Source organism: Capsicum annuum, chromosome 3 (assembly GCF_002878395.1).
Source record: "Capsicum annuum cultivar UCD-10X-F1 chromosome 3, UCD10Xv1.1, whole genome shotgun sequence".
Classification (NCBI taxonomy): Eukaryota; Viridiplantae; Streptophyta; class Magnoliopsida; order Solanales; family Solanaceae; genus Capsicum; species Capsicum annuum.
Genome location: NC_061113.1, coordinates 228793187 through 228865275, shown reverse-complemented (window position 1 = coordinate 228865275; position 72089 = coordinate 228793187). Strand labels below are relative to the sequence as shown.

The window sequence follows — 72089 nt, the reverse complement described above, 5'->3', positions numbered from 1 at the left end:
AATTATATTATGATTTATGCGACTTTCTATGTAATTTTAGAGTAATATCCCTCTACCTCAATTTATATGAAATGAATTATTAATTATTGTAATTTATAATATTTTTTACACAATTTTCAAATATATAACAAGTTTAATGAAATAATTAAATTAAAATTTAGAGAATCAATTATATTTTAAATATATTTTTAGATTTTTTTAAGTGGTTAGCTATTGTAATTCATAATACTTTTTGGCATTTTAATTTATTATTTTAAGTTGTTAGTTATTGTAATTTAGTATACTCTCCTTGTTCAAACTTTTGTGTCATTGATAGTCATTTATATTTTAAAAATAATTTAAGTTTTAAATTATTGTGATTTATAATATTTTTTCTTATAGTCCAATTTAAGCGACACTGATATAATTTTAAAAGTCAACCAAATATCATGATTAAAGTAGTGGAGCAAACATGCTTAAATGATTCATAATGACTAATTAGAAGTGATATAGCAAAATTGTTATAAAAAAATACTTGTGAAAAAAATTTAACTGGGCTTCATATAAGATGTCAAATTAATTTAAACCGTTAAGAGTTAATTTATCATCTTATGTCTATTTTACCTTTTTATTGAATATTATTAATATTTTTAACACATAGATGACCTAATTTAAGGATGTATGGTAAAATTACGATTGGAGCAGCTAAAACAGACATGTTTTAAATGTCTATTTTACTTTTTTATTAAATATTATTAATTTTTTAATATATAAATGACATATAATAATTAATTAGGGGTGATATAGTAAAATTATGGAACAAGCATGCAGCTGAAAGCAGACATGACAACCACCAGTTGCCTGCTACTCATGCTAATATAGAGTAGTAATAAAATGATAAATTTAATTTAGAAATGTATTTATTTTAATTTAGAAAATAATGTAATGTTATATGAGGTGGCGTGTTGATCAGTCAAAAATTCTTACATTTAGGGGATGAATGTGATGGAGATAAAAATGTTGGATGTGTGTGGGTTTACTCCGAGAGATAGGATTAAAAATGAGGATATTCAAGATAAGATGAAAGTGACTTCGATAGAAGACAAGATGCTGAAAGCGAGGTTGAGATGGTTTGCGCATGTGATGAGGAGATAAATGGATGCCCAATACGAATATGTGAGAGGTTGGTTATGGATGAATCAGTAGAGACAGAGGTGGACCAAAAAAATATTGAGGAAAGGTGATTAGATAGAATGTAATGCTTTACCGAGTATATGTCCTTAGATAGAAAGATGTGAGGAACTCGAATTGGGGTAGAATGTCACGACCCAAATGGCTATGAGTAGCACCCACACTAATCTTCCTGTAGGAGAACCATCTAATCCGAACTATTACCCAATCGCTTCGTCAATATAAAGATGATATTATTATAAAATTAACATAATAAAAATAATCAAGGACTAATCATTATTAATGTAAAAATCGAACAAACTACTTACTAAAATTTCCAAGACCCGAAAATCATCGTACAAGAACTACTAACAAAGATCATGTCTAAAAAGATATCTCAAATAAAGTAAATAGAGAATGTTTCATTGTTCGAAGATGGACAAGAATAAGTAAGATGACCCAAGGCTGCCTGGAGATGGAGTGTTCACCTTTGGATCAAGATCTACTATCAAACTTTATAGGTGAGGTCATGCCTTAACCTCTAGAATACTTTTTGCACTCAACAAAAGAATAGTACAGGGTAGTATCACTACAAACTGCTATGTAATGGTAGGTATCATAGGCCAACTCAATTTAATAACATGTACACAACATAAATTAAATAACAAGTAGACATGCATCACCATACAACAATTACTAAATGAATCAACAATACAACAATAACAGATCAAATATTGCTCACAACAAGCCACATAACCATCAAGAGTATCAACCATACTATAAACATCCACAAACTCAACACAAATATGTACACACATGCTATGAGACTTATTTTTGCCCAAATAGTCATGACCTGCAGGGAACAATCTATGTTCATGTATCGTACTGGCGTGGTACCCGATCCAACATATACATATCCGTACCGATGTGGTACCCGATCCAACATAAACATATCTGTACCAGTATGGTACCCTATCCAACATAAATATATCTGTACCGGCGTGGTACCCGATTCAATATATACATATCTATACTGGCGTGGTATCCTATCCAACATAAACATATATGTACCGGCATGGTACCCGATCCAACATAAACATATTCGTACTAGTGTGGTACACAATTCAACATATACATATCCATACCGGCGTGATACCCAATCCAACATAAACATATTCGTATCGGCATGGTATCCGATCCAACATATAAATATCCGTATCGGCGTAGTACCCGATCAACATAAACATATCTGTACCGGCGTGGTACCCGATCCAATATAAATATATACGTACCGGTGTGGTACCTGATCCAACATAAATATATATGTACCGACGTAGTACCTGATCCAACATAAATATATATGTACCGACGTGGTACCCGATCCAACATATAAATATCCGTACCGGCGTGGTACCCGATCTAACATATACAAGTATTATCAATATCAAATTTACATAAACCCCACAGCATACAACACAATGTACCAAGTTTTACAAGTACACTTAAAGTCATAAGACAATTCTATCAAGTAAATTTTCAATAATCATTTACACACGCATCAACAATTCAAAAAACAATAATTTCAAGCATATCCGAATACCAATCAACAAGTATCCAATTTAGGAGCATACATGCAATTAAGGCGAGTCTAAACTCCAATTAAACCATAACCTACCTCAACCGAAGAATCCAAATGCAAGCTAATTTGTAAGGGTCTTACCCTCTTGTAAAGCTTTCGAATATTTCAAATCTGTTCAAATACGATTATTACTAGTAGTAAAGAGTCCAATTTTATAATAAATTCTCAAACTTGACATGTATTAATCAGTTAAACTTCATATTTTCTAAATTCTAAGCCTAGCGCTAAATCTCAAATTTTTCATGTATCATACATCAATAATGGTTCATATAATTTACCTAGTATTAATTTTATATACTCATGGGTTATAATGTGAAGAATGACCAGAAAAAGAAAGGAGAATTAACTATCAAAGCCCCTAATCACGCTGTCATAACTATGTACAGAGCAACAACCGAACCACAACATTGACTATTTTACTAACTATCCTTCCTAATGGTGACTTAATCATTACTACTAATTGTCAACCCTTAAGAATATTTCACATTACGTACGTGCAGCAACAATGTTGCAATTTTTTAATTTTTCTTCCTTTTCAACCCAACCATAAATCACTACCAATAACAACACCACGTCTCCATTAACCAATCACGTAAATTAAAATCATCAGTAGAGTTTTTGCAAAATTATTACCTGGAGCAATTTTTGAAGAAATCCCTTTAAAGTGGGATGGGGAGAATTGAACTACACTAACTGTCGTGGCTTTGTTGGCCCCAATTATCTGATGTTGTTATATAAATAGGATAATTCATTCCCACTTAATTTTTATTGTTATACATAGATCTCCACAAATAATAAATTATTAACTTGGCCCATAACCATCACTAAAATAATATCTAAAATACCCAATAGATCCTCGGATATGATTCGGGACCTCAAGAAAATAAGTCAAATATGTACATTGACTAAAATGTATATTCCAAACCTATTAAAAACACTACGACACTAATTCGGGGTCATCTTGATTAAACTTGGCCATTATCAAGCTTTACTCAATTAAAACTCAATAATCTAGCTAATGACTTAAATTACTCTTGAACACCTCAAAAATTGGTACTACTCATCCCGTGAGTCATAATCCACATACACCAACTGCGGGGAGAGCTAAAATAGAAAAAATGAGAAAATTTTACAAGTGACCAAATGGGTCGTTACATCAGATACCAATTAAACAATTGTTCGTCCCCGAACGAGCAGACAAGCGACAAGAAAGGAAACTAAAGAATTACCTGAATCGTCAAAAAAATATGGATATTATTACGCATGTCTTCTTTGGTCGCCTAAGTGGCCTCCTCTATAGGACGATTCTTTCACCGAAACTTCACAGACACAATCTCCTTAGTCCTCAACTTATGGATAATCAAACACCTAGCCAAGCCTATGCGTACCCCCACCCCCCAGACTTAGAAGGTTCAATCAGTATACAACAACGCAAGACATATCCTTCACCCATATATATGCAACCATCCTATACTGGCTGATAAATATAGGTGCATACAGGTGATAGGAGATGCGCATGCAGGAATGAATGCAAAGTGCACAATCAATATCACAACTCATCATAAGTGTCCTCACCAGGACCATTATCATCGTAATCAATCTCTGGCCTTGCCAGATATCAACACATCATCAATAGCATCCCCAGCCTTGTCGGGTATCAACATATCATAAATATCTTCTCTGGCCTTGTCAGATATCAACATATTATCGTAGTAGTCATTACCAGATAACATACACTAAAATACTCATAAAAATAGTTATATCACCATAGAATATCTATCTAGTCAATACTTACCAACCACTCGTTATTAGCTAACCAACATTTATTATAAAAGAATCACTAGTTCACTAGTCATCACCTCAGTTTTTTATTTATGTCACTTTTTCACCATCTTTTCTTGACATCATATTCCTTATCATCCTCTCAATTCTTATATCATCAATCTCATCAGTATAATAGTACCCAAAATAAGTAAGCACCATAGAATTTCTAGTTTCATAATAGCAAGAAATCAAATAATCCCATCACATTTATCAACAAAAATAACTTAGCCAATTTTCATCACTTAACAAAAATAATTCACAACAATGACAAAAATCTAGCAACATTAGTTTAGCCAAATATCAAACACAAGCAATCAATAAGTTCACAACTTTCACAAGTCTTTACCTATTAACAATAACTTTTAGACCTTATTAACAGATACCAATTGGCATCTCTTAGATTTTTATTTAAAATTATTAAGACACCAATTGAAATTGTCTAGATACTAATTGGATTCAACCTAGTAGTCCAAGATTAGGATGGCACGATGGAGAGAAAGAAAGGAAAATGACTTTTGCATGCCTCATAGCCTTACGAAGATTGGATGTGGGGCCCTATATACCAATCTACGAAACTCTACTTGACATTGTTCTTATTAACAGATACCAATTGAAATCGCCAGATACCAATTGAATTCAAACAATGGCATTAAGAGAGAAGAATTTGAATTTTCCTAATGTCCTATAGCCTCTCGAAGAAAAGTACAGATGTCTCTGTACCGTTCTGCAAGACTCTACTAGACATGTTCTTATACGACGAGATCGATGAACTTAAGGCTCTAAGACTGTCAATGACTTATAATTGATTTATTTTATTTGGCCTTGCTTATGTGTTAGTGGTGTAAGGACCACTCTTGAGGTGATTAATAGTTAAGTAAAGCCCGTGATAAAATTATTGTTAGGTAGAAATAAGAATGACTTTGTATATCTTAAATTGGTGTTAGTGGTATAAAAGAGGTTTGACTTGACTATGAAGTGTTTGTCGTTGAAAAATACTAAGTTAGTGATTGTCAGGACATAAGTTGTAGCTGTGGATCTATGCATAAGGAAAAATTTTGAGAAGAAAAATTATTATTGACTTGACCTTGTGGTTGAATTATATATTTGCATATCCCACAAAGTTGGCTGATATATGACACATTTAGAGGATAGTAATTTCCATGATAGTGGCAATGCAAAATTAAATGGTTTAGTTACATTTATAAAATAATTAAGGATGATCCTGGATAGGAGAATAAATAAATTAATAAATGGCATGTTTATACCCCTTTTGAATCCTATTGCTTTTCCTCTCTAGTTTAGATTAGTTGTAGTGTGGTTATGATGTAAACCTATGTTTGGGATGTGGTTTTAGTAGTTGAAGCATGATTTGTATATTTAGCCTCATTGGGCTAGTGTGGTAGTCTTGAAATCGTAAGTTGGGTAGAGGTTACTTGAGTACCTTGTTTCTAGTCGAAACCACTATCTTAAGCTTTAATATGACTTACTTGACATCTAGAAGATAAACTAGATACCTTAGCCTAGTTTGGGGCATAGTGTGCCTAATTATGAAATTGAGGATTAGAAATGGGATCGTCTGGCCCACTTAGGCCTAAACTTTTGTTAAGTCTTGTGGACTTAGTTGCGGATGTTAGGCATAGATGAGGCTAGTAAACCTTAGAATAAGGTTACTTTATAACTTGGTAACTTGTATTGATGTTCCTGGATTGTGGGTTTTGAGTTATAGTTACGACACTTCTTGTGGAAGTGATATTGGGCATTTAGAGATGATATTCCTCCTAGATACTTTATGTGGCCTATGGAGATGCTATTTCCTCTTAAACTTGATGATTGACTCATAGAGATGCTATTTTCTCTTAGGTATGCAACTTGGCCTAGAGAGGTGATATTCCTCTTAGTCATGATGTATAACCTATCGATATAAGATATTCTACAGACAATTATATGTCCATCTATATTATGTCTCCAATGCGTGAGATACCTCCTATATATGAGATGATTAAAGATATTCTACGACTTATAAATATGATTATCGATATGAGTTTCTCATATATATATATATATATATATATATGGGCGTAAGACCGTGATTCTGATGTTGTGACTATTCTGGATAAATTAATGGGCCAAGGATTGTGTTATGACAATGACTGAATATTCGAGGAGTGTTTATTAGTGTAAAGGATACAATTATAGTTTATGAATACATACATATTTGTATACATCTCTCCGATATGGGACAGAGAAAAATGTGGTATGTTGCTTACAACTTTATTGATTGGATACTGGTGATGGCTAGGAATCTAGTGTATTAGTTAATGAATCTTGCTTAGTTGAAACATGGTAGCTAGCGATGGTTAATGCGTGACTTATGCGGAGGTCTGGTCTATGACAAAGTTTGTGATGCCGATTAGTCGATAAACGAGGAGTTATGTGTTAATGAGGCTAGATAATAAGAGATGTTTCTAGATAATAAGAGATGTTGGTAATAAGAGGTGACTAGTTAATAACTTTGAATAGTTTCTAAATAGTTAAATAATGAATAGTTAAGCAAGGATTAGTTTGTAAACGATGGTTAGATAATGAAAGGTGTCAGTTAATAAAAGATAGTTAGGTGACAAGCAGTAATGTGTTGTCTAGTAGTAATTAACAAATATAAGATGATTAGTTGATAATAATAAATGGTGGATAAATGACGGTTTTGGTCTAGTGATGAACCTTGACTAGATGTTAGATATTGGCTATTAAATAAATAGTAGTTACTTGTTATCCCATGAATAAGGATTATATGAAGGATAATGTTTCGGCTAATAACTAGAGGTTAAGACATGACCTCACCTCTAAAGTTTGATAGTAGATCTTGATCCAAGGGTGAGCACTCCATCTCCAATTTGCCATGGGTCATCTTATTTATTTTTGTCCATCTTCGAACAATGAAACATTCTCTATTTACTTTATTTGAGATATCTTTTTAGACATGATCTTTGTTAGTAGTTCTTGTACGATGTCTTTCGGGTCTTGAGAATTTTAGTCAGTAGTTTGTTCGGCTTTCACATTAATAATGATTGTTTTGCGGAGAAATTTTGACTTTTTGAGAAGAATCGCCACTTAATTTTGAAAAGGAATTAAGAAACCTTTAGATAGTTACTTCAAATGATTCAAAATAGAAAAATCACTTTAAGTTAGAGATTCTGAGTAAGCGGTTCCTATTAATGTTTTAGGAAACGAATATTTAGATAGTATCACTTTCAAAAATGATAAGCTACACATTGTAAGAAAAGGGTTTCCGGAAAAAAGAGTTAATTCATTACATTCTAAGCTATGGAATTTTTTTATTTTTTTTTTAAGGCAAAACGAGGGCTTTGATAGGACACCTTAACGGGTTAGCGAGGGAGATATAAGGTTAACAGATAAGAACTCAAGTAAATTAAAGATCAAGCAAGTTCATGAGTTACTAGAATCTTACATTATAAGAATTACCATTCACGTCTAGTCTTACACAATTACAGTAAGCTTTAAAAGCGGAAGACAGTCAACTCTCAACTTAAATCGAAGCGTGCATCTTCAGCAAATTCTATTCAAACCATCATATTAGGGAGAAGAGAGAGACGAGCAATGAGCTTAAGCAATTGAATTTCCCAAAAACAAACACTTTATCATGCTAAATTAAAAAAAAACCGCATCCAAACTGTATAAACAGTGATTATGCTACCTTAAACTGAAGAAAGTGCATCCTAATACAACAACTATGAACATTCCAACAAACCAAGTAAACAATCTTTAAATAAAAAAAAAAAAAAAAAAACTTACAGTATGGATTTCTCATTATTTTATACACTAAACATGAATTGGCAGCAAAGAAGAAATAACCAACGAAGAACTACTACGAAATTGTCTCACGTTCTTTCTTTGTACGTAAATCCTACGACCTTCTACAGCAACAAATCCCAGCATTTACGACTATCAATGCAACTACAACGAATACCACAATTATACGGCTAAATGCTAAAGACAGAATCGACTAGAAGAAGCAGGAAATTGTTCAAAGCTAACAGAGACGACGTATTAACTGTTGCAGAGCAGAAAAAACAGGGCAACGAGCTAACGTCGAGATTCACTACCACCAACAATCAGCCTAGTCAACTTGGAACTCACTACCACCAACAATCAACCTTTCAGGGAGCAGCAAACGGGACTCGAGCTATCAGCAAAATTGCCCCCTAATGTTGTCGACTCGGGAAACTTCCCATTGATCGACTAGCTTCCCAAAAATAATGGATGAGAAATTTTTGAAACAATAAACTCTTTAATTTCAGAGTACCCAACCCAATTTTCAAAACAACTTTTCTAACCAGCCTAAAATTTCTTCCTCAGTTTCTTTCAAAAAACCTCCTAATTTCGATCTAAGCTTCGAACTAAAATACTCAGAACTTTCCCCTCTTCCCAGACCTCAAAAATTTCAAACACTAAAAATGACACAGAAAAGAACCCTTTCCTCTTTGGACCTCCCAAAAAATTAAAAAAAAAGGCCAAGCCCCCCGCCCTTTCCCAGCTCAATCAACGAGCTTTTATAGCCATCCCTCCCCCCAAAAAAGGGTTCAAAATGAGGAAAACCTTTAATGGATTTCGCATGTGACGCCCTCGTTTTGGAATCTTTCCCTCAACGGATCGAAAATTGTGGACCAATAAAAAGAAAACAAACGAGAAACACCCCTCAACCAATCAAAATCCTTCAAATGTGTACGAAATCGTACCAATTATACCGAGAATCACGGGGTTGAGATGTTAGGGGGGACAACTCATCGGATTTGGAAGTTTCGAGGGTTTTCTCGCGTGAGACGCATGAGGGGGGCTACAAACAAGTTGATTTCGGGTGGATTTCGAGATGGTAGGGTCGGGTTCGATTGGATTCGGGTTGAGGGTTGTTGATTTGAAGCTGCTGTTGCTTGCTGAGGTTAAGGAGAAAAGAAAATGGACTGGGTTGGGGTCATGGTGCTGGGCCGATCGTTTGTTGTTGATATTGGGCTGAGGGATGTTGAGGGGAGTTGGGCCTGTTGTTTATTGTTGATGTTGGGCCAAGATTAAATAATAGAAATGTTGGGCTGGTAGACGAAGAGAGGGACGACTGGTTGGTTTTAAATTGGGCCGTTTTTTTGGGTAGATTTAGGCTATTTATTAAATAGCCGAAGGATGGAAATTTAGACAATCATATTTAAATTTTGGCCTAATTCAAATTAAATTGACCCATTATCTTGCAATTATGGTCAAATTAATTTCAATTAAGGTATAATTTAATAAATTGACTAAATTAAAACAACCTTTGAAATGAATTAACAACCAATTCAAATCCGAAGTTCCTTGATTCAATAAAATCAAACTCATATTTATCCAAATACATTACTTTTGAGAATAAATTATTTTTAATCAAGATCTTAATTATTTGAATTTATTTTCCACACAAGCCTTGATTAAGACCCGATATTTTGTAAAACAAATATTCTAGTATCAAAATTGTATAATTTCGTATAATTGAGTACGACAATATACAATCGCTACTTAAAAAAAATGATAAAATTAGGTATAGAAAATATTTTGAAAATCCTTTATTCGGATAAGATAAATATTGTAATTTTATTTGAAAATCAAAGAAACTCCGAATTAAATTGAGTTATGAAGGGCAAAAATTAGGTGTCAACAATGATTAGTCCTGTATTATTGTTATTTCGTTAATTTTATAATAATATCATCTTTATATTGACTAAGCGATTGGGTAATAGTTCGGATTAGATGGTTCACCCACAGGAAGATTAGTGTGGGTGTCACTCATGGTCATTTGGGTCGTGACATAGAAACATAGCAGGTATGTGTGCATCCATGATATTTCTATACCTGTAGTCATAGTGTTATGCCTGTAATTTCTTGGTCTTGAATTTTGTTATTATGTGTTGTTTCGGGTATATCATTCGTAGTATTATTTTGCTATTGTGTTACTCCCTATTATCTATTGTATCTTTATTAATCCTTTCTAGATTATTTTTTTGTCTTGTCTTAAGCTGAGGTTTATTTGAAACAGTTTCTCTACTTCATTCGATGTGACTGCACACACTCTGTACTCTCGAGACATTAATTTGTGAAAATGTATTGCATATGTTGTTGTTGTTGATGATGTTTATATATATTTTTCAATTACTTTTATTTTTATAGTTGTACTAGTTTAGGGTACATGCGTTGCACGTGTATCTCACGTCAACTTATAAAATTATATATAATAAATAAAATTATTTAAAAATAGTAGCAATTAACATTAAAATAAATTCTATATCTATTGAAATGATATTGTTGGACTCTGTATTTTATTAGTATTTATTAACTTCAAACACTAAATATTTTTTTTTATTTACACTTTTGAATCTTGAAGCCTTTTTTTAAAATACTTTATTTTTTACCAAATCTAATAGTAACGTGAAGTTGGGGGAGCAAAATATGTACAAATACCCAAGCTAATTAGACATTGATATTCACCTACTTATATTCGATCTTTCAATCATTTAATCCATATTTATCTAAATCGAAAAACAAAATCATGCTTGATCAAAATAATTTAGAGATACTAGATGTCAAAACATTACAATGCAAATTAATGAAACAAAATTATTTACCTCTTACAATATATTTCCCAGTTATAATTTGCATAAAATCATATAAATTCGCTTCATCAAACATGTGTCCAGATTTTAATTTGCATAGGAGAACGTTCAAACAATGATTGCATCTCTATTCATTATAGTGTATTTTCAATTCTATTGAATCGCTTCCACAATTTTACCCAAGGACGATTTAACAATTTTTTTAACATAAAAATAAAATAAATTCGTATTAAATTGAGATGCTTTTATCAAAAGTTATTATAAAATTAAGACTTCTTTAGTAAAAGATTTAATTATTACTCGAACCTCTAATCATAATCCATTACAAAAGAAGTTGACAATTTTTACTAACTGAATTTAAGGTCTTAAAATAGTTGGTTTGAATTTCATATAATATTTTGCGAACATTTTTGTAAAGTACAAAATAGATATTGAAGTACACAAAAAGTTGGCCTAGCTATCATATTAATATCCTTACGACCTTTGTTGATCAATCGTGCTAGAAAATACTTATTTTTGTATCTCTATATTAGTGATGATACTACCCATATTATAAAGTTAAACATGATTTTTTTTTTCATAAAAACTGCAATAAATCATAAGTTTAAACCTATAATTTTTAATGTAATAGATTTAATACTCATATTTAACTGATTTCAATTTATTTTCAGGAACGTCTCCTTCGATGAGTAAATATTTTGTTATGTTTCGTCAATCACATGAATCTTTTACTTCAAGTACTTTATTGGACCATCTATGACATTTTGATTAGCATATGGCCAAGTATATTTGCCAGTAGTTTAGTTGTCTCTTACTTTGATACTTACATTGGTGCAAGATTAATTCAAAATTTTCCCTGATAGGGCTATTCAAGGGTAAAGCTCCCTATCAAGAAATTTTTTAGTATCCAAAACTTGAAATTGATACCTCTAGTTAAGGAAAGGAGTGCTGCTGACTTGAATAGCGCAAGTGTGTTTATTTTAACCATTATCTTATTTATATTTTGACAAATCTCACTTGTAACACCAATAATCATTACAAGAACTATATCCATTCCTAAAATGATGAAAATGATTCCTATGCTTCATTATTATTTTTTATCATACGCATTTGATATGAACTTCACTACTACATGACAATTATCACATGTTCTGAAATTTTTCACAATCCGAATTTTCCTTTCAGATGGTATGTTCATAAGTCTAAAAGCACTATCCAACCACACTCCCCTTTTCGTCATCTTCAACGTCATATAGTAGGAAGTTGTATTTGGTCTGTATCCATGAGCTTGTAGTTGTTTCACAATCTTATTGAGGAATACATTAATTTGAGTATGTAAAGTATCTCTGACTATAAATTCGATACTTTTCACGTTGATTGAACCGCATCCATGTGTTTCGCGTACACTATTCTTGATCATTAACTTCCAACATTGATAGACTCGTCCATTGGTGGAAAAAAGTGGAAAGTCAATTTTATCTATTACGGAGATCTTTAATAAAGGCAAAAGTTCAAATCATATTTCTAAGATCTAACATGATCCTTCTTAAAAAAAAGTGTACCACAACAACATATCCAGTATATTCCCATAAAGCGGGATTTGGGAAAGTTAAGTGTACATAGTACATATCACCACCTTAAAGGTGAGATAAAGAGGTTGTTTTAGATAGACTCCAACTCAAAACTTTTTCCAGAAGAGAGTCTCAATCATTATCCTCTAAGAGAAGCCTTGTTTCTTCTTGGCCTAAAGACACTATGTAGTTCAAGTCTCCTAGTCGTATCACACACACAATTTTTTTTAATATTACTACTAATTTGCATAGGAATGTGATCTTAATAAAAGGGCCAAAGTAAAAACAGAAAAATAAAATGACACAATCTGAATTGATTTTTGGATCTAACACAACGTTTAATTTTGTTCCCTTAAAGCATGATGTCGTATTACACAAAATCAGATTCAAAATTTAAATTTGACGACGTTCAAATAATTAAATAATAATTATTTAAAAAAGTAATAAATAACTTTTTATCTATTATACGTTATTAAATTGAATGAAGTTGAATCATATATAAACAAAACTTTTCTCCTAAATTAATGAAACTTTGAAATATTTTATAAGATCAGATAACTACGTTCCTATTTATATTCTAGCGACTGTTAACATCTATAATCTATACTATAATATATTAAAAATGTGAAGAACCTTAAAAAAGTGATTTTGAACTTTTTGCCCTTTATTAAAAGACTCTTTTTTAGACAAAACTGTCTTTTCACTACTTTTTAAAATTTATTATTTAATTATTTTTTATTATATTAACTAGACTTCCTAAAATATATGGGGCTACTAAAATATATGGTAAGATAATTAATTAATATTTTTCTTTCTACTAGACTTCCTAAAATATATGAGACTCCTAAAATATAAGGTAGGATAATTAATTAATATTTTTCTTTCAACTGTACAATTAGAAAAATACTCCTAAAATAAGACTCTATTAAGGAAATACTTCTATAAATATTGAGATGTTCGTTAAACTAAAGAACAAACCGGTTTGCCTATTGGGAGTATATGATTGATGCACATCTAACTTGATTCGATTGCATGTCTAGATTGGTGGATGCTTGATATTCTAACTCTCAACTTCTTCACTATTTTTGTCAGCATAATAGAATTCAACATGTGTGTATATATATATTTTCTTTGCTTTCATTCGAATCATTCTTTAAGGTCAAAATTTTCGCTCAGATAAGAATTAGTTGGATCAAAATCGAAGTTTTGTGATCATTATTATATTATTTTTTATAGTTTACAGGTTGTAGATGAATGTCGGTTGCCTTTAAAGAATTTCTTGTATAAAAGTTAGGTTTAATTGTATTGTTTTGATATCTTTTTTATCTTATTATTTTATTTTAATTTACAGATGCTAGATAAATGTGGGTCGGCTTTGAATTTTTTTTTAGGTAAAGGTTAGGTTTAATTGTATTATCGTAATATCTCTATTAGTTTGTTATTTTTTGGTAGGTTACAGTTCCTAATGAATCTCAATCAGCTTTGAGAATTTTTTGTGTAAAATTTAAGTTTAATTTTATTGTTTTGATATCACTTTTATCATATTATTTTGTTGCAGTATACAGGTGATAGATAAATGTTGGTCAGCTTTGAGGAATTTTCTTATGTAAAGGTTCGGTTTAGCTGTATTATTTTTATATCTCTATTATCGTATTATTTTGTTATTGTTTACAGGTAGTAAATAAGTGTCGGATGACTTTGAGAAAATTTTTATGTGTAAAGATTAGATTTAATTGTATTATTTTGATGTCTCTATCATTGTATTATTTTGTTGTAATTTACAGATGGTAGATGAATGTCAATCGACTTTAAAAATATTTTTGGTAAAGGTTAGGTTTAATAAACAAATTCTCCAACTTTACATACTCAAAAGATATTAAATTTAATTATTATATTCATCTTTATTATTTAAACAAATATCTCTTTAGTGTAATGTTTGAACTTATTAAAGTGAGGTACACGCGCAAGGCGCGTACACCTAAACTAGTACAAAATAAAAGTATAGATAAACAATTTTGGTCTTTATTGTTATAAAACTTATTTATTAAAAAAAATAGATTCCAAGAATTTTAATCAATCATACATGAAAAAAAAGATCAAAACCATAGAAAAATTAATATACATAGAACTCATATATAAGAAGTCCTACATAGTTAAAATTACTATTATTAAATCTATATCTATAATATATTAAAAGTGTGAAATCTTAGAAAAGTGATTTGAACTTTTTGACCTTCATTAAAAGTCTCTACAGTAGACAAAATTATTTTTTTTTACTTATTTTTTCTAATTATTATATTATTATATTTATAATATTTAAAATGAGTCCTACAATGTATGATAAGAAAAAATACATGGAGAATATTATTATATTATTATATTTATAATATTTAAAATGAGTCCTACAATATATGATAAGAAAAAATATATGGAGAATTAATATTGATAGATTTTTTCTCCTTATATAGTTGAAAAAGAAGTCCTAAAATATAGAGGGAGAAAATGTGCAAAATAAAACTCATGGTTGTACACCAAAAACAAAAAAATAACATTCTAGATAAAAGGAAAAAAAGAGACCTAAACCTGATAAAAACTTGAAAGTTGGCCAAAAAAAAAAAAGAAAACGTAACATGTGAGAAAAAATTGTGATTTTTTTAAATTTTAGAAGGATTTTGTTTAGCTTTTAAATCACTTTAACATTAGGATTCTTTAATTAATTAATTAATAATAGTTATCTTTTTTTATTTAAGTTTAGATGTTTTTCTCCAAAACTACCACATGCAGAGAAAAAATAGGTTTAGATATAGATTTTTTATTTTATTAATGTATATAAATTTTGATGTGATTTAAGGTAAGTTTTTAAAATTTTAATATGCTTTTAAAATTTATAATAAATAAATTATCTTGTATTTTTGATAAATAGTTGCTTGTTGAAAGTCTTTTTTTTTTTTTGTGAAATTTCAATATATGATGTGACGTGAGTAGTCTAATGTTTTAGCATGTTCTTGATATTTATAATTTTGTCAGTAAATGCGATTAAAGAGATAAATTTATTTATGATTTGAGATAAGTTTTCTAAAATTTTAATATGTTCTGAAAATTTATAAAATAAATTATCATGTTTTATTGCTAGACAATTGCTCATTGAGAAGCACTTGTTTTTGTGAATTTTTGATGTATCTTATAATTAAAGAGACAAATTAATTGTGATTTGAGGTAAATTTTCTAAAATTTTAATATGTTCTTGAATTTAAAATATTGATAGTATCTACAATTAAATATATAAATTTGATTGTCATTCATTTGAAATAAGTTTTCTAGAATTTTAGTATGTTCTTGAAGCTTACAATACATAAATTATAATATATTCTTGATAGACAATTGCTAACTGAAAAGTTTTTGTTTTGTGTGTGTGAAATATTGACAGTACAGTTCATTGAAGAAATAAATTTGTTTGTGCTTTGAGGTAAGTTTTCTTAGATTTTAGTATGTTTTTTTATATTTACAAGAATAAATTATCTTGTATTTTGATAATCAATTGCTAATTTGAATTTTTTCTTTTATGATTTTAGTATGTTCTAGAAGTTGAAAATAATAAGTTGTCATGTAATTGCTAATTGAGATTTTTTTTTATTATGATTTTTTTATAATGACATAAATAATTAATAATTTAACATTGACTTATTTACAAATTTTATCAGATTCTTTGAATCGTTACATTCCATTATGAGAAATTGATTTGTCATTTTATTTTTATATGAATTCTCTTCTAAAATTTAATTATATATAATTGTTTCAATTGTGAATAAATGATGAGATCTGCTACATCATTCTTATTTTAAATAATAGGCTCTAATGATTATTATTATTTTTTGCTTTGTTACCCGTTATATCATTCAAATGATATAAAATTTAATCTATCGTCGATTGTTGATTTTTAACAATTTTTTTGTTAATTTTATCCTTTAATAAAAATTTCTACAATCACAAAATAGTCATATACTATTTAATTAAATTATTTATCATTTAATTGTTATCTTTAGATTTAAGACTTAAAAATTAATTAAAAATATTATTTGATATAAGTAAAAAATCATAATTTTAATACTCCTAAATTAATAAGAATTTTACCTTATGTAAAAGATTTTTATAATTGCACCATAAAAAAGAAAAAAGAAGAAGAAATGTGTTAATAGGAATCAAACTGTCATGGTAAATCATAAAGCAATAGGACGACAAGTAATCTTGGTATAGCTTAAATTGGCTTGGTTTTAACAAAAAAAATTGAAAAGAATCGTAGCTAAAAGAATAAAATAATAGGACAAGTACTCTTAATTAGTACAGGAATTGTCATAAGGACTTAAAAAAAAAAGCGTTTAATATTGGCATAGGAATAAGTATGATACTAGGGTTCAATTTTTTGGTTGGTTGATTTATCTATATAGCATTTCTTCGAGGATTTAGACCTAAAGATAAAGGGAACAATATTAAAATCAATTATTTTGCATGCATTCCTACTTTATTTGAAAGAATTGAATAATTAATATTTTTTTTTTTTAATTTCATGGTGGGTTATTTTACAATTTTTCATTACATCATATATGGTCTGTTTTTGTACTCCATCTACGTTTAGTTATCTTCTTGCATTCATTCATCATCTTTTCATCCTTTCATTATTTCTTTTAGTTAATCGCTTTAAAGATTATATATGAATTATACAAAATCAATAATTGATTTGTATGAAGCATGATTTTTAATTTTATACAACGGACAATGACATATTTGATATACAATATTTATTTACATCATTTGAATATACATAAATTTATTTTAGTATCATTGTTGTTTTTAATTATTTTATTTTTTTATATATAATTTTATTTATTTATGCAAGTTACACGTGCAAAACACGTAAACTAAACTAGTATTTAAAAATATCTATAAAAAGAACTACATATGCAAATTTTCAAATTAATTCACACGTTTAATACTAATTGGTTTAAAGGAATTCTAAAACTAAAGTGAATGAAATTAGTCTCCAATAAAAGTGGTTTTGATTTTTCGGCAACTTCTCCATAAAATTTAATATTAATATCATAATTAAATAATAATTATTTGAGAATAAGTGAAAAGATAACTTTATTTATTGCGAAGTCTTTTATTAAAGGACGAAAAGTTTAAGAAGAAGATTTAATCCATAAAATCTGGTTGATTTCAAAATTCTAAATATTAGAATAGTATTAAAATAACAATTAAATTTAGTTAATTTTAAAGTCCTAGATATTAAATAATAAAATGACAAATTTATTAATGTGAAATATATTTCTACAAAAGTTAAAAGAGCAAACGATATTTCGCTAAGGATCCTCATCCTTTTAAAATTCTAAAAAATACTTGATACATTAATCTATTTGGACACAATACATAAAAGACTCTAACATGAGAAAATTGAAGGAAAGATGTCTTTTAAGTCTTAAATGAAGGGTTGGTGACATTGACCAACTTAAAGGGTCAAACATCATTAGGAAACTTGATTAAGTTAATTGTGGTCTTGATTAATATTTTTAAAACTTTCTAATCTTTTCAAAATACAAATCAACCCAACCCACACCCCTCTTTAATCCAAATCAACCAGTCTCTCTCATCTCTTTCGACAGCTTCTCTCAACTCTCTCCCAACCAACAGTTCTGTAAATTTCTCCTTTCAATCCTCGGCGACTTCAACATCCGACGACAAATAGTTGGGCTTCGAGTTCCTTTTCGACTTCAACCTCCAATCGACGTGACATTCTTGCTCTCTGGCCACAACAACTTTGAATTTTTCAACCTTTAATCGACGTGACAGCCTTGCTCTCCGGCCACAACAGCTTCAAATTCATCATCATTCCTTTTATTCTTTAACAGGTAAAAATTTATGGCATTTTTAGTTTTGAAGAAAATGAGGAACTTGAGCCAACTTCTCTTATAGTATTGGTTAACAATTTCAATATTTGTTGCTTTAATTTGAAATGTGGTCTGAACAAAATTCTAATTTCTGGTATTTCTTCTTTGCTCTTTTTGAAGTGAATTATAATTTTTTTATTGTTTGTTGCATTTTTTTGAAATTTTATTTTTGTTGTTTGTGTTTATAAAATTAAAACAATGATTTGGGTTGATTTATTCTGTTCTTGTTCTTGGTAAAAATGGTGATATTACTGTTTTTCTGTTGAATAAAGTCGTGCTACTATTTTTTATTTTATCCAACAGATTATTCATCTAGTGCAACATATTAACCATCTGATGTAACATATTTGTCAGATGATGCAACAGATAAACCATCTGATGCACCAGATGAACCATCAGATTACAATTCTGATGCAACAAATTAATCATCTGATGCAACAGATTTGTCATATGATGCAATAATTTAAATATCTGATGCAACAAATTAACCACATATTGCGACAGATTAAGCATCGAATAAAAAATTTGATGCAACTGATTAACCATCTGATGCGATGGAAGAACCATCGAATTAATGATCTGATGTAACAGATGAACCTCCTGTTGGATTAATTCCTATCAACTCTTCCAACAGGACATATCTAAGACATGATTTTTCCAACTGATCATTCATCTGCCGCGATAAACTACCCAATGTTGGAAGAAATCTAAACAATATTGATCGTTGATAATTATTCTAATAGATCACTCATGTGTTGCAACAGATGTGTGACCTGTCGCACAGACCATTCATCTTTATCAATGGATGAGTGATATATTTTGTAATGTCGCAATAGATTACTCAGCCGTTGCTGCAGGTTAGTTAAATATTTCGACAGATCACTCATATGCTGCAACTGATGTGTGATATATTGCACAGACTATTCATCTTTCTCAACAGATGAGTGATATGTTTTGTATTATCGCAATATATTACTCAGCCATTGCTATAGGTTATTTAACAGTTCCAACAGATCACTCATATGTTGCAACAAATGATGTTGCAACAGATATGTGATCTGCTGCACAGACCATTCATTTTTCTCAAAAGATGAGTGATATATTTTATATTGTTGCAACAGATTACTCATCCATTGCAACAGGTTATTTAACTGTTCCAATAAATCACTCATGTTGCAACAATGTGTGATCTGTTGCACAGACCATTCATCTATCTTAAAAGATGAGTGATACATTTTATACGGTTGCAATAGATTGCTCATTCACTGCAACAGGTTTGTTATATGCTGCAACAGATATACTACCTGGTGCAACAGATAAGTGGTCTATTGGAACTGTTATTTTACTATTTTGCTTATTAGATTTATCGTTACCCTTTTTAACGATGCATTAATCAACTATAATATATTTTTTTATGTTCCTGTTATATTTAGATAATATGGCTCCCAAAACTACAAAAGCCGAATCAAGTCCAAGTAAAAGAACAAGTGAAGCAGCTAGGCTACATCCACCACTCTATGAGCTTGCTTTACAAGCGTTATCTCATTCAGGAGCAGAATATGATAAACACGAGGAAGGGAACTGTTCCAAAAGAGATGATCCAAATGCTAATAGCCCTTCCACCGAAGAGTTGGTCAAAATCTTCAGCATTGATCATTATCCTGTGAGAATACAGTGCGATGGTGCCACAGATTTAATGGGTAATTTTGTGGTTAAGTCAGCCATGGGAAAATCTTTCGACGCCTTCAGAAAAATACTTCGAGAACAAAAATTGGATGCTTATTTTAGGGACAACTGCTTTGGGAAATATCTTGATTTGTCGGAGGTCAACAATGCTCGTTTTCAAATAAAAATGGTATATGAACTTCTCACGCGTAAGTTTATGTATGAAAACAAAGATAAGATGGATAAGGTGTGGATAAATTACTGTGGCATGCCTGTTTGTTTTGGTTGAAAGAAGTTTTCCATAGTTACTGGACTAAAATGTTATCCTTCTTCTCAAGTTATACTTATTCTAACCCAAAAAAGCACCCCACACACCCCAAAAAGGCAAAGGCAAGTCATGTGATCATGATGACCTGGTGTCCATTGTTGGTCCAAGCTTCAAAAACAAAAAATTAATAGAACCGTTGAAAGGTAAAGAACTTTCAAAGAAGCACAAATAGTTATAGTGTTTGGTTTGGTTTCTACATAATATTCTTTGAGCGAGAGACGTTATTAACAACATAAGCATTGGTTTAATAAAGCTATCCGAGTATCTTGAGACGTTTAACAACTATTCTTGGGGTTATGAAAGCTTCAAAATGACTGTCCAATATTTGTTGACTCCGTTAGCGCCAAAGACAGTCAACTTATATGGCTTTCCATGGGCTTTCATGGTAAATATTTCATTTCTTTCTTTTATTATGATATCATTCATTTTTTTTACTCAATAATGGTTTTGATTTATTGACGTTATTTTATAGGTTTGGGCGTTTAAAGTCATTCCTCATTTGAGACAACAAGTGAACTACCAGGAAAAAAATTTCTGTCCAAGAATCTTGAGATGGTTGTCGGCCAAAACTGATAAAAATGCAAAATTTTTTGATCTCTTCAACCCCTCGAAGGATGCAGTAAGTATAATTATAATTAAGTTTTTATTTTAATTAATAATTTTTTTGAATGATCTAATCATCATTCTAATATATGTAATGATTTATGTTAGATTGTGCATCCGTCGCTAGTTTCGACCAATCGAGAGTTGAAAATGCCATTTTTTCTTACTTTACGGTCTGTGCAAACTTTTTCGGACCCTAAGGTCATCGATAGAATAAAAATGGAATTGTTTGGAGCAACAACCATTACAAGAAAATAGTTTTGGAGGGTGGGCTTGTTGTTGTTGATGGTCTTAGTGGTGATAGAGCTATTGGTGGTGGTAGTGGTGTTGCTGTTGGTGCTAATGATGCTCCTCTTACAGTATTTAAAATAAACCATTACGAGTATGATCATACTGGTTATACAGATTTTGCCTCTCCCAGCGAATGTTCTGCATGCAAATGTCAAGACTGCAGGGCGAAACATGATGTAGTGATTAATGCTATTAATGCATTAACTGCTTCTATAAAGGAATTGACATCTAAGAAGGGTGCCATTCCATCAAAGAGGATTTTATTTCCATCCACTCCATTAGAGATTGAGGCTAAGAGGAGAAGGAAAGCGATTTCCAAGGCATTATCAAGCACCCAAAAGAGTGAAATTGCAACTCCTCTGTTTGTGTGTTGCACTAAGCAATGTACAATGTCCAAAGGAGAGCAGCACGAGCTGAACAAAGTAAATATATATATCTTCTAACTAACTAACACACAAACACATTTTTGTTTCAATGGATGACACATCTGCTAAAATTATCAAACAGATACATACATCTGTTGCAACAGTTGACTAACTTGTTACACCAGATAAAGTACCTATTGCGACATATGTCTCGTCTGTTTTAGAAAATCAAATAGCTCTTCATACAACTTTTATTTATACCAACAGATGACCTATCTACTGCAATAGATGAGTCATATGTTGTAACAGATGGTTCATCTGTTAGAAATTATCATACAGGTCTTCTTCATGCAGAAATTTGACCCAACAGTTGATTCATTATTTCAACAGAAATATAATCTATTTGGGACAATTTAAAACAGGTGGAAACCTGTTTGACTTACTAGAACAGATGAGTTATCCTTTTTCATTTTGTTGTATCTCCGTGATTAACATTGACCAATTCTGGCTTTCCAGGTGTATGTAAAAGCTATTGCTGAACAACATTGACAATATGCTACTCTACTCTTTTTATGGAAATATGGAGAACAAAAATCTCAAAAATCGTACGTAAGTGACAATAAAGATCCACGACAAGCAAAACCAAATTTCATAGCACCGGATGAAGAACAACTTGTCCATATTGAGTAGATCTTTATAGTTTGAGTCTATCAAAGTAATAACCTTACCCCTCCTTAAGAATTCTTGACATCAATACTTAAATTGTTGATGTATTTGTTGAGATCTGTACTCATAATAATTTTTTATTTCAGCTAATTTCTTAAGGCTTCGATTTATTTTATCTTGTCTATAAATTTTATTTTTTTCTTAGATTTGAACTTATTAATTGAAATGGAATCCTAGATTCAAATATTGCAACTGATAATATATCTGTTGCAACAGACGAAACATCCGTTGTAAAATATCGAACAGATTTAACATATGTTGCAACAGGTAGGTAATCTATTGGAATTTATCAAACAGGTCTTCCTACTGCTGCAATAGATAACTTAGATAGAAACACCAACATAATGCAACAGATGACCAACCTATTGCAACAGATAAACTATACGTCAGAACAGGTAGAATATCTGTTACAACGGATGGAGAATCTGTTACATTATAAAAATTCAACTTTCATTAGACTTAAAAAAAGTGTCACTACATGTGAAAAAGTAAAAGTGAATTAAAATAAAAAAGGCGGAACCCATCGACAGTGTTTAGTTCAAACACCTAAAATAAAATAAGCATTAAGTAGATAGTATTTATTTTAAACACGTAAAATAAAATAGGCACAAATGTGTCAGGTTGGCACTTTTTGCTGACTTTGCGTCTGATTTTGCCCCCAACGGTCATTTTTCCCCAATGTCTTATATATTTATCTTCTTCCTAAAATTTAACCTTAAATTCTCAAATCTTCTTCTTCGTCGTTATCTTTTTTTTTAATCTATCCAAATTCTTCAAATTATTTGCATTTGGTCTTTCTTTTCTTCATCTTTTTTTTTTATTTTTCCAACTGAGCTTGACAATGTCGAGTGCTTCTTTCACTATTTTTTGTGATAATGATTTTCGATATTGTAAGTGCGGTCATGAAGCTCTATTGAAGACTTCTTGGACTCAACAAAATTCAGGTCGTAGATTTTTTACTTGTAAGATTTCAAAGGTAATATTTTTTTTATTTAATTAGCTGATTAATTATTGACTTGTAATTATTTTATAATTGTGTTCTTGTTTTTATAGAAATTAGGTGAATGCGATTACTTTGATTGGTATGAAGAACGACACCCTTCAAAAGCAAATTGTGTAATCTGGGGTTTGTTGAAGAAAGTCAAGGATTCTGAAGAGAAACAAAATCGAGCAAGAAGATACTATATTGTTGCCATTATTGCTACTGGTTTGGTGGTTTTGGGCACGTGGATTTTTAAACCTAATTGCTGAAATTTTCATGGTGGTGTATTTGCTACTGATTTGGTGTTGTCGAGCACATGGATATTCAAGCGTGTAATTGCTGCAAAATATCAAACAAATTTAGGCATATGTTGTAAAATTTAGGCCATCTGTTGGAAATTATCAAACAAGTCTTCCTGCTGTTGCAACAGATTAGATTTAGATTAAATAAAAATAACATTGACATAATGCAATATAGATGACCAACCTATTGCAACAGATAAACTATCTGCCAGAACAGATAGAATATATATTTTACAATAGATTGACAATCTATTGCATTATAAAAAACTCAACTTTATTCTATCAAAAAAAATTATTGCCACTACATGTACATGTAATTTAAAGTAAGGTGAAGTGTGACTTGAAATAAAAAATTATTATTTCACAGGCTCTTCTATATAAATAGGCTCCAAGCGTCCAGTTAGTACCCCATAATCCTAGACCTTTTACAGGTTTGCCACAACGTTGTTGCACATAAAGATCGTTGGATCGACCATTTTTGTGCCGGTCAGCAAACATTCAATGTATGTAAGAGCATGCGAGCCGCTCGTGTAACCGACATCATTTTTTGGAAGGATCATGCCGTTGTTTCGACCTTCAAAATTCCATGATTTCTTCATCAACACTTTCTTTGGCAAATAATTTATCAGTTTACTCTCCCTGAACAAGATGGGAAACAACTCCATCAGTGGCTCTACGAGGAGAAAAAGATCAATATCATCAATGAAAGGTTCGTTGCATTTATAAACATTGATCTTTCCCTCCTCGAGTAGTATCTCAACATCCCAATAATGTATTACGTTCATGCTAATGACTGCAAGAATCCTCTTTGCCTCGATCCATCTCTTGCCGTATGGATTTGGCCTCTCCCCTCTAATATATTTTATCATTTGTTCTCCATCCTAGTCCAACGTAGAAGCTAAGGTATCAAATCTCGTGCTACAGTCTAATGCGGTATTATTGAGTTGATCATATTTATCCTTAAGCTTCTTGCAGAAGCCGAGGTCCATTATCCTATCGACAGCATCATAAGCTTCCAAGTACGTTAATTGTCTTTCCCTCATGAGGCAGAGAATTTTGTCAACAGGTTGTGATATAAGAAGACAATTTTTAAATAGGTTAGTAATTGTAAAGATGGTTCATCTGTTGCATAGGGTTCTCTGAATCAACAATCCAATGTAACTTATGCAATAGCTGGATAATAAGTTGCAACAGAACCACTACTAGTTGCACCAGAATACCTAGCTATTGTAACAGATTTCACATCTGTTGCGTAGCTTTTTCTTCATGAGGTAGATTAGATTAGAAGGCTAGGTTAGGAAAAGTAAACTTGCCTTGTCTTCGTACCGTATACGCATATCTGTCATAGTCTGAAAGTCTTGGAGGAAAAAGGAGGCCTGGGGTAATCTGGTGCGCCTGGCTTGGTATTCTTGGCCTGTCGCAGATCCCTCTTCTCTTTGGTGCCAAGTTTCGCGTGTATGTCCACCTTCTTCTTGAATGGCCCCTGAACTTCAACAGCTTTTTGAGAGGGAGGAGTTGCAATTATTTTTTATTTTCGACATGAGAGTATGTCAGTTATTGCTTTTTTCTTCCTTCTAACCAACAATATAGGAGTTTATCGCTCCCTCAACTTCTTAGATGGTATGAAACCCCTCTTGGATTTGAATTTCTAGACAGATTTAGAGATCCTCTACTTTTTTAAAAAAGTTTATCCTAGTTGTCCTTGCACTCTTTGCATTCGCAACATGAACACGAGGGTGAAGAGGGGTGAGAGGGACCTGTGTAAGGGTGAAAAAGGGTGTTTTCAAACATATTTATTTTTTCTTGAGCATCAATATGCTCATCATTACGAGTGGTAGCAGCATCAGCATACCTTCCATCAACAACAACAACTCTACCAGAAGAAGCACTCGGATCTGCCTTAGTAGGTTGGTCATGAAGAGCCTCAACATTAGGCTGACCTTGCCTAACTGCTCTTCTTATGACTGTTGCTCCAGCCGATTCCTTCCTTATTAACTCCACCATTGGGTCTGCTATAGTATCAATATGACCTAAAGTAATATAAGAAGTAATCAACGAATCCTCCTCAGTAGGCACGATCCGTGGATGCACAACCTAAAAAAAATACAGATATATTTAAATCATATAATATAATAATTTTTATAATTGGGTTAATATTTTAACAGTTACCTTCTGCAATAGATTAATAATATACTGCATCAAATTACCTATCTATTGCATAGTTTGCAATTAGATGGTTAAAATCTATTTTATTCAGGTTCAGAGAACCAGAGTAACACATGGATAATCTGATAAAAAATATCAATCATCTGTCGCAACAGATTACTAATCTGTTGCACCAGTTACACAAGATGGGTAATCTGTTGGGTTGCATATTATGCAATAGATGATCTATATGCGTATTAATAATATGTTACAGCAAATTATACATCTGTTGCTTAATTTACAGTAGATGGTTAATCTATTAGGAGTTGGGTTTAGAGAACCAAAGCAATAGATGGGTAATCTGATGTAAGATATTAATCATCTGTCATAATAGATTATCCATCTGTTACACCGGTTGGCACAGGACGGGTAATCTGTCGCAACAGATGTTCCATCGGGTACATCAGATATAATATCTATTGCATAAGATATAGAATCTATTCAATATCTTTCATTGAGTAAAATTATTTTACTTGAAGAAAATATACTGCATCATCCGGAGGGTTAAAGGGATCAGCCTTCTTAACTTTGGTATTGCTCTTTGCAGCCAACCACCTAAACATCCTTGGATGAGAAACCTCATCCGGGTAATCCATTACCGGTTTTCGGATGGGAGGAATGACTTCAAATGCTCAAGCCTAAAAAATGTAAACAAGAAGCAAGCCAAAAAAGTCATAATACCTATGTTCAATATAACTTAATGGATGAGTTAAAATAGTGATTGATTTTACCATGAAAGCCCAAGAAAAGCCGTATAATATGGTCGTCCTTGAGGATATCATTGTCTATAAATATTGGACAGTCAAGTAGAAGCTGTCATATCCCCAGGGATAATTATTGAATTTATCAAAATCCTTAGCACGCGCTAACAAGTCATCTTCTATGACCTTGTTGACGTCTCTCGCCAATATAATCAAATGGGCAAACCAAACTAAGCACAATTGCTCTCTGTACTGGTTTGGTATGGTTTTATCCATGAGATCTGTCAACAAATCTGATGCTTTATAGCCACATCGAGCAATGTCAAATGACCCATTTATTTTTTCCTTGTGTTTTCTTGCCTTGAATCTTTTGCGGGGTGTTTTCTTGGCAATAGGTTGTTCTTCTGGATGATGGCATCTCAAGCCCGTCACTATGACAAACTCTTGCAAGCCAAAACAAACCGGCATACCACAGTAGTTGATCCAAATTTTATCTATCTTTTTGCCCCCCTCCTCTGAATTTTTATCATCCCCTATGTACTTGATCTTGCGTTTTAGAAGACCATATACGATCCTCATTGGAAAATGGTTAGGGGCGTCCTAAACCAGCTCAAGAAAGCATCCAAAGCAGCCCTTCTTAAAAAGTCTGTCTATGTTTTCGTCATTTATTGGCATTGCAATTTGAAACTTGTCAATACTAAAAGTTTTGACAGGATCATGCTGGGATGTCGATATTAATTCATGCCCCATTGGTGATCCATTATCATCATGTTGATGATCATCCTTTTTCTCTTTCTCTTTCTCACTCTCTAATTCCTCCCTTTTTTCACTTTCATTTTCTTCAGCACCATCTACAGATCCTAGTCCACCTCCCTCAACGTTGTTTTTATATATCTCCTCAGCTTCACTTTATTTTCGTGACTGAGATTGTTCAGGAAACTCCTACGAATCCTTTTGTACTGTAGCCTTTTTTTTGTGGTGGTCAGACGTTGATCCACTTTTACTTTTTTTTTCTTTTAGAAGATATTTTTAACCTACAAACAACAGAAAAACAAAAATTATATTACAATTAATTATGCATAAATTTTTAAAAATACATTACAAACACCACCAATAATGATACACCAATATCCATCACTACCACAAACACCACCAACCAATGCCATAAATACCATGAATACCGACACTATCGACAGCCACCACAAACATCACCAGCTAATGCCACCACAAGCACCACCAACCAATGCCACAAACACCATGAATACAGACACCATCGACAGCCACCACAAACACCACCAACCAATGCCACCAACAGCCATCACCAGTGATACCACAACGACGACGGCGATGACTACCACCACCACCACAAGCACCACAAACACCATCCAACAATACCATGATAGTCAATAGAATACTACGACAGAAACTAGAGTTTTCTCGAGTTCTTCCTACAATTTTACCATCAAAATTCAAAATTGTAAACCCATTCTCGAAGATAATACAACTAAAAGTTTTATTTTTCATCATTAACTTAAAAAACCTTATTTTTTAGAAAAAAATGACAAATATAGAACTCTTCTCGAACTCTATTACTTACGAAGATAGAGAAAACGACTAATATAAGTAACAATAAAGTCGAAAATAACACTTAAGTAGTTAAAAATGAGAAGAAAATCAATTTGTTGTGAAAGGTAGAGCAATTTGTTGAGTAGTTGAAGTTGTTGTCTGTACTGTATAATTCAGTGAGAAAGAGAAAAGAAAAGAGCGAGAACTCAAGATTTGAAATGATGAAACATTTTTCTCGCAAATAGATGATTTGTATGATTTGATTTGTATTTTAGAAAAGAATGACAAGTTTTGAAAATGTTAATTTGGTCCAAATTGATCTTAATTATTTTTTAAAATTATTAAAGATATGCGTAATTTAACCCTCTCATCATGCAATTGCCAAAAGACGCAATTAAAGTTATAGTTGACCTATGAACTCACCCACCCACCCCAGGTCCTAAATTAGATTAATCAATTTAGGTATATAAACTCAATTGAAATTGTATAAAAATAAATGTTTAACCTGTTCCATCAGATACTCATCTGTTGCAAAATATCAAACAAATTAAGTAATCTGTTGTGACAGATTACCCATCTGTTGTAAATTATCAAATGAATTGTCATATGTTGCAACAGATTACCCATCTGTTGTAAATTATCAAATAGGGGCTGCCATTTATTAATCAATTAGGGTATTAGTCTAACATATGCGGTAGTAAGAATCAGTTCAGCTCAGGGTGATCGATCGATGACTCTGGCCAGGAGAAATGCAATACCATCTCATCATTTAATTGCCAAAAGACTCAATTAAAGTTGTAGTTGACCCTATGAGAACTCACCCCTGTCCTATATTAATCAATTAGGGGTCGTTTGGTACAGTGTATAAAAACAATGCAAAATATAGCGTATTAATAATACTTGCATTAGTAATACTTGTATTATTTATGCATGTATTATTTCTTATACATTGTTTGGTTTGATGTATAAGAAATAATACATCTTACATAATTTCTATAAAAAAAAATTTTGTTTACAAAAATACCCTTATTTGATTTTGTACACTTTTTTGCAACAAAGTTCTTTTGTTATTTCAAACATAATTAATATTGTTGAATTATTATATAGAGGTTTAGGATTAATTGCAAGACCTTCATCTTTGCACAAAAATGTTACACTGACGGATTAACATAGTCAAAACAAAAATCAAATACAAGACGTAAAATTACGAAATAGTCTTAATTTTTTGTTAAAATCTTTTTAAATACTCTCGAAGCAAAGAAAAAATATGTTATAGTTATTTAAATCAACCATTCATTGTTGTAAATTCAAATAGTGGGAGAATAAATTGTAAAATATTTGAAAAGATTCACTAGTGCAAATTAAAATGGCGGGAAAAAAAAATAGTGAAATATTTTGAGAGGGAAATTGAGGGGCATTAAGGTCATTTAATAAGTTCATGCATGTGTTTAAAGTCTTTGTATTACTAATACATAGGAAATAGTGTATAACTATAACTAATGTTTGCATTAGTTATACATAGGCAAAAAGTCGTACCAAACAAGGTACTAGCAATACACATTAACTAATGCATGCATTATATTTTATAATACACTCTACCAAACGACCTCTTAAGGTATTAGTCTAACATGTGAAATCAATTGACATTGGATAAAAATAAATGTTCAACCTGTTGCAACATATGTCTTTTCTGTTGGATTTAATCAAACAGATTAAGTCATCTGTTGCAATATATTATGCATCTTTTGTGACAGATGACCGAGCTTTAGAATTTTTCAAACAGAAATTGTTATCTGTTTCGCTTAGATTTTTAAGACCCTTTTTTAAAAGTAATTTAGGTATTTCCTGTCCGAGATAAAAAAAAGTTAAAATACTAAGGCGGTAAAAAAATTACTTGGATAACTAAAAAATCTCCTGAGTGAGTAGTCTTATCTGGTCTTTTCAATGTCACCGTCTTCTCGTGCCCCTCAAAAGTCAAAAGTTATTAATGAATATTTAAAACTCATATCTAGAAGAATACTCTCTTCTTCAGACATAGGTAAGACTCAAGACTCAACTCAACTCATCCATCACTCTTTCTTCTTTATCTCTTTTTTTTCTTTTTGCCTCTTTTTTCTCTCTTCTTTCGGATGAGGATCCTTTTGGATCTCAACCGATCAATATCTTTTCTCGACTGAACTGGATGTTCTGATCCCTTTGCTTTTTTCACATTGCAGGTATGGTTCACTGTTGCTCTTCCCATCTCGTCTTCTTCTTTGTATGTCATTTAAATTAGATATTTATATCTGTTGCTATTAATGATTTACCCATTTACCAGTTTTCTATTTATTGAGAAAATTGAAGGAAAGGTGACTTTTAAGTCTTGAATGAACGAACTGTTGTTTTTATATCTATTGGAAAATGCCTCACCGATTGAACAGATGGGTAATCTGTTGCATAAGATTGGTCATCTGTTGATTCACTTAATTTTGTGTTACCCTTTTGTACAGACGGGCAACTATTTGAAGAAATCAAACTAGTAGATAGACTGATTTTATTTATTCCAACAGATGACTCATCTGTTGCAACATGTCATCTATCTGTTGCAGTAGATGCATCATTGGTTGAGCAGATGGGTAATCTATTGCATCAGATTAGTCATCTGTTGATTTGCTCAATTTTCTGTTACCCTTTTGTAATGTTCTTTTTTTCTTCTCTTGTTTGATGTCAAATGTATTTCTCTTGTTTAGATAAAAGAAAGTAAAACTGGATCCATTTTTTCTCGATCAGCATTAAAGGCTAGAGTAAAGATGGGTTCGGAGAAATAAACTGCTTGCAGATGGAACCACTTCATATGTGGGAGGTATGTATTACTGATCAACCTTCATGAAAACACACATCCAATATAATGATTTTGTGAATATTTGTTCTTTATCTATTAGGCATTAATTCTTCAAATAAGATATGACATTTTACAGTTAAGATTGTTAGGTTTGAACTGGTAAGGCTGAGGGACCAAGTAGCTGGTGTTGATACCCTATTATAATTTAATAACGGTTCATGCTCATGTTTTTGTGTCAAGTTTGGGGAACGGTTCAAGTTTTTGGCGGTAGTGTAAATATCCAATAGTGATTGGACCAATTTTAATGGCTTAATAGACTTCTTGAAAGGCATTCGAAGCCTTGTACTGTAGCAAACACCGATGAACCAATAGAAATTCCCCTGGTCTAAATTTATATGGATGGGTTGCTGGAGGAGACTATTATTCAACAGTAGGTGCTTGGGAGAATACCTGTGTGGAAAGAGGGAGGTTGTGAAGGCTATTTATCATCTTAGACCTTGTTTAAGAGGAAACACAGGGTAGAAATCAAGGAAATTCTAGTGAATCTGTCTAATAAAATTGACATAAGAAATAGAGAAACTGGATGAGCTTCAAATGCGGAAGTGTATCCAAATATAAAAATCCATCAGTCGTTGAAAAAAAAGGAAAAATAGTCAACAGGACTAAAGCTGGACACTTTGATAGAGACTGCGACTAGCGAGCGTGGCCTCAATGAAGACTCTCACAAAGTGCAGGACCAGAACTCTAAGGAAGCAGCTTCGCGAGCACGAAAGGTGGTAAGATTGTTGGTCAGAATTGAAACCTGATCTAACTACTCCTGAATTAAAAATACGGGATCAAGCCAAGGTGGCAATTTCTCAAGTTAAATATGCATCCTATGCCTCCTATGGAAAGGTAGTGAAGACAACAAGGCATGCGATTTCTGCCCAACTTCAGACCTTTTTGTTTCTACTGCAATAGACCTGATCATAGCCACAAATAAAAGGCATGGCATAAAAGTTAGACTTTAGAAATTGACACCTTGGCTTCCCTTATTTTTAATTAAGAAGTTGTTTGTTCAGGTTTAAATTCTGACCAACAATTGTATCAATTTCCTGTGCTCGCGAAGCTTCTTCCTTAGAGTTCTGGTCCTGCACTTTGTATGAGTCTTCATTGAGGCCATGCTCGCTAGTTGCAATCTCTAGCAATGTGTCCAGCTCCAGTCCTGTTGACCATTTTTCTTTTTTTTTTTTCAACGACTGACAGATTTTTATATTTGGATACCCTTCCATATTTGAAGCTCATCCAGTTTCTCCATTTGTCATGTCAATTTCACTGGACAGATTCTCTAGAATTTCCTTGCTTCCTACCCTGTGTTTCCTCTTAAATAAGGTCTGAGATGATATATGGCCTTCTCAACTTCTCCCTTTCCGCACAGGTATTCTCCCAAGCACCTATTGCTGTATAATAGCTTCCTCTAGCAACCCATCCATATAAATTTAGACCAGGGGAATTTCTATTAGTTCCATCAGTATTTGCTGTAGTGCAAGGCTTCAGAGGCCTTTCAAGAAGTCCATTGAGCCATTAAAACCGGTCCAATCACTATTGGATATTTACATTGTTGCCAAAAACTTAAACCCTTCCCAAAACTTAACACAAAAACATGAGCATATACCGCTATTAAATTATAATAGGGTATCAACCCCACTATCTTGGAACCCTTCGACCTTATCAGTTCGCACCTATCAAACTAAACTGTACAATGCAGACTCTTGTTTGAAGGATTAGTGTCTAATTGGTAAAAACTGTATTCACAAAATCATTGCACTTTATGTGTGTCTGTCATGGTAGACTGATCAATACTACATAACTCTCACGTATGAAAGTGGATCCATTACACACACCTTATTCTTCCGACCCCATTGAAGACACTACAATGTTGTTTATTCATCTACACACATGTGATGACCATTAAAAAAGAGGTGTGAAGAGTCGTGACTTTTTATGTTAACATATTCAAAACAGCTGTTGAATCAAAACATCTCCTCCAATATATGGTTCATCTATCGCAACAGATAATCCATATATTGCAACAGATTGTAAATCTGTTATGACAGATCAGACATTATTTATTAATCTGCATGCATGTGTTGACCATTAAAAAAGAGGTAGTGGTGACTTTTTATCTAACACATTCAAAGCAGCTGATGAATCAAATTCTCCATCTGTTGCATCTGATGAATCAGTTGTTAGAAGAAATCAAAACATCCCCCATATATGGTCCATCTATCGCAATAGATAATCTATATACTGCAACAGATGATAAATCTGTTGTGGCAGATGGACGATATATTGCAACAACACAATAATAATAGCTGTTATCAATTCTCAAAACTATTTTGAAAAGGTGAGAAGTATTAATGTAAATCAAAAAGTCGCGACTTTTCACAGAAAATAAAATGCCACTAATTTGAATGTAATTAATACAATGGAGCTGAACAGACGTGTCTTTTGTCCTTATACATCCAGATTCAATCATCTATAAATAGGTCCCGTCTTAATCTTTATTCTGCTAAACTTTATTTATTTCTTGCATTTTTTCTTTTCGTGTGATATCTTCAACAACTTCTCTTCAAATAGCATATTCCTTTATGTTGAGGTAAGTTTTTTTTCCGGTGTAAATCTATCAGTTTGTAGTATATGTTATATTATATTTGGATTCTTTTCTTTACATTTGCCAATTCATGCGTGTTCTAGATATGACTGATCCTGTTTGAGACATTGCTATTATGCGTGATACAATGCGGAAACTTCAGGGATAGGTTAATGACCTGTAGAGGGAGTTGGTCGCCATGAGAGCGATGATGTTCAGAGATATACAGAGGCTGATGAAGGCCCTGCTGCTGCGAGTAGATTGGCCAGCTGTTATTAATAATGATGATGATGATGATAATAATAATTAGAATGTATTTTTTCTTTTAGCGTATGTATTTTAATTTTTCTATATCAGATCTATACCTAATGTATTTTATTTTTCATTTAATGAATGATTTATTTTTAGTCGACTTTGGTTTTCTAATTCTTATTCAATTTTCATTCTGTCTATTTCTTCTTCTAAATATTTTACATGTTAACATATCGACGGTTGGAGGTAAGGATCAATTTTGAATCTAGTAGCAATAGCAATTTTGACTTTTAAGTTTCAACAGATGGACCATGTGTTGGAACATATTGGTTATCGGTTGGGTTTCTGTCAATAGATTATCCATCTGTTGCGACAGATTAATCATCTGTTGGAGGAAAACATTCTAGTTTTATGGAACTATGTTGTATTCTTCCAGCTAATGTCTATCTATAGCCACAGATGGGTAATCTGTTGAAAATACTTGTGGTCTGTTGTATTATTTAGTTCATGTTTTGCCTCTTTTTATTGATGCACAAGTTAGTAAAAAGCTATTTTATATATAGTGAATGATAACGTTATGTTCATAATAATGATTTAAATATATAAAAGTCCACAACAAACAACTATACAAGTTTCTGCAATTATAATGATCATGGTGGATTACGATCCGGGCATGTAGTTCTTTTGTGGCCAGCGCGCTTACATACAGAGCACCTGTTTCTTCTTGATGAAAATGATTCTCCGACTCCACGCCTCCTCTTATATGGCTTTTTTTTATTTGATAGTGCTTGGGTCAATATATGGAGGAGGTATTAATCTCTCTATAAGCTCTGCAGGAACAACCCAAGATTTTTTGGGACGCACCGGAGTAATATGCCCACTATATGCCATTTCATATTTTTTCACCGAATAATATTGAGAGGAGTTCTCGTAAACTTCAGCTCCATATTTATGACCGTATTGAGCTTGAAGCGTTGCCATAGCATGTGGACAAGGTATTTTCTCCAAGTCAAAAACTCTGCATGTACAAGATCTTGTTTGAAGATCGACTGTGGCAACATCACCATGACCGGTGATACTGAATTTGTAATATGCTATTTTATGAGGTAATAACCTATTCCCCAAACTGACGTTCGTTGATATTATTTTTTCGATTTCGAGAACAAATTGGGTTCTTTTTTTTGGGCACTTGAACTGCACACATCTTTCGTTAAAAAATTTGGCATACTTCTGGCTTATTTTTTCAAACATAGCCTTGATGGGAAATTCTCTTTTATCGCCAAATAATGAATTCACCGATTTAGCTATGTTTGATGTCATAATATTGTACCTATACAAAATAATCACTTAGTACGACATCATACTAAACTTGTAACTCAAACAAGACATTAAAATTGATAAGAATGTACCTATCTTCCAGACAGAATGCCCAGATCCATCTCTCGAAACTGACACGTACGATAAATTCTGCTACCTTGGGATTCATATCTCTTATTTGATTGAAATGGTCTAAAAACTACTCTCTACTATATGCTTTAGCTGTTTTATAAAAAAGGGTCACACCCCTTTCATTGTGATAGTTGGTCCAAATGTTCTCTCCAAGATGCCTGATGCAACAACCAAAGTAAGCTGAAGTGTAGAAACATAAACCCATCTTTGGAATACTTGGAGTCCTATCTGATACAAAAAACAACTCTTCGGTATCTTCGACGCAGCTTCACAGTTGTTCAAAAAAAATCCATAAGAGGCATCATATTCCTTGTCCGCTACACAAAAAAGCGACAGAAAAGATATAATTCTCCGCATACTGTGCCACCGTCGCTAGCAGAACTCCATTATACCTACTCCTTAAGAAGGTACCGTCGACGGCTATGCCTTTTCTCAAATGTCAAAAACCTTGAATCCAAGCTCCATAGGATACAAAAAAGTACTTGAACCTTCCATTTTCATCAAGATGCAATGTTGTCTTACTTTCAAGATTTGTGGACTCAATCATATAACGATAGACATCCAGGACTGCATACCTATGCTTGAGCGTCCCCCTAACCAAGTCCTTAGCAATCCCCATGGCCGTATATATCTTTCAATAACTGACTAGGATACCCAATTTTGTAAGGAGTTGATTGGACATAACCCTTGTTAAAGGGAATTTTCCATCGGGGAAACTACTCCTGAAATATTCACCGAGGACCTTTGTCGTGGCGTGAGAATTTTGGCCCGAGATGTTCTCTGAACCACATGTACGATGATTTTTATGTTTATGAATGACAAATCTGTCAGAACTTGCGTACTTCACCGCTCTCAACCACCACTTACAGTTTGAATTAGCACATTTGAAGCAAAAGACACTGCTCAAATTAATCACCTTCTTTATTCTGAATTTTTTTTTCAAGCAAGAAATAAACAAAGTGGTAGATAGTTCATTCTTGTCCTTGAATGACATTCCAATAAAAAAGCCGGTTCCGTCATCTTAAAGATTTCCAGACTGTGTCGATTAAGAAGAACTGCATATCGTATTGGTCGCATCATCGGGCGTAGGTGTTTGATCATCATCTGGACTATTTAGGTTTAGATCAACCAACCTATCATCAAAGATGTCTTGTTGTTGTTCTTCTTCTACGTTCTGGTTCTCATTTTCTCTCGTTTTTTCAATCACGTACACCCTTAACACCGGCCTGGATGAATCACTAAGATAAACACGCAACCGAACCTGATCTGTTATCTTGAAAGACAATACCTTCTGATTTTCAAAGGAGCTGTGCATGTAGCTGATGACGAGTTCTTTTGATTGACAATTCATTCCACAATAACTCATGATTAAGTTCACAAAATTATCATATGAAACATCACTTTGGATTGTCATAGCTATCGTCTCTAGCATTTCACCCTCGTTCCAATGCCATACATATCGATTTCTCTTCTCGAGCTATTGACCATGATAATCCATCCCTATTATTATTATTCCCTCTATTAGTGGTACCTAAATAAAGTCATTTGTTAAAAAAAGTTAATAGTGATATCATAGTGCCGTAAATGAATCCCAACAGATGCGTAATCATTCGCAATAAATTACTTACCTGTTGGAATTCATGTTACTCTCCTGAAGCTAGTTTTAATAGACGATTCATCTGTTGTAACAGGTGAAACATATGTTGCAACAGACTATATATCTGTTGGGATTGATGTTACAATACTGACTCACCTTTGAAGCTGATTCCAACATATGAGTGACATGTTCCAACAAATAATTAACCTGTTGCAACAGATGACTTACCTATTGTAACAGACTACAATTTGTTGAAATCGAGGTCAGGTTCTATCGCAATAGGTTACTAATATGTTGCAATAAATATTTACCATCTGTTGAAATCGAGTTCGGGTTCTGTTGCAATAGGTTAATAATTTTTTGCAACAGATATTTACCCTGTTGCAACAGACAACACATCTGTTGGAATCGAGTTAAGGTTCTGTTGCAACAGTTTAATAATCTGTTGCAATATATATTTATCATGTTGCACCAAATAACTAATCTGTTTAAACAAATAAATCATCTGTTACATCAAATGACCCATCTATTCAATTCATGTTACGGCTTATAGAATCATAAACTTGAATCCAATATATCAGTCTTCCATTGAAACAGATGTCTCATCTAGCGCAAAAGATGATTTATCTGTTTAAACAGATGAATCTTATATTGGATTCATGATTGTGTTCTATCCATTATTGGAAAAACAACACAATAGCAGTTACCCAGATGAAAAATTTAACTAAAAATCATAATTTAACTTACCAAAGTCTCCTATGAAGTAATGCTAAAGTGGAAAGTGATGTACGAAACAAAATATGACCTAAGAAATTGGTCAAATAGCAACAGTAGCGGTAATAACAACAACAACAACGGCAATGGTCAACAGAAGAAGATGAAGATGATAACTAAGTATAAGATGAGGATAATGAAGCAGAAGATGATGAATAAAGGAGCAGCAACAATGAACAATAAAAATTACTACGAGAGAGAAAATAACAATGAATGAGAAGAGAAAGAAATGCGTCTTTTTTCCCTCCGTTTTCTATTTTATTAGGTAAATATTTAGATCAAAGTGTAAATTTAAAAACTTCTAGGGTATTTTCAAACTTTCTCAACTTTCTTAATCCATAATAAAGTAATTTCACCTCCACTCAATAATTAAGACTTGTGTCACCTACACCTCATTTTAAAACTCTTTTGTCACCTACAACCCAAAGCCCCCTCTAACATGACATTAATAGGGGACTCCTCTTTTTTTTTTTTTTTTGGTATAATAAAACAATTTTGTTAACAATAAAATCCTAAACATAAGTGAGTGGTAAAAAGAAATTCAAAGCTTTTAACTTTAAGTGTCAATTTTTTTAATATATATTTTAACAACAATTTTGGTTAAGAAATAAATCCCCCCCCCCCCCCCCCAAAGTTTTCAATAATCAGTCAACACATTGAACTAAAATTTTTCAAAATTTATAACTCCCAACAGTATGTATGAAGAGAATATATTATCCAACAATAAACAAAACGTTTTTCAACACATACCAATTTTAATGATTACTTTTTCCTTCAAATATATAATATAATACTATAAATAATGAAGTAATACGTAGCAATCAACCAAAAAAATTGTAAGAGTACAAAATAAAAGATAGGGACTACTTATTATTTAAGGTGAAATGAAAAAAGAAAATGTTGTCTTCAATTTGATGTGTGTCGTTTCTACCTATGTTTATTGGCTTCTAATAACTTTTAGTGCTATACAAGTAGAATTGATCCTTGTATATATGTATTCACTTAATTCGAATTCACAATCTATAATTAGATATAAACATATATTTTTATTAACCTAAAAATAAGACAGTATTTGGTGCAATATGTTAAAATACATTGCTATTTATTGAAGAGTATTTTCCTTCATTTTATTTTAAAAACTTTTTCATATGAAATTAAGAGAAATAAAGTTTCATTAATAAGGAAAATAACTTTCGTATCCGAAAAAGTTCACAAAATTTTCAAACTGCTTACTTAGCTATGATATACAATTCTCCATGATAGAACCTAGATAAAAAAGAAAAGTGTTCTATTTATGACAAACTTGATTTATTGAAGCAACTATGGCCAATCTCTCAAGTGAAATTCATATTTAAAATTTCATCATGACACACAAGAGCATCTGTGATAACGCTCAAATTACACTCCTGAATGAGTGTAAGCAATCGTTGTTAATATAATAACCCAACTTAGGTTGGGTCCGAATCCACAAGGAGTGAAAGCATGGAATTCAAAACTCAAGAGTATTAATAGTCTACTAAAATATGACCCGTAGTGTGAATAAAGCAAGCATAAATATAAAATGGGGGATTTAGTTTGAATGTATTTATAAATGATAACTACTTCAATTTTAGTGCACTAGCTTGACGTTGAAAAATGCTAAGAGTGAATTCAATTGAGAATAAACCTTAGGGTATGCAATTATAGGTGTGGGATCATGCATGGGTACTTGGCCATTTATTCAACTTTTAGCTAAAAGTTATGGGTAGGCTAGATGTCAATGTATTGGTGTCAATCTCTCAATTACAACACCAAAATTCACAAATGGGTTCTTTCGAACACCTCACAAGTGTGACAATTTTCTACATCTATTGCCTCAGTTGACATCCTTATGTCTAAGTGATATCATTAAATGAAATGAATCAAGTTATTGGTTGCATTTGTTCCTTACTCATGTCCCTTCTTTCAAGAATGAAATGAGTTCTAGGGTGATTGGGGTTTGCAACCCCCAAATTTTAGGTAATTCATGAAATAAATGCAACACCCATCACAACTAACTAATTAGAAAAATAATTAGCTAAAACCCATACACTACCACTGCTTAAGCAAGCATAACCCCAAGATTGAAAATTAGCTACTCATAGATAAAAGGGATAGGACTATACCAAGGTTATCATTAGTTTCATCCATGAGAAATAGAGACAATGTAGTTCCACACTTGGAGTTTAAATAATTATTCTATGGAAAATCACTAACATAGATTTTTCATTCAAGCCTAGTACAAAATTCTCAAAAGATGAAAAGATAGATGCTAAAAGAGAAGAGAGAAGCTAAAAAGCTAAAAGAGAGGCTATCTTCAAAAGATGAAAAAACTAGGCCTTGAAAAAGGAGCTAAAACCCTCTTTTTAAACTCCACTCTACATTTGATGAAAATTACAAAACTGCCACCTTATTCTTGATCTGCTTCAGCGGATCCAAAGCAGACGGAGAGCAGATAGAGAGAAGATGGCTAGCAGATGCGAAGCAGATGCAAAGTGGATGACTCTTTTCCTTCACATTTTTCTTCTTGATGACTTGAATGACTTTTCCATCTACCCTTTATGCTTTTACCTATATAAATGAGCATTAAGTAAGAGAGTATCATCAAATCAATGGAAAAGCATGATAATTTCGGCTTAAAAGGTGCTAGCAAGTCGTCAAATTGATGACTTATCAACCCCTAAACTTAAACTATTGCTTGTACTCAAGCAACCAAGAATAATTCAATGAGATAGGGTATTTAACTCAAATCCACCTATAAGAAACCTAAACTAAAGAAATAAGCTAACAAAGATCTACTAACACTTTCCACACATGTCATGGCAACAAGTAACCCAAAACTTTTTCAATAAGCACATATTTATGTAGTAAGGATGCAAGTTTGTATCAAATGAACTTTCCAAATCACAAAACATATTAAGATAAGACACAAAATCATCAAAGATTGTCTCAATCTTTACAATGCAACTTATTTCACTCATTTACTCAAACTGATAGTAAAATATCACCCTCTACCTAAAAGTACCGATGCCGCTCACATGGAAGAGTTAGCTCCACACACCAAAGAGAGTTAGCTCCACACACCAAAGACATTTCAATTATTAAGAGAGCTCAAATAAAGAAAGAATTCATACTCAATCTCACAAAGAAATTCAAGTACATCGAATAAAATCATAGGCTTGCCTTTTGCATTTTTCGCCACTAGTGTAGACTTAGTTTGGAATCACCAAGGTCTTGCGGGTCAAAATAAAGGTTTAAGTTGCAGGAAGGAATATATATTGATCAAGTGACTAAAAGACCTCCTTCAATGCAATCGCTCAATCCTTTCTTCCCCTAAAATTTTCAAACCACTCACCTTATTCCTTTTCAAATCATTCTCCATATTTTCCTAACTTTTTGTTTAACATTTACCAAACCATTCAAAGCCACCATTTTATTTCTTTCACTTCTTTGACTTTTTCAAGAGATTTTCTACCTATAAGCCTTTATTAGCTCCTCACTCATTCAATTTTTTTTTCAAGTTCTATGGGCTAGGCTATTCAATTTTATCATCAAGCACATCTCTTGTTTTTTAAGCACATGTATTGACAACCTTACACACACCTTTCTTATCCTTTCTTTGATCATTTTCTCCAAAATACACAACCCCCCAAACTTATGCTTTTGCCTATAATCCATTATCTAGAATTATGCAACGCATCAAAGGAGGTTAAGTGCCAAAAGAGAGGTTTTCAAAAGGGTTTAGGTATTTTAGCATGATTATCATTACAAAAAGAAAGAAAGAAGGACAAAAAGGTTCAAATTGGTTAACTAGGGAACAATGTTAAGGTGGAAATTTGGCTATGTGATGGGTCAAAAAGGGCCTTGGGTCATCCTCCAAACCAAGCTTGTCTAGAATTTCGCTTTGAATACACTTGGGGCAAGTTCTAGACTACACAAATGCACAAGAATTTTTTAAAAATCTCACCACTCAATGCATCGTACTCATAGAGCAAAAAGTTAGTCTCCCAAACAATTGGAGAAATTTGAGCTTCATAAGTTACTTCGAGTCAATGACTCCTCCTTGTAAAGAGAGAGCCAAAAATTGAGTTTAATGCTCTCACTCAAAAGAAAATTCAAGACATCCTTGATCTTACAACTATATTTTTGGTTTTTCTCAAAAATATCTTATTCCTTGCCAATGACATTTTAAAAGTATTTTTGAATTTTTGTTTCTTCCTAGTTAACCAAAACGACTAGATACTTCACCTAAGGATGTCGCCTTGTCATCCCTCACGGGTGATTTATCACTTGGTTCGACAAAGAAATTAAACTAAAGTACAAATAAAAGATCAAAAGAGAGAGAAAATAAAAATTTGCTCCTTAGGAAAGAACCGAGTTTCAAAGAAAACCCTTGGAGTTTATTAGACACGTAGATACAAAAGGCGACAAGAGTAGTGCGCACAATTGGATACCACATTTAAATTGAGCGCATGACACAAATTCAACAACAAAACGATAATATTTGACATTATTATCAAAATGACTAACAAGGGCCCATCCAAAGCAATGTCAATAATAAAAAAAACATGTCCCACATGGGATAAAGTACACAAACATCAAAGTAATAAAATAGAATATGTCTCCACAATTTATCAAACCATATGTCATAAAATGAGATAGTAGGTACCGACCATCAAATGAATTATAATGATACCCTACTCCCCATTAAAAACATTGCATTGTCCCTAATGAAGAAATAAAAGAGAGTAAAGGAGGGTAAAGACTCCCTGTGGCGCACTAGGCACTCGGGTTCATGTCGGTAAATGATCGTACTGTCTCAATAGGAGCCTCGTTAGACTGGGCTCCTCCCATCGAGTCTGCTATGAAGGGTGACTCATCATCCCTGGATAATTTCTCATGGCAAGTTTTTCCTTGGAGACATACCTATGAGAAACAAACAAAACAAAACAAAACCAAAACAAAAGACAAAAAGTAAAGCATGTTTTTGGAGTTTTGTTAGTTAAGAAAGAAAATAAAGATAAAAAAAGAAAATAGGATGCAAGGTAACTCATCACTAGAGTCCATGGGTTTTATTTATTACAACACTTAATTATTTAGGCACGACAATGTCTCACATTCTTCACATTTCTCAAAACTATCTCATAGGACATCTATAACCTCCAATGGAAACAAGAATGACCAATACCCTTAAGGATGATGTCATCCAATCTATCATAGGGCAAGTCAAACACTCATTTTTCTCGGTTAGGCATAGTGACCAACAAGAACCATGGATGCCATATTTCTCAATAAACTTCTTCAACCAATGACTACCAACTATTTCATTATTAGGTTCAATTGGACTCAAAACGATGATAAGAAAATGACCACACCATGCCCTAAGGAAAGTCACATTGGCCACTACAAGCATACAACACATTCCTCTCTTATTGTCATTTCAACAAACATATAGCGGGCATGCTAACTATGAACTTGGAGAAAGAGAATAGAAAGCACAAAAGAACAAGCTCATTTCACCAAATCATCTTCAAACACATTCAAGATGCTTATATTATTATAATTGAGCCACCCACCATACAAAATAAGCAAGAAAGGTTTTAATGGACATTTATCAAGCACATGGTGCACTAGCTTCATTTAAGAGAGTATCATGAATCAAACTAGTGAAACAAGGCACCAATGACCATATAATTATTCCAACAAGTATTAACATCTCAATAAGCTCACGAAAACCAAATTCAAATGATCAATCATAATGAGGTATGAAGCACAATATCCATTTTCAAGAGAAGTTAAAAATAAAATCATGAAAGAGCATACCTTTCTTGATGTAAGAGAAGGAAAAAAGTGAAGAACAAGTCCAAAAGAATTATTACACTTCTTGCTAGCTCAATTATTGACAAAGAAAGAAAAAACTTTACTGTGAGAGAAAGGATCCATTGGAATAGAGTTGTGATGAAAAAGTTAAGTGTTAACTGCTTTTGGCTCTCTTTTATGTGTTTAAAAAGATTTTGGGCTGACCGGGTCGGGTCAGTCCAACAAGTCCAACCCATTTTTGAAACATCACACAATTTAAAAAAAAATTACGTACCCTATTTTCTTTAAATTTGCGACTGGACTGTTGAAGCAGTTCCAACGCATACCTGGACAGTTTGTAGCTGCTCCTAAGCGTCATTTTTTAACCAGCCTACGTCCCACATGTGATGGACCTGCGACTGAACTGCTTAAGCAGTCCTAACGCACTTCGGGGCAGTTTGTAGCAGCTTCATGTGCGTCCAACAAGTGACTGACCTGCATCTCGACTGCTGCAGCATGTCCAACGCAGGTCCAAGTAGTTTACCTGCATTTTTGGCTGCCTCCTGTGTTCCAGATGCCTTTGATATGCAACTGGACTACTGCAACAAGTCCAGCGCAGCATCAAGCAGTGTAGCTGTTGTGATTTCAATACCAAAGAAGGCTATCTGTACCCCAAATGCTTAGCACCTGTGGCTGGCCTGCTCAAGCAGGTCCAGCGCATATCGCTACAGCTTAGTGCCCAAATTTGTGTGTTAAATTTTTGGTTTGTGGCTTAGTTTTGAGCTTTTGAACCTACTTCTCGCACCCCGATTTTGCTATATTACCTGCATCAATCAAAACTAAGTTAAAATTAATATCAAAAATATTAAAAACATCATAAATAAATCTTGGGTTGACTCCCAAGAAGCGCCGTAGTTATAGTCGTGACACAACATCATTTACTCATCATTTTGGATCTTTGAAGTGAAATGACTCAACCTTAGTCGCTCTGGGTCCACCCACATAATAATGCTTCAATTGTTAGCCATTCACCATAAATTTATTCTTCTTGTGATCTTCCAACTCAATAGCTCCACTCGGGTAAACATTTGAGATCACGAACGGGCCTGACCACTTCGATCTAAGCTTTCCCGCAAAAAATTTCAATCTTGAATTAAAGAGGAGGACATCATCACCCACATGAAACTCTTGCTTTAGGATTTTGGCATTATGCCACCTCTTCATCTTCTCTTTGTACAACACAGAACTTTCACATGCTTTGAGTCGAAACTCATCCAACTCATGAAGTTGATTCACCCTCGATTTTAAAGTATCCTCCCAATCCATATTCAACTTCCTCAAAGCCCATAAAGCCTTATGTTCTAACTCAACTGGTAAGTGAAAAGCCTTCCCAAACACTAATTGGTAGGGGGACATACCAATAGGAGTTTTATAGGCCGTTCAATATGCCCAAAGAGCATCATCGAGTTGCCTTGCCCAATTCGTACGACCAACATTCACAGTTTTCTCAAGGATGGACTTGATTTCACGATTCAAAACTTTAACTTGGCCACTAATCTGGGCCTGATAAGGAGTAGCAACCTTATGCTTCACCCCATATTTATCAAGCAAATCACCGAAGACCCGATTACAAAAATGAGAGCCGCCATCACTAATAATTACCCTTGGAGTCCCAAACCTTGTAAAGATGTACTTCTTTAAGAAAAAAGTGACACTCTTTCCCTCATTGTTCGTTAAAGCAATGGATTCCACCTATTTTGAGACATAATTGATGGCTACCAAGATGTTTATTACCATATAATCTTACAAAGGGATCCATGAAGTTGATTCCCCACACATCCAATAGTTTCACCTCGAGATTGGGCTTAAGATGCATCACACGCTTCCTCGAAACACCACCTTACATTTGACATTGAGGACATATTTTGACCAACTCATAAGTATCTCTATGAAGGGTAGGCGAATAGTATCCACTTTGAAGAACCTTAGCGGTCATTCGGATCTCACCATGATGACCACCGAATGGAGATGAATGACACGCCTCAAGAATAACTCTCATTTCTACCTCCATGACACTCCTACAGATCACACCATCTGCACACTTCCTAAATAAGAACGGTTCATCCCAAAAATACTTTTTCATATCAAATAGGAACTGCTTCTTTTGATAATGATTTATCTCATCGGGAAGCACACCGCTCATAATATAGTTAGCATAATCCGCATACCAAGGTGTTATGCTTCCTGAAAATGACATGACTAGCTCATCGGGGAAGGTGTCATCAATATCAATCTTACCCAACTTCTCATGATTGGATTCAAGGCAGGAAAGGTGATTGGCTACTTGATTTTTGCTCCCCTTTCTATTTTTCACTTCAAAATTAAAATCTTGCAAGAGAGACATCCACCTAATCAATCAAGGTTTTGCCTTTTTCTTTTCCATGAGATATCTAAGAGCAGCGTGGTCCATGTGTACAACCACTTTCGTGCCTAACAAATAGGCCAAAAACTTCTCAAAAGCATACACCACTGCTAACAACTCTTGTTCTGTAACCGTATCATTACGTTGAGCATCATTCAGCATCTTGCTTGCATAATAAATCGGGTAGAACAACTTCTCTTTTCTTTGGCCCAAAACCACACCTAGAGCAACACCACTTGCATCATACATTAATTCAAAAGGTGATGACCAATCCAGAGCTACTATGATAGGAGCCGACACAAGAAGTTCCTTGAGGCAATTAAAAGATTTTACACAATCATCATCAAATTCAAATTTTGCCTCCTTTTCAAGAAGCTTGCACAAAGGATGAGCGATCTTCGACAAATCCTTAATGAAACACCGATAGAACTCGGCATGACCAAGAAAACTTCTAACGCCCTTCACGGAGATCAATGGGGGTAACTTAGCAATTACCTTAACTTTTGCTTGATCCACTTGGATGCCCTTTCCCAAAATTTTGTGGCCTAGAAAATGCCTTCCTTGACCATGAAATGACATTTTTCCCAATTCAAAACAAGATTAGTCTCCACACATCGTTCAAGGACTTTACTTAAGTGAGCAAGGCAAGAATCAAATGAATCCCCAACTACGGAGAAGTCATCCATGAAAATCTCTATTGTCTCCTCTACCATATCCGCAAAAATGAACAACATGCATCATTGGAATGTGGCCGGTGCGTTGCATAACCTAAAGGGCATGCGCTTGAAAGCAAATGTGCCAAAGGGACAAGTGAACGTGGTCTTTTCTTGGTCTTCCGGGACGATGAAAATTTGATTGTACCCGAGTAACCATCAAGGAAGAAATACCAACCTCGACTGACTAGTCTATCCAATATTTGATCCATAAAGGGCATGGGAAAGTAGTCTTTCTCGGTCCACGAGTTCAATTTGCGATAATCCATACATAGTCTCCAACCCTTGATCTGACGGATTGGTACAAAATCATTATTCTCATTCGGGATCACCGTCATGCTGCCCTTTTTAGGAACACATTGAACCAGACTTACCCACGTGTTATTGGAAATTGGGTAGACAATTCCCATATCAAGCCACTTAATAATTTTCTTCTTGACCACCTCTTGCATTGGTTGATTGAGTCTTTTTTGGTGTTCCACACTAGGAACATGATTAATATTTAACTTGATTTTATGAGAGCAAATTCCGAGAGAAATGCCTATAATGTCCGGGATAGTCCATCTGATAGCACGAATGAACTTTTTCACAATTGATTTCAAGGCATCCACTTGATAAGGGTCAAGATCACCCGCTACAATGATTGGCAATGCATTATCTTCACCCAAGAAAACATATTGGGGATGGGATGGTAACGACTTAAGTTTGAGTTGAGGTGGTTCAATAATATACGGTTTGGCGGGTGGACTCTCATGGTTTTTCAAATCAAGATCCAATTTGATCGGGTTCTTAGTGTAAGATCCAAGAACCGTCAATGAAGCTACCACCTCAGTATGTTCTTCAACCACCTCACTTCCAAAGTTCCATAATACACCCACCAAGGGTTCATTCATAAGATCTATTTCAACGGTGTTAGCCACCTCATCATCAACTACATCAATCACCAAAATAACTTGTAAGTACATAGGTTGCTTCATGGACTTACACACATTGAAAGATACTTCTTTATTGTTTACCTGATATTTCATATCTCCATATTCCACATCCACTAAGGCCCCTTCGATAGATAAGAATGGTTTACCAAGAATGATTGGGACCTCATGATCAACCTCACAATTGAGAATCACAAAGTCAACCAAAAATAAAAACCGATCAACTTTTACCAAAACATCATAAAACACACCAATGATCTTTTTTATTGAAAGATCGACCATTAAAAGCCTTATAGTGGTAGGCTTAGGAGCACCCAAACCTAACTTTTGAAACACGACGAAGGACATCAAATTAATACTTGCCCCAAGATCACATAATGCTTTTCCGAATTCGTAACCCTGATAGTGCAAGGAATAGTGAATGCACCTGGGTATTCTTTCTTCACCATCATTGTGCCAGACATTATAGCACTATAATTGTGGGGTACCTCAATTGTTTCAAAATCCATGACTCGCTTTTTTATAACCAAATCCTTCATAAATTTAGCAAATCCGGGCATTTCTTGTAAGGCTTTTAGCAAAGGAATATTTACCAATAAATTGCTAAACTTTGCAAGAAACTTCTTCTAGTGATCAGTTTAGTGTTGATTTAGTTGAGAGAAGGATTCAGTACCGAGTGAACACAGAGATGGGGTCATTCCTGCTAACATAGGGTTTGACCCTTTATAGTAGTCCCTGCGTTACAGAACTACGTAGCCAGCATAGGGTAAGTTATTCTCCTGCCAGATTAGGGTTGACACAACCTTGTTAGTATCCCTTGGCAAGGTTCTAACATCCTTCCAACTGGGGTCACAGGTTGGACCGCAACTTAGTTTATAAATTGAGGTATGTCGGTTAGATGAACACTCCCACAGTTATAATTTTAGTCTCAGTATTCAGTAAAGAACTCAGATAGTTCTACAGAACCAGGGCTATCAGTTATCAGTTACATAGCCATCAAAATTTAATACTTCAGTATCAGTCTAAACTTTCAATTATCAAAACTCAGTACTTTAGTTTCAGTCTAACTCAGACAGACATTATATGGGCAGTATTGCATATTCAACATGTTCAGTAGTTACAGTTTTGCATGTACTCTTATCCAGTTACTTCATGATATTTATTTAGTCAGTCATCATCTCATGCATATGAACCCATGTATATCAACCTACCTCACTTAGCATACCAGTATATTCCACATACTAATGCATACTCTTTCTTTGTGCTATGATGTCTCATATCATAGGTTCGGATGCTCAGGATCCTAACCGTACTTAGCAGCACAGGCTATTAGCAACAGATTTAGTGGTGATTCCTCATATTTTGAGGACAAAGTTTATCTATATCAATATTTTAGCTAGCTCAGTAGTTATTTCAATCAGATTTAGTTGGGGGTTTATCCCATCAACTCCATATTCAGACAGTTAGAGGCTTTCAGACTAGCACAGACAAATATTTAGTTTTTCAGATGTTATTATCAGTACATTCAGTTATTATTTTAGTATTTTAAGAACCTTGTCATATTCAGTTATACTTCCGCATATGATTTTAGTTTTATTATTCAGTGCTTACAGCAGACACCAATCATAGGTTAGCTTGTGGTCCTTCGAGATTGTAAGCACCGTGTAACGCCCAAAGGATAGTATCGGGGCATTACAAAGACCCAAAAGGTGAGCTTATGGTGGTTAGCTTCTAGTACTAAATAATAGGCATTAGACATTTTGAGCTGAAAAGAGGCAAGCAAATGAAGGGAGGTATTATGGGTCGACTACAAGAAAAACAAAGCTTCGTAGACTTGGTCAAGTTGCTTATAGAATGCCGATGACTATTTTCCACAACATAAGTAAAGGGGAGAGGGAAGCAAGGCATAGTAAGCTTTATAAGGCCGACCACTACATAATTCGTTGTTGGAGAAATCTCAAAGAGTTTCCCTTCATTCATTACTAAGCCAAGGTCCCAGGTCTCCGAGTCAGCCCGCGCTTTTTTGAAGAATCCTACACCCATGGAATACTACCTGGAAAACCTTTCTTTTCCGTCCGAGCTTCATGGGCGTTGCCCTGTTCCCCAATAAGATGTTTGGATATGAGTTATACTCTGCGAGGAGCTAAACGGGTGTATGGCCTTGCCTTGACATTTGACCTTTTTTCCCTTATTACTAGGAATGCTTAGTGACAACCTCTCAATTGTCACTGTCTGGCCTCTCTTGCTACCACGGTAGCACCTAGTGTGGTCAGCACTAATCATGTTCGGGCAACGAAGCTTACACTCATTCAAATTGGTTCATCCTACTATTCCCTGGGCCTTTTGCTCTTCTAACGTAAAAGGTGGTCGGCCATTCGTCAAGGCCCAAGAATCTGCTGGACATCTCAGTGGTGGGATTTGATACCTACATCTGATTGATGTTGCATGTTAGTGCACCCCTAACATAAAATAAAAAGGAGTTTTTCCGTTGTGGGTCGCTTCGCACAAGACATTTCTTAGGACCAATAGTTCACATGACAGATATACGATCTACTTTGCACGTTCCATTCTTCAACCCTATGCCTATTGGCTTGAAAGACAAGCTACCTTGATCCGTCTTCGGCTCTGATTTGTAATGCCCAGAAGCTCTAACAAGCCCTAAAGTCTCTTTCCACCTAAAACTCTGCCAAGAGAGCGTTGCTTTACGTTTGATTCTATGTACCCATAGAATGTTATGCGTTCTCCACTTTCAGATCTCGTAAAGAAAGAACGTGTTTTTCCTTCTGACTTTCTCTCTCATTCGCGAAGAGAAGAAAGTGGGCTTTGCTCTAGCTTCCTCTATCCTTGGGAAACCAAAAGAGCTACCAAAGAAAAGGGATGCAGTCTCTCCCTTGGACTTTAGAGAGGAAAGGGCAGAGAAGAAAACGTCCTTCATGCAAGTTTCTTTCCTTCCTACGTCCTTACTAGTAAAAAGGGGGCTTTTGACCAAAAAGGCATTCTGGTAAGAAGGTCGACCACTACATAAGTCGCCATCCACCCAGGAGAGAAGCAAACTACTCTTTTTTTATCCTCTTTCTCGGGTAGGGAAAAGAATAAAAATGGATCACAGATGGTAGTCGTGGTTGTTTTTGATTCGAGGATCTTACGCAATAGAGCGAACTCTTCTATCGTGTTGCATTGGCGGACCTTCCCCCTCCGGGGAACCATTATACCAGAGTGATCTAAGAAGATCAATTACTATCCTTTCTACAACACCTATAGATGAAGTGCTTTATTTCAGATTAATTCTTTACTGCAATCGCTTTGATCTACCCCCTTGGTGAAAAAACGTAATACGCCCTGAGGAATTCCTACCAGCAAACTTCTCTGTACTCAAAGTGAATTGTCTCAGTTCTCTCCTTTATCTCATTATTTATCTCATAATCATTCGATTCTGCCCCTAAGGCTAGCTCCTACTTCTCATTCTTTTCCTGACGGATAGGATCCTCCTTGGTCCTTTTTACATAGCACTCTTAGCCGCTCAAGAGGACTGGCTATCTTTCTCTTTACTTACATAATTTCTTTCTTTGTTGTTGAAGGGTTCTCTTTTTTGGCTGCTCCCACGATAAGTTCTTTTTGGTATTGTAATAATATTGTTTGCCACTCTTTGGTCCGATAAACCAACTCCAACAAAACCCAACACTTAAGATGACATTACTTCAACATTCAATCGCATAGTATTAAAGGTAGTAAGGCTGGCAGATTAAAATAGTATCAGCCATTGAAAACTTACTTAATCGATCAGGAACTAGACAAATCACAGGTCGATATAATAGTAGCTCCTTTCGAAGGTAAAGTGAACTCCTAACATTCCTCATAACACCGGATATCTCGTATGAGAGATTCCACAAAGAATGATTGCTTCGTAGTTGTTCCTTCTACAACAGAACATGTTACTGCTTAAAGCAACAAAAAATGGCTAAAGATCATCCCAAGATCAAAAAAAACACCAGCCCACATAGGCAACAACAACACACTCCAAATATAGATAAAAAAAGGGATAGCAATTAACTACTAACCCTTTCGTTATACTGTATAAAACCTAAGCTGATAGGAAAGAGTTGTGGCCACCAGGCGAGAAGGACACCAAAATGCATCTATAGTCTATACCAGTGTCAGTAACAGTGAGGTTTCTTTTTCCTTAGCCAGAGACGAATAAGGCCAGTAAATAACCTTTTTAAAAATTAGAAGGGAAGAAAGAGCCAATTAAAAAGGCTTTAAAGAAGAGACAAAAAAATTATTACAAACACAACAAAGAACTTGAAAAACGCCCTCTCATACTTTCTCAACTGATGAAGCGAGCTAGGTTTGAGGGGAATCAGAAAGGGATCGAACGCTCTATTAGTGGTCAACTGCCACCCTTTCGCTTTGGATTCTCTATTCCCCCACAAGAAATATCGATTGTCCTTACCATTTCAGTTCCCACTCTCAAGTGAGAAGGATATTCTATTGCTATCGACTCTAGTAGTATTATTTATTCATATCCCTCAATCAAGCAAGCGAAGGGGGCTAGATTGTAACTATTAATTCCTCCACAATTCCTTACCTTAAGTGGTGGGATAAGCCAATAAAGGGGGAAGGTCTAAAATTCTATAGTGAACCATCGAAAAAGCTGGACAAATAGGAGAAAACCGTACTATTGTGAGAAGAAAAGCTTCACGCTTGGGTTGTGCTCTTGGGGTATTAGTTTACCTTGCTTTAAGAGGTCTAGTAAAGAGCTTTCCATCGATCTTTCCTAGGCTATCAGATCCTTTACCAATAGATGGGCTCGATTCACTCATTCTTGTCTTTACTTTAAAAGAATAGAGCCTTAAAAAAACATGAGGGACAAGAGTTTACGATAAGAAAATGAGAAAGATAGAGTAATAATCAGCTAAGGAGAGAATCTAAGTTGAAGCTTCCACCATTTGTCTATCGGGAATCTTGCCAATATTAGCTCGTGGATCAACTATCTCTAAGCCTTCCTTGAATGCTTGAAGGATTTACCTCATCTAATGTTTCCACTAGTTTTCAGATATAAACTCCAATTTCTCTTTTTGCTCATCAGGAGAACTCTCAATGGATTAGTTTTTAGGAGTCGAGGTGGAAGTATATAGGGACTGGGGAGAATAAAAAACTTCTTTATCAAAATTAGTCTCATTCGATACATGGCCAATGAGGAAGGCTCCAAAAAGAGAAGAAGTGGACTGAGACTCCGAGGGAGATGCACCTTTTCACTCTGAAGGTTAGGGGATAGGGTTGGTCGAGAATTTCATTACCTAAGTACGCCACTATAGCCATAAAAGGGTCATATCTTGTTGAAGAGGAAGTGAAGGGAGTGAGACCTTGTGGAGTAGGTACGAAAGGGGAGCCTCTTCAGAGGTAGTTAAAACCCTTTATTTTAGGGAGGCAAGATAAGATCTTTCTTTTAGGATAGGACCATATACCCTAATTGAGACCCGGAGGGAAGCTGGATCTACTCTAAAGTATAGTAACCGTACTTGCCTTTTTCTTAGAGTGTATTAAGAAAGAGAACTCAGATGAGAACGTAGTCTTGCTACATCTCCTAAAGGAGAAGAGGCTAATCTATCTAACAAATAAGTTGGATCCTCTAGAGTTAGATCGGGTGGAGTAGCTACTTGCCTTCCTGGTGTCCAAAGAAGTCTGTTGGTACAGATGCCATATGAGATATGAAAGCAATTTTTGACTTAAAGACTACTAGTTGAAGTAGAACCGACTCTAACATTTGACTAGAGAGGTCAGTGTCGGGAAAGCAAAGAATAGAATATCTGTTCTGTAACAAAGAAAAAGGTTGCTTGATTATTCTTTTCAGGAGCAAGACATAAGGACTCTGTAGATCGAAGAATTCATGTTCTAATGCTTGCACGGGCTCATCTGCTTCCAGTAATCCAACAAAGTGAGTTTCACATAAGGAAGATGGGTTTGTCAATCTTGAACTGATTGATCTAATTGAGCTGCGAGGTTAGTCTTCTAAGATCAACTTGCTTCAAAGTTCCCAAACACTATTTGTAAATTTCAGGAATGACCCTATCAGTGATTATGTACAAGGCTTATCTAACAAATTGAGTCTTCAAAGAAAGGTTTCTAATAAATCTTCTAATTGAGGTTCTAGATTCGTTCAAAAAGCAGAAAGGAATAGGCTAAGGGTCATACCTTAATGATCCCTAACCATATTGATGTTCCTGAGTTCTAATCTTTCTGGTAGCCAATGATCTAAGGGAGCTAGCAGTGCAAAAATACTCAAAAGTGGTATGCACACATAAAAAATGGTGGGACGATGTCTTTTTCTATTTTGTTCCTTCTTTGGCAAGCTTGGGAGTTTCCTGATATAAGATCCCTGGGTACTATTTCAAAGTTTATGTAAATGCCCTATCTTTAAAGAAAGCTGCTGACTTAAGGTATCCCCTGATTCGAGGATGAGCTAGATTTTTGTATGGTGAAGAGGAAAGGAAGAAGTCATTGTAAAGAAAGTCGCCATTTACCATTTTCGTCGCCTGTCTAAAGGCTTATTGGTAGTTCTTAGGTTCTCTATCAGTAGAGTGATTGCCAAAACCTAGGTATGTTTTCAGAGAATAATAAGAAATACAGTTATAGATTTTAGAGAATATCCTCTGCAGCTATAGCTACATGGAATCCAGCTGCTTAAAGATAAGCCCCCTAACCATTCTTCCTTTCCTGCCCTGAAGTAAGGGAATCCGCTCTGACCCACCACCCTGGTAGGAATTGCCAGATTTATAGTTTATGAATCCTTGTAATACAAGTTCTTTCCTTTAACGATGTCTACTTCCTATTCAAGTGCCACTTATCTTAACACAACTCGGGCTAATCGACTCTTAGCCTAGCTAGACCTGGTGAAAGCAATCAAGCCAAAGCAAGACTGATTCCTTCAACGGTAAGAGCTGCGAATGAAATAGTAGTGGGTATGCTGATATTTTCCCTTATCTTATTGTTATATTACCAGATTTTATTCTTTCGGTTAGGAAGGAGGTTCACTTAGAGCTTTTTCGAGAACCAAAGTATAAAGAGGATCAACTCCAAACAAGGCAACAGATATAAAAGACTCGGCTGGACAAGGGGATCTACTTTCATTACCTGGGAAATATTAGGAGGTGCGTTACCGTCCCGCCCCACTTATGATCTTGCCTTGAATCTTCTAGTTAGTGGACTGGTCTATTACTGTAGTATGCTTCTTACCAGTTATGCCAAAGAGAAAAATATGGAGGATTGATCCTATTTACTGCTAATCGTGTAGTTTTCTTCCAATGATAAGGCTTTCGGGCAGTGGAAGTGGTCTTCCACTTGAGTTCCCTTGTCAGTTGGAGTTCTAACAGTAGGAGCGCCAAGGTAAGCCCTTACAGCTATTGAGATATATCTAGTGGAAATACCAATTTCAAGCTATCCGGTATAAGTCTTTCGTTCTGCCAACAAGTTGGTGCGTGCAGCCTGTGGGTTAGACTGCCCTAAAGCGAGTAGGATTTTACTCATATGCAGTTGAAAAGTTTGAAAATTAAAATAGATTTAAGCATGAAAATTACTTAAACTATTTATATTTTAAAAAATATAACTAAACACAATTCTATAAGTTTTAACTATAACCAACAATGTCTAAATTCTACATCAATGTGGTATTTTCTGAAATAAAATATGACTTTTAAAATCCATTAATTTCTTATATCATCTTTTTGGTTGAAATTAAAAACACATTTGACTTAAATTTTATTATATAGGCTTAAAAAATTATTTTTTCTGAGAATTATAATATTTTAGTTAACTTCTTTAGCAATTTAGGCCCTATTTGTTTGTACTTAATGGAGGTATGAATCTGAATGGTTTAGACTTCAGCTCATTAAGTGCATTTATTTTAAAAAAAAAAAGCCTCTTAAAATTTCTAAAAATCTCTTAATCGCTCAGATATGAAAAAGAGTCTGAATGGCATTCAGACTCTTTTAAACCTAATTTTTATATCCTAAAAAATCTCAAATTTTGTTATTTTTTCTCTCTAAATACGTTGTCTCTCTGCCTCTCTGTTTAACGTTGTTCTCTCTCCCTCTCTTCAACGTTGCTTCCTCTCCCTCTCTTCAATGTGGCTCTCTCTCCCTCCCTCCTTTCACGTTGCTCTCTCTCTTCCTCTTCCTCTTCACATTGATTTCCTTCTCTTTCAGGTATGATTCACCAAAACTTTTTATAATTATTTTATTATCAATCTGTGCATTCACTATTTGCTGCTCAAAAACTCTAATTTTTTGCTTGTAATTTTTTGTTTTGATTAAAAAATTTATAGTTTTTTGAATAATAGTTATAGTTGAATAATAGAGTTAAGGAATATTTGAAATTGATATGCACATATTATTTAGCCTAGCTAATCATCCTCCGTAATGCTCTTTCTTTGTTTGTTCTTATTGGGTTATTCTTTGCTGAAAGAGAATTTTCAACAATCGATTCGCTAGTGTATATATGTACTTATGCTCTGGCCATTAGTGATCGGATAGTATATCGGGGTTGTCACAGATAAAAAGTTACAGGCTATGTGTTAATACTCCTTCGAATGCTTTTCGTGGAAAGAACCAATTAATATACTCTATCTAGAAGGGTTGATACTCTTAGTCGAATACTGTTGAAAACATGAGTTATTGATCTGTTATGTGATGGTTTGCATAGATATAAACGATGTGCAATCGAGAGTCTAAGTGGTGCAGTTTGTGTGGTTTATCAAATTGCTTTTTGTGTTGTCAGATTATTGTATTGGTGTCAAGTGTAAATTAATCCTGATCATCCTTTCTGTACTGTTGGGACTATTGGATACCTAGTATCTTAAACTTAGAATTTATCAATCTGAGTAAATTGGTTCAGGTCGTATTTTATTACTTGAATTTTCTATCTTAATATAAGCACAAATAGGATTATGGTATGAGATACTCTAAATTAAACGACTTTCCTTATATTAGATTGAAATCTCTTTTGATTCCTCACTATTTTACCTTGTTTTTATGTGCAATACCTAGAATCTTAAAATTTCTTTATTTATTAGAAAACTGAATCATGCAGTAGCTCAACATGTTTTCTCATGGAGACCTTGATTGTTATAGTGATAGTTTTGTTACAGTGCTTTGTGTGAATCTATTTAGAGGTAACAGAACATTTTTGTTTACTAAAAAAATATACCAAATACGAAGACAAGTCCAAGTCAATCTTATTCTAATTAGGAGATTAATTCCAGTAAGAGTTTTTTTTACTTTTTTCATTTTATTAATTTTATATTTGATAATGAAATTAAAATTTATATTTCAGTTATGGAACAAACTAATGACAGATTGATTTGAAGAATGGATGTTCTAAAAACTTTCTTAGAATCTTGTATTCAAGATGTATCATTCAACGGGAGATATGGAAGTAGTTTGAAAGCCGAATCATGGGATAAAATTAAAGATGTCTTGGCGACTACACATAAATTTGTAGCTATACAAAAGAAAATGAAGAGCCAATACGATTATATAAAAGAAAAATATCAAGCTTGGTTGCCACTAACTAAAAAGACAGGCAATATTTATGATCCAACAACTAATACCATTCAAATGTCTAATAGTAAGTGGGAAGAATATATAAAGGTTAGTTCATTATATAGTATTTTTTTCTCCTTTTATTTTACTATAAAGAGAACAGTTTAAGGTGTATATAAAAAGTATACTTCTTATATTTGAATATATGCCCATCCAAAAGCAAAAGTATTGAAGAGACTATCACTACCCTTTCCAGAACTTTGTACAATACTTTTTGAGGGTTCTACTGCAACAGGTGTTCATGGTTGGAGCTTAAGTTGTACAACTCCGCGGCCTGGTGCCCCTTCTGCATCTACTAATATAGATCTTGATGATTTACAAGATCTAGTTAATGAAAAAATGATGAAACTTTTAAAGATTTCCCATCTCAAACTTTAATTTCAATTGAAAAAAAGAGTTTGGGAAAGAAAAGAAAAAAACATCATCTCGATTTGAAATTGATAAGAAAATAAGTACCGCATTGAAATTATTGATTAATAAAAATAGTACACTTGAAGTTGAGGAATGTATGAAAAAGTTAGATGGACTTGGATGGGGAGATCCGTTGTACTCTGCAACTGTTAGTATACTTTGTGAAGGTAATAGCTATCGAAAAATATGGATGAAATTAACAGAGACTGATAAATTAGAGAATTGGGTTAAAGTCACGGGAAAAAAAATGGGTATTCTTTAATTTTATGAATTACTAGTATATTTATTAGAAGCAGATTTCAAGAAATCTAGTTTTTCTTTTTTTTTTTAGTTAATTTTTATAATAATTTTGAAACTTTGTAATGCTATATGTGATGCTTATGAAACATGTTTGTTGGTGAACCCTATTGTTTTTATGTTTTGCTATGTCTGAGGAGTATAAAAAAATTATAGTCACTTTGTTATTATTATATATAATTTCTGATCTTACAAAATATGTAGCTAGTTGTACTTATTATTGTGCATTATTTTTTTATTTTTAAAACAGATTCGACATGGATATTGATGATCAAATATTATGGTTGATAAGCCTATATTAACAAAGGAAATGTTATAGACTCACATATGATCGAAGAAATAAAGATTTAACATCATCTTTATCTGATAAAAAATATACATTAGAATTGTTGTTCGATTCTAATCGATAATGTATAGAATTGATACGCATGTCATGTGATGCATATGTTCAGTTATGTTAACATTTTAAACAAAATGGATGACTCACTAATAGCAAACATATATCCGTCGAAGAAAAGATAGGAATGTTTTTAACTATTATAGGACATAATGAGCGTTACGTCGTTATTAAGAGAAGATTTCAGCATTCTTCGCAAGCAGTGCACAAGTATTTTCATGAAGTTCTTGAGGCAATGATGAAATTTGCAAAAGAGATGATTGCACCTACAACATTTGATTCGAATATGAATATTTCTGGTGCTCATAATAAGAGGTTTTGAAAAAATTTTAAGGTACTATTTTTAAATTATTAGAATAGAATTTTAGAAGAATATTTTTTATTATGTTGACATAAATTTATAAATTGATAGGGAGCAATAGGTGCACTAGATGTGACATTAGTACACGTTGTTGTTCCTGCTAATCAACAAATTGTTTACAGAGGAAGAGGAAAATGTAAATGCTATCAGAATGTTCTGGCAATATGTGACTTTAATATGGTCTTCACTTATGCTTATGCTGGATGGGAAGGGATAGCACATGATGCACGAGTTCTAACAAAAATTGTATCTAATCCAGATAATGGCTTTTCATTTCCTCCATCTAGTCAGTAATACAATTTAAATTATTAAAATAATTATTTAGCCTTTTAATATGATAAAATAACTTTTTTATTTTAACGTCAGATAAATATTATCTATGTGATGCGGCATATTCTAATACTCGAGGATTTCTAGCACCATATCGCAATATTAGATATTGGTTAGGAGATTATCGTCATAGGCGTGCCATAACTAAGGAGGAAAAGTTTAATCATGCTTATGCACAACTTAAAAATGTTATTAAACGTTCTTACGGAGTACTGAAAGCAAGATTTCCTATATTGGACAAGATGGCTCCATATCCTATCAATATCCAAAGAGATGTTGTTATTGCATGCTTTGTCGTTAATAATTTTATTAGGAAGGAACACATCAATGATGAATTGTTTAATCAATTTGATACACCTCTAAGTAATATTTGATGAAGAAGGACTACAAAAAGAAACATTGGAGAAAACAAACGGACCTAGTTGGACAATTGAAGATTCTCAGATAATGCACAGTATTCGTGAGGAACTTGCACTCAAGCTAATGCAATGAAGTTGAAGCACTTGAGAGTTCAATAATTTAGTTATTTGATTTTTTTTCATTAGTGAAATGTTAAAATTAGATAATTATTAGTTAGTTATTCAAATACTTTAATATTTATGCATTTAAGTCAAAATTATATCTGACTAATTATTTTAGTTTGTAGGATTAGTTTAATTGACAAATTAATTTGTGTTAAATTTAATTTTTTATGATTATATTTTATCACAATAATTTTTAATCGATATACTTTTTTTTATAATTTAAATAGTTCAATAATTATATTTAACATAATATATTTATTTATATCTTTAAATATTTTAATTATCACTCAAATAATGTTTGTTGTTTAAGTTAATACTTTCTCTAATTTTTTTTTCATATAATATAATATTTTATTACTTTTTAAATTTGAATTACATATTTATTATAAATAAATTAATTACGTATATTCAGATGCTAAAAAACAAACAATCTTAATCATTTAGTATTCAGATCTAAAAATAATATTTTAATCATTCAGATATCCATTCAGATTCAGACGTCTTAAATCTTTTAAAAAAAAAAACAACTGCACCCTTAATAGGAAAGAAAAAAGAATTATCTAGTTGAATAAATTTATCATTTCATGTAAAAATTATAAAAAGAAATTCACTATTGAACTTTATTATTTTGAATAAATCTTTTTGTTTGGATACAGAGTAATGAAGCAGCGAAAGAATATTCTTCACAAATTTTGCTGCAAAAAAGAACTTTATTATTGCTTCAAATAGCAATAATAAAAATCCAAAGAAGAAGAAAGTTGCAACTCATTATTGTGGTCGTAGTATTTCTTTGAAGGAATACATCATTCTTCTCATACTTTTGACCTTGGTCTGGTAATAGTATAGATTGATACAAGTGTGGGTACTGATGATCCATTGACAAATAAAGGAAAATGTGGAGGCTAAACGAATCCATATTGGGTGATAATGAAGAAGACGATCTCTTTGGTGGCCAACAAGCCCTCTGCTCTCTTTCCCCTTTACAGGTACTAATAATTTCACTCGACCTCCATTTTCCCCTCTAAAGCCCAAGTTGATTTTTCGGGATAATTTGGGATTTTGATCGTGCAGAGAGTTTATGGTTTCGCTGCCTGTCTGCTCGCCGGCTTGCTTTGTATGTTCCTGGTATGACCACCTTACTCACTCTCTCTAATCTTTAACACAAACCAAAATCAGACAATATCTTCGCTGATTGTTGTTTTTGCCTGCAGTCAATCATTGTGTTCATCAAGCCCATCAAGTTTACCTTGCTATTTACTTTTGGCAACATGTTGGCCATTGGAAGGTATGCCACAATCTGCTTCGGGTTTAACAATATGGAAGTTTTGAATTGTTGCAACTGATTAACCATACAGTTGGTTGTTGCCATTTTAAAATTGTTCAAGTTTCAGTTTTACTTCTACCCTGAATGAAGAAGAAGTGCATTTTAAAGTCAAAATATGACCTTTATCTCCATTTTCTTTCTTTTCTCATGTTTCCTTTCCTTTTACTTCCTCTAAATCCTAACCAATTTATCCTTATGTCTGGTTGCTAGAAGGTTGGACTTAGAAATAGAAACGTGGCTCTAAAACAAATACCACAAATTGCTTTTGCACAGAGTTGCACTATAATATTTCCATTTCTTCAACAATAACTAGTTGTTTGGTATCTAGGTAGATTTGTTAGTTTTTTTGCCTAATTTTCTTACCTAATTTGAGGTTTAAAGTATTACAATAATTACTCTACTTTTTCTATATGGATAATTTTAAAAAAAAAACTCATCTATATTTGGCTAACCTCTTTCTTGGAGGAAAGATTTTGTACCTCTATAAATTGAACATCCCTCTTCTCATACCAAAACATCGTAACATCCACAGTGTAGTCCTTAAGAGCTTTGTTTAGAAGGATATTTTTTTCTCTCTATAGTTTTTCTAATTTTATATTAGTTTTTTTATATGTAGGTCTTGACTAAACAATATTGATATATTATGATTGTTTTAGTATCGTTTTATGTGTCTTCTGATTTATGACCTTTATAGTTTGCAACTATTAGCTTCCGCATGACGCCCTCTCGATTTTGATCCCAACAAGATTTTTATTGTTTTGATAATAGCCATGTGTTTGAATTTCATTCATCTTACACTGTCTCTGTTTTGAACTTGGATATTCTCACTGCAGCACAGCTTTTCTCATTGGACCTGTGCAACAACTATCAATGATGATGGATCCTGTTCGTGTCTATGCCACATGCATTTATGTGGGATGTGTTGTTTTAGCTCTCATTTGTGCACTCTTGGTAAGTGTCTGTGCTGTACAATGGATTATCTATTAGAGTGATCCTCTTCCTAAATGATGGATTATATATGAGAGTTCACTTCCTCTGATATACTAGGAAAATCCAGTACTCTTTTCTTTTATTTGCACTCATCTTTTCTGGACCTGTCGCAAATCAGCTGCTCTCCTTCTTTTTGAAGGAAGACAATGCGACAAATTCATATATTACTGCATCAGAGATATCTTCTTCCTTGCTTAGTCTCCTTTCCAAGGAGGAGGCTGTCCTGTAGGAGTTCCTTATTTCTACGAGGAAGTTGTTTGTTATAGATGTATGTAGTGTTGTTAAAAATCCATTGCAAGGAAGAATTCCTTCTGCGTCCCAATATTCTTTTTTTCTTAGATAGATAATAGATCAACTAAAATAATGGTCATTTCCCCTCTCCCTTCCGCTTGAGCCTTGAGGGAAGATATCTAAAAAGCAGAAAGACATTATAATCATCATCACAGCCAGTTTGACAAGCATTCCTCTCTCTTGTTATGAGGGGAAGATGAATTGCTTAGCGAGATAAATTTTGCTTAATAGTAGATTTAAGGCGGCGATGTTGAAAATTTGACCCTGAAAGCATATTATTTTCTTGCTGTGTGATGAAAAACATTTATGTCCCTTTTACTGTCTTGTTACTGCTTCTCATGGTCCGACTTCTCTCTGTATCAAAGATATTATATATATATCATTATTCACTCTACGTTGTTATGTTACTTGCACTGACGTACAATCTGTCTTCTGTTTATTATTTACGTATTTCTGCAGATCCACAGTAAGATTTTGACACTACTTGCAATCATATGCGAGATCTGTGCCCTTATCTGGTCAGTTGCTTATCTCCCTATCTATCTAGCATATTTTATCTTGCACATACTGTCTTTCTACAATCTACACCCTTTTTAAACTAAGTTACATTTTATCCCAAAAGTAGGAAAGGAGATGACAGGGTTCTGGTGTAAGGATAGAGCTATGTGTTTCCATCTTAATTGTTAAGTTGAAATTAAAATTTAATTGCACAAATTACAATAAGGAATTAAGGAAAATGTATCAACAAATGTTTTATTTGTGGTTTATACACCTTCCTTGGTCACTTGCTGAGCAAATTTGGGTTAAAAGTATCATTAAAAGTGTCATTTTTCTTAAGAATATCTCATCATGGTCGTAGTATTTCATGAGGTATGCGAAAGCATGCATCAAATTAATGCAAAGGTGGCATTCAGATCTGCTCAACCTCTCCATTGAAGTTGCCTCACCACGTCCAGTACTTTCAATCATTTTATACATGTTCTTTCTGCAACTTTTGGTGCCTAACCCTGCCATACATATGTTGTTATGCCGATAAGAAACTACTTAGTGTTTGAAAGTGTCGAAAAAAGGTCTCCATCTGTGATTTCTTGGCACCTTTTATAGATTAGGCGTTTTTTATGCTGAAATAGGTACGAGAATAGAGATAATAGGGTTGGTATGTTAGGAGAACTCACATGTCAAATGGAGGACGTGGGTTGGGTTTCTTCCCCCCCTGTTTGTTTTGAGGCAGTCCAGGCTACCTGTTGTCTATGAAAGGGAAACTGAAGATATAAATGGATAAAGTTGTTGCTTAATGATGTTGAGATTCCATGATCACGTTTTCTTAATACATGCCAGTTAGGGGCGTTCATGGTTTGGTTTTTAACCAAACCGAACCGCGATCCAAACCAAACCGATTAAAAAAACCGATATTTGGTTAGGTTTGGTTTGGTTTGGTTTTGAATTTTAAAAACCGATAATAATTTGGTTTGGTTTGGTTTTACTGTAAAATAACCGACAAAATTACCAAACCGAACCGATATATATATATATTATAATTATTTATGTATTATTCATAAATACAACATAAATATTTGTTACATTTTATATTTTAATCATGATTTAACTTTAGTCATAACTCATTAAGTCATGTCTTCATCTAGTTGATAATACCTTATGAGATTCTAAATGAATTTCGCACTTTGAATGACAAATGATACTAATTGTGAAAATAATATCTTATTGTATATTGAAATTTATAGTTGAGATTCATTTGACTATAAACAATTACTAATTTTAACTTTGTTTTTGAACCTTGTTGAGCAAGAAGTTTATGTGTTCACCTTTTGGGGAGTTTATCATATTATTCTGTTAAATGTAGTTTTTAAATATTTTTTAGAAGCGTTAATATGGTGTTGTTCATAGCTTTGCCAAAGTATAACACTCAGTTAACATCTTAGTTTCAAGGTAGAGATACAACAATTGGTTAACATCTCATATATTAGATTGAATTTGTTTTTTTAAATCTTCAACTTTTATCATTAGCTAAAGTTATAAACCGAAAAAACCGAACCAAACCGAACTAAACCGACAAGAACCAAACCGACAGTTATTTTTTTGTTTGGTTTGGTTTGGTTTTAGAAATTTAAAAATCGACTAAGTTGGTTTGGTTATGATTTTGACCAATAATCGATCCAAACCGACCCATGAACACCCCTAATGCCAGTAAATGATAAGTATTCAGATTGATCAGTAAGAAAAGTGACCAATTTTTCTGTGGAGGTGGCGAAGGGATGATAATGCTTTGAAGCTAGGATAGAAAAGGCGAGAAAGGAATTGTTTCTATTAACTTTAAGGAGTGTCTCTCTCTTGTCTGGCTCGATATGAACAAGGTGGGCTGGCAGACGCGCAAAGGGGCGCGCCCACCTCTGCTTTGTGCAGAACTGAAAGCTTACCGCAATCATAGTGGTAAATTAAACCAACAGAGAGCAACCGTAGTTTTTGAAGATCACGTAATCCCCCTTTTATTAAATTTCATCTTACTGCTAGTCGTTATTCCCACTGACCAGTTAATCTGCAGTTCACAGTCATGCTTTATTCCCTTCTCAAATTGGAAACAATGAAAGAAGAATGGTGTGAAGCTTTAGTGTTCTTACCTGCTAGAGCTCCCATCTTTTGATTCTGTTTTATTTCAGTTAAATTCCGGACCTTTATCAATTTGTTCTTTGTCACATACTCTTGTTTGCGAATTGCCTTTGGTAATCCCCTTCTTCTTTTCAGTCGATCCTTTCCTTTGCTTAGGTCCACTGTTCTTGTTCTGGTTGTTCCGAAGGTACACCCGAGGCTTTCTTATGTAGCTGCTGTTGAAGGATCAAATCATTCTAGAAAGTGAATTTAACACAAGCTTTTCTTTTTTCCTATTCATGGAAAATATAGTTCAGGCGAACTCAGTACCTCTAGTATGTATAGTTGCATATTCTCCACACTTACCTTTTACTTTTCTCTTAATTACTTAGAGTAGGATTTTTGATGTCTTCCATCTTTTGATTTTCACTAATTTCTAAATGTTGCTTTGACTAAAGAGATACTGCGTAGATAGAGAGAGGGTAGTGATAATGGAAATATGATAGGGAGAAACTGTTGCAGTGGAACAAGCAAGTTATTAGAGGTTTTCTATGTTGAGCCACATCTCTCGTTGGTTTGTGCGAACAGCGATTGCCTCCTCAAGAAGTTGTTGTCGTAGGGACCAAAAGATGCACCTAGTTGAGTCCTCCATAAAGATGCAACCACTTGTATCTTCGGTTGAAAATGCCTACTTTATTGTTTCAAAACAAGTGAAAGTATCTCCATTGTTTCCCCTTCTCCTTTTTTTTCTAAAACTATTTCTGAAAAGAAGTTACGTTGTGAGGTTTGGGGAGGTAAGAATTAGAACCCCCCCCAATCCCCCCACCCCCCGCGGCTTGAGACCAAACAACATAAAAAAAGAGAATAATATAAGAACAAGAAACAAAAGATAGTAATAAAAGAACTAACAATAGCAAAAACAAGATTATCACCAAATAATACCACCAACAATCTACCCGAAACCACAAACAACACCCAAAAACTCCAAGAACAAAACAAATGCTCTTATCTACTAGCCCCCTTCCTACTAACCTTCTACCCTAATACGTGTCTTCCACTTCTTCCTATCTAGAGTCATGTCCTCGATTGAGTTGTAACTGCTCCATGCCATGTCTAAGCACCTCTCTCTCATTTTTCTTCGGTCTACCTCTGCCTCGCCCGAATTCATCCTTAGCCAATCTCTTGCACCTCCGTGCTGGGCGCATCCGTGCTCCTCGTTATCCATGGCCGAATTTTCTCAACCTCGCTTCATGTATCTGATCTTCTACCGAAGTCACTACCACTTTGTCACTTATAACCTCATTTCTGGTGCTATTCATCCTAATAAACTCACACATCCATCGTAGCATCCTCATCTCCGCCATCTTCATCTTTTGGTTGTGAGAATTTTTTACTGGCCAATACTCTGCCCTATACAACATAGCTAGTCTAACTGTCACTCTATAGAACTTGCCTTTTAAGTCGAGGGGCACCTTCTTTATCACACAAGACTCCGGATGCGAGCCGCCATTTCACCCACCCTGCACCAATACGATGGGTGACATCCTCGTCAATTTCCTTGTATCATAGACCCATGATACTTGAAACTATCTCTCTTTTGAATAGTGTGAGTATCAAGCTTACACTCCAAATATTCTGTCTTGGTCCTGTTCAACCTAAACCCTTTAGACTCTAGGGTTTGTCTCCAAACCTCCAACTTAGCATTAACTTATCCGCGAGTCTCGTCAACCAAAACTACGTCATCCACAAATAACATACACCAAGGCACCTCATCTTGCACTTTCTGCGTCAAAACATCCATCACCAAGGCAAATAAAAAGAAGGATCCTTGGTGCAACTCCATCAATACGGGAAAGTTCTCCGAGTCTCCTCCCACAGTTCTTACACGAGTCTTATCTCCACTGTACATGTCCTTAATTGATCTAGTATACGCTCTAGGAATACATCTAGCCTCCAAGCACCTCTGTAGAGCCTCCCTGGGTACTTTGTCATACGTCTTCTTTAGATCGATGAACACCAAGTGTTAAGGACTTCTTCTTCTCTCTATACTACTCCATCAGTATCCGAACGAGATAAATCACCATTAGCAAGCATAATTAAACAGTCCCAGCATAGAATTGATTAGTATAAGGTTGAATCAGCTAGATTTGGCAGTTGAAACTAACTTACCCACTGTATTCAACCACTGATCCCCAAACCCAACTCGTAGTGAAGCCTCTTCAACCAGAGAATGAACAATTTCTTCGATCCATCCCCTCTCATATGCGTCCAGTACACTGGCACCCATATCAAATACTGGCCCATCACACCCCTCCCTCTTCACACACATCTGTATACGCTATGCACCAGTAACTTGTTTTTGTAGGACCTACTTAAGACTAGGACCTACTTAAGACAAAACTGGTTTAGTTTGCTGGGTGATCCCGATACACTTGATAGAAAGTGATCTTGAAGAGGAATTTTTTTCATGTTAACAGATATATGCATATTATACATTTTCTTAAAATTGAAAATTGAGAAAATAATTGTTCAGAAAATGATTGTTCGAAACTTCCCAAGAACCAACCAGAATCCTTACTATTTTGCTGCTATTGTCTGGTTTCAGGTACAGTTTAAGTTATATTCCTTTTGCTCGTAGAATGGTTTCAAATGTCACTATCCGCCTTTTTGACACTGAAATCTAGGGGATTCAATTCTGAAGCAACATTACTCCAGTATATTTATCAGTGCTGGACTCTAGTCTACTTAATTTGGAAGAGGTGCTGCCCCGCTGATTATTTGAAGAGATTGATAATTCTTTCTGGTTTCCCTCTGATGACAGAAGGAACTCCACTTTTCACTCAGGTGTGAATGAATTCATTTGGACTGTTAACTTTTTGCTGACATAGGTTGTACCCTCTGGTTTCTTTTCATTTCGGAAAGTTATGGTTGCTTTCTTCTTGTGCTGCCTGCTCACCTAATAGTTGCCCCATGTCATGATTGTCAAATGATTTCATTGCTTTCCCTCACACTGCAAATGTAAAACCATTGCTGAAACAAATCACACTCTTGTCGTATATCTGCTCTATTTTGTTCTTTTGTCTTTCAACTGTTCTGTTACGTTTTTGCATTATGAGCGAATATATTTGGTCTTTCTGATATAGTTGCTTATATTTAGGAAACTACATCAGAAATGGCTAAAATAAAAAAAAAGGCCATGTTATTGTTACTTGTTTGCTCATAAGATTTAGGAGATGATGCAGAAATGATTATTCATCATTTCCTCTACCCGCATTCTCAACACTTACATCTATCTGTACACTAGTTCATGTTTTCATGTCGAATCCTTCTTGTAGATATCACAGTGCACCATACACAAAAATGAAAAACAACTTTCTTTACTGACTATTTTTTAGCATTTTGTGCTTTGGCTTCTTCCATAATGGTGTGCTCAATCTAAACACCAGAGAATTAGTAATCTTCATGCCAATGTTATAATCTTCACTGACCTTTTGCATTGTGGTATTGAAGCCGTGAGAATGAGACCTACACAATTTCTGTAGCTTTTGAAGTGTATTAAAACTTTTTGTCTGAAGATTGTAGATAATTTTTAGACAAAACATTTCGAGACAGTATGAAGTATTTGACAGTGAACACGTGAGCTCGAATATTGACTTTTGTAATAGGTGGAAGCATCGATGTCACATATAATCACTGAACTTTATTCACTACAATAGCTAAGTGACAAATTACTTTTTATCAAATTAAAGTAATTAAATTTACCTTGTAGGTAGTTATTAACTTATTGTCATTATAGTGATTAAAGTTTAGTTACCTTAATGGAGCAAAAAATAGTTGTAGTTTCATTGTTAAGAGTGAAAAAGTTCAATGAGCATACATGTAATCAATTCATTGGGGAGATATTACGGAGAAACGGTGCATATTGGAAGGAGTAAAACTGGGTCTCAAAAAATTTCAGAGTTATATGAAATGTTTTAAACTGAACAACGTATTGAGATGGTCTACATCTGAGGTACAGCCTTACAGGTAAGGAGATTATACTGGGTATGTTTGTTGTTGACATATTGAGATGGTGTAAGGGAACAAGTTTTTCTATTGGGACAAATGGATACTAGTTGGGTTATTCTATGTTGAGGTACCAAGTGAAAGTAGTAAGGCCTTCAATGGCCCAATCCATAGGGACAGTAGTAATTCACTGTCAATGAACTGAATGGACTTCTCCAGAAAGCATTACTATGAACATTGTCCCACAAAACCAACTTGAACTGTTTTGTTTACTCCTCAAGTCTCAACCTCCCTTACTAAAATCAGAGTGTTAAATGTTAAATTAAAGGGTATTATGCCACATTATCAACAGAAATTCCAGGCTTTCCTTGAGATGTAGCTGATACAGTTGCGGTTCATGTTCAGTGTTCCAAATATCTTGTCATTTATCCCCACACCCTCCTGTTTTCTATTATATTTTTGAAAATGGTTGAGACAATCAAACCTTGAACTAAAATTAATAGTTCTTACGGAACCTTCTGTTTTACCATAGACTGTTTATCTTTCACATCATTGTATTAGAATCCAACGAAAACTATATGAAAAGGGGAAACATGTAAAGTTACTTTGCTTCCACTCCAACAAACTATCAGAATTCAGAAGTAAATCACCAACCTCCCTCTCTCTCTCTCTCTATCCTGGAAACCAGACACAGTGTAAGAGTTTAGTGGCCCTGTTTTAGTGGTTAGCACTAGTCCCTAATGTCTAAGGAGAATAAAACCACCCTGCTTCCCTACACATATTAGTGGTTGTGCATGCGCCTAAATTCTGAAATTTCCGTAGCATGCAGTAATAGATGGCCCATCTCAGTTCCCAGAATCCCATATTCTGAATTCATTAGTGGCTAAAGTCTACTTTTCCTCATTGCCCCCACTCCTTTGCCGACTGCTTAGGTTACGCACTGTTTTCTTCATTCAATTTGCATCACTGGAGTTTCTTTAAAAGTTGGTAAAGCTAGGCTATGATTCAAGTTCCTTTTATTTATCTTTTTCAATTGGTTTGGTTTTGTAGACCTTTATAAACTTATTTTTATTTTAATTGGTTTTCTAGACCTTTATCAATTTATTTTTATTTTATTTTTTATCTTAAATTTACATGTACGATATATGAAAATAACACACAACGACCTTCTGTTCAAATTGTAAAGGGTCATAATCAAGATGAGCTACGCAACTTTGTTTCCTACGTCTCATCCATATAACCTGAAAAAACCACAATGCCTTTCTGCTTCCTCCCTAAATACATCACAAAATATTGTACTTTTTGGTATTATATCTAAGATTTGTTGGTATTATATGTTGACAAGGTCTCTAAACAAATGAACGTGCAAGCAATGCAAGTAGAGTAAAGTAAGAGCAGTATCAGAAAGATAAAGATTAAATTTGGGTTTTTTTCCTTTTTTGTGTGCAGCAACTCGAGTATTAAAAAAAAGTAAGTTTTGTGACTCTCTTCACTTGCAAACAGCCAACACAAGTAACAATGACCGACCTTTGGAATAAGGAAGGACTAACCCACCCACTCACTTGCGGTCCCCTCACTGTTCCAAAATGACCCCTAAAACCACTTTTCCCCTTTTCTACTCTAAAATTATTTTTTTATAATCGTGGTGTTCGAGTCAGTTTGTATGCACCTAGACTAATTTCATGGAATACGTGTCATCTCTCACCAGCAATAGATATCAGGTAACTCTGTCCACCAAAACTAGAACATATAGAGAGAAATCACCTAGTGTTTGTCTCTGTTGGAAATTGAACCTAAGACTTTTTGGTGCTCAATTGAACTTTACTAAACCACTAGACCATATCCTTGGGTCCAAAAACTGGTAACCTATGTTCACCTAATTAAGGGTGTGGCCTAGCAGTTGATGAAGTGAGTGAGTATCATGAGATCGCAGGTTTAAATCTTAGTGGGGTATATATGCATTCACTCTTGTTCTACTTATGCTAGCAGAGGTGAATTATCAAACTGATCATTTCTCCACACCGCAACTTGGGATAGATTTATCAGCATACTGAACCTATATTCTTAATATGTATTTATAATAATACTTGTGCTAATTAAATATCGTCATTTACAATTGGGCTTTAAATTAAACAAAATTATCTCTTACTGCCATTCCAATTTGGCATTTTTGTCCGTTCGCCGCATCCTGACACAATTCGACATCATGCAATATATTTAATCTGTTGAATCAATTATTTGGTCATGGAGAATGTAATGTAACACAGCTCCATGTTCTGCACATCTCCCTCTTTTTCTTCTTTCTTTTTTTTTTTAAAAAAAAAATAAATCCATTTGCCTATTTTATAATATGTAACACAACAAAAGGTTGCTAGCATGATGAGATTTTAAAAAGCAAAGGAATATTGTCATTTGGCAAAGGTCAAGGGACTTCTGACTTAAATCTTAGTTATTGGGCTAGTGTAGAGATGAGAGTGTGCGGGTTCGGTCAGATTCAATAGTTCAAATCTTGTATTTTTCTTAAGAAATCATTTGAATATGTATGAATCATTTTAGTTAGAATTTTGTAGCTTAAAAGAACTAGAATCTCAAATTCATAAGTTTCAAAACTCAATTTTGTTAATCTTAGAAAATTTTATACTTTCTAAAAGTACATGATTCATCACTTTATCTTCTTGTTCAATTCATTATGTTGCATTCAGGAGGTAAGTGACAAAATAATTTGTCAGTTAAAGGACAGTGATCAATTAACTGCTACCAACTAATACTCATAATTTTAATTATTGCGAGTGTGCACTTTTATTTTATTTTGAATTGTTTAGTTTATGCCATATTCTATATTGTATGGCTTTGCCGCCTCGTCTGGGTACAATGTAAGTCAACAATGCTACAGTAAATGATTAGTTGTATAAATTGCTATATTTTATTTCTCTTTGAATCATTGAATCCAGAGTCTTTTTATTTATTTATGTAATAAAGAACTCACATAAATTTAGGATCTTTTAAGCATTCTGATTAAAAATTACAGTTTTTTGACGGATTCT

The 72089-nt window shown here is 33.8% G+C and overlaps 2 protein-coding genes and 1 pseudogene across 3 annotated transcripts; 2 read left to right on the top strand and 1 right to left on the bottom strand.

The window, feature by feature from the left end:
• Positions 1-49846: 49846 nt before the first annotated feature.
• Positions 49847-52735, bottom strand: LOC124896830 (annotated as a pseudogene).
• Positions 52736-58743: 6008 nt separating this feature from the next.
• Positions 58744-59271, top strand: LOC124896829. The gene is made up of 2 exons (XM_047408671.1): positions 58744-58931; positions 59100-59271. Exons 1-2 carry the CDS (start codon positions 58744-58746, stop codon positions 59269-59271), a joined length of 360 nt encoding a protein of 119 aa, XP_047264627.1.
• Positions 59272-60456: 1185 nt separating this feature from the next.
• LOC107863134 (vesicle transport protein SFT2B) lies at positions 60457-68096 on the top strand. Of its 2 annotated transcripts, none has more exons than XM_016708931.2 (6): positions 60457-60817; positions 60903-60956; positions 61043-61116; positions 61989-62106; positions 62896-62954; positions 67646-68096. In XM_016708931.2, the coding sequence occupies exons 1-6, from the start codon at positions 60725-60727 to the stop codon at positions 67722-67724; spliced, it is 477 nt and encodes a 158-aa protein (XP_016564417.1). In that variant the 5' UTR covers positions 60457-60724; the 3' UTR covers positions 67725-68096. The 2 variants fall into 2 exon arrangements, with proteins under 2 accessions (XP_016564417.1, XP_016564418.1); XM_016708932.2 differs by having other exon boundaries at positions 60487-60817; positions 61994-62106.
• Positions 68097-72089: the final 3993 nt, after the last annotated feature.

What these genes read in the sequence shown, in the direction of transcription:
- LOC124896829 (XM_047408671.1), top strand. Translation starts at nt 58,744, where the DNA reads ATGTTTTTAACTATTATAGGACATAATGAGCGTTACGTCGTTATTAAG. An exon ending in TCTGGTGCTCATAATAAGAG is followed by an intron (nt 58,932 to 59,099) that starts GTTTTGAAAAAA and finishes AATTGTTTACAG; the next exon opens with AGGAAGAGGAAAATGTAAAT.
- LOC107863134 (XM_016708931.2), top strand. Translation starts at nt 60,725, where the DNA reads ATGTGGAGGCTAAACGAATCCATATTGGGTGATAATGAAGAAGACGAT. An exon ending in AACATGTTGGCCATTGGAAG is followed by an intron (nt 61,117 to 61,988) that starts GTATGCCACAAT and finishes TTCTCACTGCAG; the next exon opens with CACAGCTTTTCTCATTGGAC. An exon ending in GAGATCTGTGCCCTTATCTG is followed by an intron (nt 62,955 to 67,645) that starts GTCAGTTGCTTA and finishes GTCTGGTTTCAG; the next exon opens with GTACAGTTTAAGTTATATTC.